Here is a 72,089-nt window from a genome sequence, read left to right on the forward strand (position 1 = left end):
ATAAAAGGACTCGAAACATCGAACAATCCCGTTGTTCAGAAATAGAAGAAAAAATAAATAAAAGCAGGAACCGTCCTTTACGATTATCTCTCACGCGAAACGGTACGCTCAGCCATAGCCGATGACACTGCTTAGTGAGCATGTAAGAACATGTGGTACGAGTCTGTAACGTATCTTGTGAAGTCCAACACCGACCTAAAAACAAATGCTCACCGGAATCGAAAGCGAAGAGCACGATCAGTGCGCAGAGTGATACGAAGAAGATGACGGCGGCGCACACCGCTGTTGCCGACGCGGCGAAATTCCGGCTGTGTAAACAAACGAAGCGTGCGCGCGTTGAAATTAAATCGAGTTAATTACTTCGTAAATACATCCGCCGTAAATTACGTGCGTTTGCTAAAATGTACATGCAGTGTGCGCACCTCCCGAGCGTCCGCTTGCTGACTATTGGTGATTAAACTTGTTAGTGAAGCACAAGGTGCACTTTAAAGACTCTGTGTTCACCAACAGTCGCGGTTCTTGGTCAAATATCAATTTTGCGGACCTGCAATGGCGACCGCTTCGGCTTTATTTGACAAGGACCGCGGCATATTACAATATAAGACGACTCAGGAAATTTGATACAACCAAAAGCCTATAACAGCTACGACACACGGAAGACAGCAGTTTGAAATTAACATTGTTTTACTCAGTGCGTTCCGTGCTTCTCCTGTAGCATTATCAGCGTGAAGCACAAGGTTAATTAAGATTGGCTGGGACATCTAATTCGTATTGGAGTAGTTACTGCAGCTACAATTTTGATGACCTGCGCAGCAGTGTTTCTTTCGGATAACTGACTCAGTGCATTATTATTATCGGCAATTTATTCTAAGCAAGCAGGCGAAGCATGTGAGCTAATTTCACTTTACAAACATCTGGTGTTCCCTTTGAAATTTGAGATATCGTTTAATGGAAGGGGGGAGAATACATTGCACGTAGAAGGATACCAATATACATCGGTTGCGCTGAACTGCTTGCCAGCGACAGGGTGTACTTACTGCTCATTCTTCTCGTCTGAAACAACAACAAAAAAAAAAAAACATAAAGAAAAGAAAATTTTAGTGTGTTGCGCATGCGCTTCTAGGATGCACTGCCAGGTAAGATCGCTGCTTTGAACTCAGCGTTGATGTTCTAGTGATTTAAAAGGATCCTTTACCTCATATTGCTATATATGAACACGAAGAAATAGTAACGCTCGGTTACAGTGCATCGAATTTGATAATGTCGTTCGTGTTTAAAACCAATAGAAAGTTAAAACTACAGACCAGAAGGAACTCATTTCTTTATTTAAACCATGAAATATTTTGTAACTGTTGGAAATCGCTAACGAAGCAATAGCACAACTAAAATATAATACAACTTCGCAAATCAGAAATAGAAAAACGAATGCCCAAACCATCCTTGATGATAATCTATGTCGTGCGAAGCATTTCTGAAAGATATATATGACCAAAATCTATGGGCAAAGCATACATTTCTGAAGCGCTATTCTTAAGTGCTCATCCTGATGCTTTTTCAAACGTATGGATGCTACGCATCACGGATAGCAGTGGACGGAAGTACCAGAGGTACTCGAAAGTTCCTAGATCAACCTCTCTGGCGAACACGTGGTCCGTGACACCGCCACGTCGTGTGCACTTGGTTCGTGTGTAGTGCCTCGATAGAGGCCGCGCGCGTCGATCTAAGTGTTTATAATGACGCCACAAAACTTCCCAGATGTAACGGCAGGTAACTACTTGTTGGCCGAGCTTGATCTCTCGCCGCTTCGGTTCTAAGAGCCCGGACGAGTGCGATTTCGTCGCATGCGACCGCATAGAACGCACAAGAACGACGGCGTGTTCTCGTAACGAAGAAGCGCGACGAGCGTGGGATGGCGACGCTGCTCGGATTGGCGACGATGCTGTGACGATGATGGTGTGACGTCGACCAAGTGACGACCACAAGATGACGACATTGGATTGATGACGATAGTGTAAGGAAGGGAATGATGGAGCTGGAACTGCGACTACGCCATGACGACAACGAAATGACGATGCTAAAATTTACTATATGTCGACCACGGCGCGACGACAAAATGACAGTGAAGGCATGAACGCCACGGCGTGACGGCGACATTCTGCTGACGATGAGATGTCGACGATGGCACGACGACAATGTAATAATGACGATGGTAAAACGAAGGCCCGATCGCGGCGTGATGTAGGCTATATGACAACGCAGTGACAGCGAGGGAATATAAAAACGGCGGTGAGATTACGGTGACAGGGTAAGAAAGATTGATCGAAATGACATATGAAGGCGATGCAATGAAGATGACGGAATGACGACGACGGCATGATAAAGACGGCATGTTGACGTTGCATTTAACGTCTGCGCTCATAACCTGTCGCTGCGGGCCGCCTTAATTTGCACTATATCCACATTATCTTAAACAGAACCTTATTTGAGATTGGCCCGCATTTTTCGAAGACAAAGCGTCATCAAAACGTCGCTGCGTCCTTGAGTGTGACCTTGCTCTGAACCTTACTCTGACTAGGGAAAGAAATGCTTCGCACTTAAAAACAATGTCGCCACTCTGTATGCTGCTCCTATTAAAATGCTAAGCGGACAATACTGATGTATTACTTTCTCGTTTAATCCGGTTATTCGTAGCTCTAGCTGATTTCGTCGAAACAAATGTACATAAGTTACACCAGTTCATAAGCTCGTATTTTTCTGCACAGTGGCGCCAAACTATGTATTTCTTTCCCGTTGTTTTTTCACACTTTCGCGTTTAGTACACCGTTTCTTTTGTACCTCTCAGTTAATGCTTTTATATATATTTTTTAATTCTTGTGTCATTTAGTTGGCCGAAGTTAGAGCGACTACTACTTTTCGCCATATTGCTTCCTTCGCGGACCGTATGATTTTTCTTTGTCCCATGATGTCTACTAGCGTTTGATCTTTCTGTAATGTCGGAGTGTTTATATATTACGTTAAGTGCATAATCTTATACGGTATAATATTACGTCTGTACAGTGTGTCTTGATCTGTCCCCACTTATCGCTTACTATGAAGCCCCTTTATCCAATGCTTACGAGGTGTGTAGGAAAATTTTAAACTGATGAATAAATGCATTGCTATGAAAAATGCCACAATTGCGTGAGCAGGTATTTTGCAGAAGTTTCAGTAGAACTGTACCGATTTCACATAGCCTGTAAACTCCTTAAATGACTGCTTCTGGTGCTCGAACTAACAGGTGCAGTTCCAAAAAAAAAAATAAAAAAAAATAAGCTATGTCTGTTTTGGTACAAAGTTCTGAATATGTAATATTTGGATGTATGTGTTAAAACTGAGTCTAAATCAAACTCCTGCTTATTGAAGTCGGTAGAGTTAACCGTGCTCTCCTTAATAAAACAAATTTTCCTCAAATTCGTTCAGTAGTTGTGCGATAAAAGCATTTCTGTGTTTCACATGCATTCGAATGCATAAAACCGTGTTGACAAAAAAAAAAAAATGCCCACGATATTGGGGCGCCATAACGTAAAGCTATACCAATTTGTTGCTATTCCATTTCTACCACCATCCTTCCACGATTGGAGTACCACTTTTCAGGGCCCTACCACCACGCTTGTCCGTCACCCGACAAACACGAAAGTTGCGAAAGCTCCCCGTCTGATATGACGTGTACACGCTGATGATGCATGATTGGCGTAAACGAAAGGAAAGAAACACACACACATTACTGACGACTCTACACGTCTTTCGCCATGAGCGCTACACTACTGCTCGAAATTTTCTGGCCTGCGCTCGCTTCACTTGTCTGCCCCGCGACGTCACAAATCCATGAAAACTCGCCACATCGAAGTGACGTGCTGGCAGTAAAGATGCATTATTCATGCTGAACGAGACTTACAGTCATTTGTAATAGCCGGAGACTGTCCCGTTCCGAAAGGAATAAAAAATTAGGGCTCACCGATTGCCTTGGCGTTAGTTTTTCTTGAGAAGAAAAGCTTCTCAAGGTAGGCAATGATGTTTGCTTTCACAGAAAAAGAATTGACCTCCTATAAACGAGGAAAACCTTTGATTTGGCTGTTCAATTCACCGCCCGATCCTTGCGTCGGAGGTTGCGTCATGTTACATCAGAAGATTCGAATAAAATCAGCATAGAATAATTTTACGTTATACGGCAGTTGGCTACATTTTTCTGAAACATCAATATGCGTCATCTTTTGTATGGAATTCTTTCTCGTATGTCTGTGTGCACCACACCATGTGTTCCATAAACAACGTTGACAAGCCTACGATGTGCGAGTGGTAGTAGCCTAGCCAGAAATGTTCGCGGAGAGGTAGGGGGTGAGGAGGAATGGGGCTCCCACTTGACCAGGCGAGAGGGGATTTGGGTGTTCTCGAAAGTCGCTTTATGCCGGGCATCCCTAGCACATAGAAATTTGCTACACAAGAAGTGTGTCCCCCATTCCCCTGGCTATGCCCCCGGCAACCTGGCACTCATACTTTGGAAAATGGTGTTCAGTGTGTTGACGTTTGCACAAGCCTTGCGCGTTTCCTCCCGTTCACAAAATCTTTAGAGACATTCTTGTACAATTTATTATATGTCCTGCATACCCCCCAGACTGCATATTATAAAAACATAATCTGTAGACCTACTTTTAGTTTATAGATTTAAGCCTTTAGTTAGACTTAGAAAATTAATTGGCCATGACCAAAGCGCTCCGAATCCCAAAAGGAAGCCCTGCAGTATCGCTGTATTCGGGAGTTTTTTTTCTTTCGCGAACTATATACATCCCTAAGCCCCTATCCTTTCCATTTAGCGCGATGGCGTAGAGAACCCCGTGTCGCAGGAAATACGGCGTCGGCATCCGGCCATAGATCCGGCCTGCCCCGTCCACGGTCCAGCGTCGGACATCACTTCGGCAAAACGAATTTCGGACCATATACCGAACCCCGCATACCCAACCACTCTTCTGCCACCAAAGTTGCTCACCCCTTGTCTTTCATTCTTTAAAAAGTTATTCCTCGGAATTTTGAGAACGGCAGCCCACAAACAAATGTAATGAAAAACATTGACGGTGTATCTTTTATGTTATCTCTTCTCAGACTGAAATATTAAACGTGCGAAACAACAGCAGGAGATCGACCCACGTAAGAGGCCGCGTTGCTACCAGAAAGCTCGGCTTCGTGCATAGCTTCGCAGCCAGCGTTCGCAGCCAACGCTACGGTTACATAAGCTGCAGATTGCCGGGAAGCGTGAAAAGCAGTACGGGGTCGTTGAATGCTATCGCGTTCCAATCTTAAAGGCGAAGCTTAAGCTGCCTCCAATCTTGTTTTGCAAACACGCGGCTTGTATTATAATATGCATACGGCGATTGCCATTCCATATACCTTTGGCGGTAGCTGTCTGCAGATGCGGGCTGGACGCCGCCGGTTCGTACACCGCCTGGTCGTATGGCATTTGTTCGTACGGCGCTTCACCGTATGGCGTCTCGCCATATGCAGGCTGGCCATATGCTGAGCGGACGTAGGCCGTATGGCTATAAGGTGAATGGTAAGGCATTGACACGTAGTAATTCATGCCGACAGAATGAACCTGAAAAGTGATACACTGATTATCCACTAGAAACGTCAGCAACTTCAGGCACTTAAGAAAATTTATCGAAAAATGAAGACAAAGTAGAAACAAAGATTTGAACCTGCGTGAGCAAATAAAATGGAACTCGTCCAGGCTCATACACGAAATATGATTTTTTTTTTGCTTAGGGCTCGCTCGAATTCAGAGTTACCATATATGCTACTGAGCAGGACTCACTCGGACTAAGACTTAACGAAATTATACTCGCCCGAGCTCACTCATCCTCATACCCTTAAAACCCACTTGAGCTTACTCAAAGGCTCAGAAGCCCGTCTGAGTGTGGATGAGTGAGTGAGCCGACAAATAAGCGAGTTTATGGACCTGTGGACTTAAAAGCCCACACCTAATCGGAGTTAACACAGGAATTTCGCTTCTTTACCGTTTGAGTGGCAACTCAACATTTTTTATTGACCTATCAAAAACATCCGCAGAAGCTAGACAAGTCCAGATATTAGTGTGCGCCTTTCAATTTACGTTATGAACATAATTGAACGAGTTTTTGACCATGTATTAACTTTTAACCAGCTGGTCAACAATATTTCAGAGAAAATAAAAAAATTATTGATTGATTTTTGACCTACTCTATCTTGCTTAGTTTTTATTAAAGCGAAGCCTTTATGGCTCTTCTTTCGACTTTCTAACTTCTGCTGTTGCTGTCTGGCTCCAGCACAAGTTGGGGGTAGGGGGGTTTATTGCTATTTATTGCTACCGCGTTGGCGGTGGTTCAGAGCGTGTCTATACATGACGGGAGCACGGCGGAGAGAAAAGGCGACGTGAGAAACTCGTTTGGACCTTTGCACCACATGGAACGTCCACAATGCCCTCTCGAGCTCCCTGGACGTCGCCACATTAGCCTCTTGACAGCTGTAATTATCCGTGACCCCACACAAAACCATTGCAGAAGTTGCAGCGCTAACCTTTCTACTAACGTGTGCAAGTACAGAGGGAAGCTAGACAGAATGGTAGAGAGGCGTGAGGAGAGGAGGCAGAAACCGACGCAGTCGCGAAATGAGTGAATAGAGAGTTTTAGATTTGGGGGGACACAAGCCTTTCCGGCACCCTAGCGCTTGAGACCAGCGCTCGTGTCCCCCTAATTTAAAGCTATATAACAACAGCATTGCCACTCCTCGCTCGCAGTTCCAATACAATGGGTGGGAATAAGCAGAAGGTTACGTGAGTGGGCACGGAAACGCTACTTCTATATAGATGACAACAGTTGCGGGCTAACGGGATAAATTTAAGTTCAAGTTACGATACGGTACGTTTCTGTTATTTCTAAAAAAATGAGCACCATGCAAATTTGTCAAGCGGGCAACTTGCGCAGGGCGTGCAGAAGCAGAGCCGTATCAAAGCGCCCCGTAGCGTATAGGCGACACTACGGAAGCGGTCGCACGTCAAATGAACACTTCTGTGCCCGCCGTGGTAGCTTTGCGGCTATGGCATTGCTCGATGTTGCGGGTTTAATCCCGACCACGGCAGCCGCATTTCGACGCTCGTGCAGTTAGATTTAGGGACACGTTAAAAACACCACGGTGTGAAATTTAATCTGGAGTTCGCCACTATGGTATGGCCCATAAACCGGTTGTGGTTCTGGCACTTGCCATGTAAATTGCTCAACCATCTGAGAGATTATGAAGTATGGCGCACTACAACGACTCAAGCGAACACCTCCCCTGTGTGTTCCGTGTACTACGTAGACAAACAGCAGTGGTGCACGTAACGTAACGTTTAACGTGAACTCACCCTTCTTGTGTTGGACTAAAGGTAGAATAAATTAAACATTCGCAACCAACATCGCCGCTAAGTACATCGTAATCATAGTGGTATATTGTGGTTTCGATTTCGGAACCAAGCTGATTGACCCTTAGAGGGCGCTGTCGGAGCACATGTAGTTGAACATAACTACTGTAGTTCCTCATATTCCAATGAGTGCAGGTTTAGCATCATATGCTGCTTGTTCGAGTGCTGTAGGCTTGTGTTCTGAATGTTGTACTCTTAAGTGGTTGCACGATACAATTGGCCTGGTGTATTTTCTATTTCATTTTGAGAGGACTTTATATCTTCGCAACAGTGATGGCATGGGAAAGAACTACAGCCCTTCTTACAATAACGTCTATTTTGTTTTCAATGTGCAGGTGGTGAAGGGCAGGCGTCTGCTAATCAGGCAGGTTGTAAGCCCCGTCAAACGACCTCGCCAGTTGGTTGCCAAACGCGGCCAACCCAGTCGTGACCATGCCAAACAAGACCAAACTGAAAGTGCAGAGGACAATATTCTGCGTGCTTTAATAATATATGGCACCAACACAGTGCTGTAAATTCCTTCACAGGTTACGTGCTAAAAAGCTCACACGTGTTCTAGCATATAGCTCGCGGTTTGTACAAACGTAATAGCGTACTTACCCCATGTATCGCTTCTGCAGTCTGCGCAGCACTCAGTGTGGCCATTGCGGACTTGTGTGAGCTCTTGAAGTTTGATTGAATCGAGACAGCGAAAATGACAGATTAGAAAAAACGCGAAACACGCCTTCCGCCCAGCTAAAAAGCCCCAAGTTTCGCTTTCGCTCCGGGTCGCATCTCCCGGTGTGGCAGTCAGGCCTGCTACTTCGTGGCGCTTGGGATAGATGGCGCGACCGGCCCTCATCAATATGGCGGCGCGCTTTTAATTCACGGTGTTCTGGTGTATAGGCTGCTCGCCAATAAAGCCGGTTCTTCGCCTCGGTACCCGCCTACGTCTGAGTACTTGCTTCAGGCCGCCGTCTCGGCGTGCCCTACATTCTCCGTGCCCGGCATGGCGTTCATGGCGACTACGCCGGCATAACACAAAGCTTCGTTTACTCCCACAGTGCGTGGGATCTGCATAACTTGTTTAGAGAAACTAGTATTTCATTTGGTGGTGTATTTGAGCATAAAGAAGAAATAAAACAATGAAAACATTCTAGGTCAAGTTTTTCTTGACTTGGCTCTTAAAAGGTTAATAAATAGATACGTCAGTGTGTCGTGTAAGGATTACAGTGACCGGAGTATAGTCTCACTGCTCAATGGGTGATCGCAGCTTAAACTCGCAAAATACGTCAATTAATTGTCAAAAGCAACAATATACCAGGCAGCCTAGGACACACATAAGCTAAATAGCAATAAGGTAGCCTAACGGCGACAGTGATGTGTTGTCAGGGGCAGACATACTCCACCCTACTCAGTGAGAATAGAGATTTCCTGTACATTACCGAGCGTTAATTGCACGTGGAAGCAGCACAGCCAACTACAACAACATCAACAACAACAATATGTTCCAAAGGGTGCCCGCGATCACTCTTCAGATGTCACTTAATCCACCACCAAGTGAGCATTCGTTAACTATAATAGCGCCAGTGAAAAATCAGGGGTACGGGTTCGATGAAATCGGCAGCGTATGTAGCGTGCACCCGCACTCACCGAGATAAATCGAGACTGGAACAAACAACTGGAGCAGCTGCAGCTTGAACTTGTGCTGGGACGCTTGCTGACCGATGCCTGTGCTCGTTCGAACGAGAGGACGTGCCAGGAAGCTCGAGGAACGTGCTGAATTGAATGATGATGGCACTGGGAGGTAGCATAAAGCCACGGCTGGGAAGAAGTGAAGAATGCGGTCTTAGCAGGATGTAGGCATAATCCGTAAGTCGGTTACGAAAAAAACCAACATGACAATTGAACAAAGCAGAGACGTGTTGGTATAGTTTACTCTGAGGCATAAAAAGAATATAAATACACAAGGTAGAGTGCGAGCAAGTGGAATGTATGAAAAAAGCGATATCGCGAGTTTTCTGACAGGTTGCAGAGGTATATCAAAACAGAAATGAAAGAAAGAAGTCATGAAATTATATAAAAGAGATATTTTTTAAAGTAGCAACGCTTGTATTTTTTGCGTCTGAAAGATAATGCGCGTTCATGATGAGGGATGGGCCAAGAACGAGATAGTAGACGTCAGTGAAATAAGCTAAAACTCTCGTAATACCATCTCAACAGACAACCAGAGTGATTGTGTATGCCGTCGCCATCATAACAGTCTTTCTATATGTCAGGAGTGGCTTGAGGTACTAGGCACGTTGCGACACGTGCTGGCAAGAAAACTTTACAATAGAGACAGCAAAATATCCCCTGTGCAGCAATCTCTCCAAACATCTTGATTTGTTAGCCCACTTTTCTTGCTTTGTCTCAGACCCGCTAAGGTAGGTTAGCCAAGGAATCGGGCGGATAAGTTTAACGTGAAATGAGACGCTGAGAAGACTTGGAATAGTCGATGCTGCCCCTCTTGCTAGACTGACTACTTTTCTAAGGCACCTCTGTTCTTCTCCTTTCGTGTTTTCCTTGCATTTGCAACCATCATTTCTTTTTCATACCACCGTTCAATTCGTAAACTTCTCCCCACTATTCTGGAAGTGTCCTAGAACTTCACACAGCAAAACAGCTTGTTTGACGGCACATATACGTTAGTGATCCAGACGGCCTCTGATCATGTTGTATACGGCCTTCGCCACAACTGACTACTCGCTCTTCTTGCATACTTCTGTATGAGCGCGGAAGCAATGGAATACACAGCGTTACAAGGACCCACGACGAGCGCGGGTCCCTACAACGCTCGTCCTATTCCCTTCTAGCTCGGTGTCTTCTGTTGTGTTCGCGCTGATTAAGAACGCATCCTTTCCAACTCGCCCATTTTTCTACCTCGCACTTCTCGTACATATAAGAGATTCTGGCCTGCGTTCCTTGCGGTATAGGACTAGGAGACGGAAACAAAGTAGACCCCCAGACCGATGTTTGAATAAGGGGGTTTACGTAACACCAACCAACGCCATCCTCTATTGGTTTATGCGATTTCTAACATCACCATCCTCATCATAGCCATCACTCACCATCGCCATTGAGGTCTTTATTTGTTTTTATATGCACCGCCCACTTCCTGATTAATGTCCCGTTCTGCTCTACTGAAAAATCTGTATGCCCCATAACTCTCGTATCCAATGATCCGATATGAAACATAGGATTCCATATAAAAACAGTATTTTCTCATATGCCATATGATATGTTATTTAATATAGGAGGTATGGGGAATGCGGAGTACTTTCGGTAGGGTGGGTACTTGCATTAGACTGCGAATCATCGCCATCAACATGTACTGATTCATCATCATCATTATTATTGTCACCATCATCGCCCCACTTCTCGTGCGCTCGCGCGCGTCCTCGGCTGTCTCCAAAACCACCGGTCGTTTTCGAACCAGCTTCCGGAACGGTTTTTCAGTTTCAATCGGTGAGTGGAGTGCTGCAGTGCGTTGTATGCGCGACAAATCTCCTGTCAGAGTTGGGAGCACGAAAAACTACAGGGACACGTTTACAGCTTTGCAACTACGCATATCTTTATTTACCCTACATACATACACACCCTGCCACACGTACTCAGTGACCCAGGTTGTCTACTAGGCCAGACAGCAGCCAGCACATACTTAGTGGCCCAAACTAGTGGACATCTTTTGTCACGCGCTATTTGAAAGCGGTCACATACGGACAGACACCCAAACATACTGCAAAGTGGTAAAGTTTTGAATGAATTTCATTCGCATTGACTTTTCTTTCCGGCTTCAGGGGATCAGTTTCATTGCCAGCATGCAGTACGAAGAATTCGTGTACAACGAGCCAGTGGGTTACGGCCAGGGCTACGACCCGGTAGAGGGCGGGCCGTCGCCGTACGAAGAGGGTGAGTCGGGAAGGCGTCGCCATGCCGAGTCTTAGCCGGCCGCACCTTGGTGTGTGGCACAATACGCTGCGGCACACGGCAAGATCTGTTCGTCTAATTTTAAAGTCTGAAAAAGAGAAACATCAAATAGTGAAGCATGCCAAGTGTGTTTCTAAAGCTATACTTCGGTTAATTTCGAGGTAATAGGTTGACTAATTAAAAAAGAAAGCAAACGCTAAAGTTATCATTTTTCTTAAATGTTGCTCTAATACCCGAGCGGTATTAACGTCAGCAGAACGTCGCGGGCTTCAATGCATTAACCAGCATTAGGGCCTTTGGCGCAGTGGTAAGAATGAGTAAGCAGTTTTTCTGTTTGTCCGATCTACCTGTGTGCACGTCTTGTTTTAACGCTGATTCTCCTCAACAATGGTGCAGTACTGTAGTTCCCGAAAGTTTATAAGTTCTGTCGTTGCCTTTCGAGTAGACTGTAGTTAATCTGCGCAAATGAAATCTACGTATAGGGTATCTATACAAGAATTAGCTAAGTCAGAGCAGAACCCGCGAAAATTGATTACGTCACTGTGAGCTTGTGCGGGAACTTCAAGGTGGAGTCCCCGCCCTCGTTGAGTTTCTGGCTGTATTTTCTGGCTCATCAAGGTTCTTCTGAGTGTAAGAGCGGCTCATTTTTCGGCATTGTAAAGACCTAATTTATTAAGGTAAAACACCTCAACCTGATTTTCTCTTTAGTTGCCCCTTTACAATAACGGCCTCTTGTGCCGGTAGTACTATTCACCGCGCCATTCAAAGTCTGTCCATACGTCTAACAAACGAGAGGGCGTACTCAACTTGTCGGTTTTGCCCCTTTTTTCCCCTTCAGAATCTAAGGAGTCACGGTCCTCGTAAGTATACCCTTGCTTCCCAAAACCACAGGCAGCACAGACTATATCGTAGTGGCGTTCGTGAATGAATGGAAAAACTGCAAACGGCACTTCTGAGCACATGTGGTCTGGCCTAAGATGGCGGACCTCTGGTTGGAATTGTTAATAATAGCACCAGCATTTGGACTGGTGATATCGTTCCTGCAAACCTCCCTTTCCCGCCTTTTCCAAGCTTTAGCTTTATAAACGCGTGTCTAAGCGTTATCAGTGCTACTAGCCAGAATGCGACGACACTGGTTAGGACAAAATATAATAATCGCCTAGCTTGCTAGATATAGGACTGGTAAAGAAAGCCTACGTAATGAACATGCGCATATCGTCCACTCCGTCACCTAGTGTTGGAGTCGCGTGTTCTGCCCCTTATGACATTGTACTTAGCGTTACGATAGGCACGTACTACTGCTAGAGTTTAGGATATGATGTATCTATACAGGTAATAACGTTATCTTTTCACTCCTATCGACATTCGCGTGAAACATGTCGGACAGATGTAACTTGATATTGCGCCTATTTTACTTTGCTGAAGTACAACTGAAGATCTGCACCGATCCTGTTCGCCGTGTCTATTCTTTGTCCGCGTTTTCTTGCACGCTGCATCTTGCCTATACTTACAGAATGAACATCTTAGCCCGAAAGAAAGTACTGCCTCCAGGCCGACTCTCATTTCCCTGATTAAATAGATGCTAAGTGTAGAAATAACTCCATTGTACAACATAACTACTTTGAATGGAATTTGTTGCACTTAAGAGAGAACGCCATATGTTACCGACAGTGGAAAAAAAAAAGCTTTTGTTTAGCTCTTCAGTTTTTTTTTTCAATTAGAATTGTAGAAGTAACAAGTAACAGAAAAGGTCCACCTCCATTTCACCCTGTGAAAGTGTATGCTGTGCAGCGGAGCTGGTGCGGACGTTAGACAAGTATCACCACCCCAATGCACGTTAGACGAATTTACACAAGCACCACGACCACAAATGACGTACGTCTCGCCCGCACGCACGTGTGCGAAAGGGCAGCGCACATTCTCATTCTTTCTAGGCGCTCCGCCAAGCGCAAGCGCCATATTGAACTAAATTAATGTTTAAAATAAACTGTAAAAAATTCGTAAAGTATGACTTACACACAACCTACAGGCATTTATAGACACCTTTATTTGCTATGTTTTCTTATGTTAAGAGAATCTTATATGAAATTTTTCAGCAATTGAAATGAATTATGCATATCTGTTAAATATTGTATATTCATGTACGCCATTTGTACTGACTAAACACACTGCTTTGTATCACTGATTGTACATTTCGCCTTACACATTCTCACTTATACATCTGTACATTGCGCAAACTAATGTGTACAAACTTTATTATGCCCCCGTTGTCATGAATATGGGCAAGAACCTTGTCAAGCTGCAAAAAAGCACCTTTTAGTTCTTGTCCGTGCGTTCAATTTTTCCAAGTGCATCAATGCGAAATAAAGATTGATTGATTGATGATAGCATCGGACTGAAATTCGAATATACGAGAAAACGTAATTCTGTTACGCACAACTCAAACACAAAGCCTAGGTTTTGGGTGAGCACGCAATGAAAAACCACACCAACTTTGCTGAAAAAGAAAAAAAAACCCGAAAGCACGAAGTTTACAACTCTGCAAAATTGCACCAAAAAGAGATAACGCAGTTTTTCAAAGTGCATTAGCAAATCTAAAGCGGACAAATGTAAGTTCGAAGCTTGTGTCAAATTGTTAACATGTTTGCGAGGACTTAAGAAACGTCCTACTCATAAATTAGCGGTGTAAATAACACGTCAATATTCTCCACTATAGATGTATCTGCACGTGTAGTTTACAAAATTACTTATTGCCGAGTTATAGCTGTAGACAATGTTCGTATATGTCGTTGTTATTTGGCAATTTACAAGAGGTGTTGTGAAATAAATTGATAGCCTAAATAAAATTTGAAAAAACTGATTCCCGCATTCAAAAAGTTTCCTTTAATTCGACAAAGCTCAACAATATCGGCACATTGGAAGCCGAGTAAAAATGATTTTATTTAATGTGTTTATGCATAAGCTCCCGAGGTAAAGCTTCCTCAATTCCTGCGTAACTGCATTTTTTCTGTACAGCAAGGCAGGACTCATTGGGGAGCTGTGTTGATTTATTCTGTCGCAGAGGCAGCAGCCTTTGGCTCATCACAGTGGTGTTCTGCACGGTAATCTTTCTCCTCATCGCAACTGCCGTCGCTGCTGTGGTCATCATCATCAAGTATGGTTAGTGCTATTTCTCACAGCCGAGATTTTCACGTGTTGCTGCTGACGTCACCTATCCTGCTAAAGCTATTCAGGCTACACTGCATCTACTGCAGTCTAGCGTTCTCCTTAGCCGCCGTGATTGATTAGTGGCTATGGTGTTGGGCTGCCACGAACGAGGTCACGGGATCGAATCCCGGGCACGACGGCGACATTCCGATGGGAGCGAAATGCGAAAACACCCATGTACTTAGATTTAGGCCCACGTTAAAGTTAGTTACCCACTACGGCGTGTCACATAATAAGATCGTCGTTTTGGCACGTAAAACCCCATAATTAATTTTAAAGCGTTCTCCTTATCTCTCTCACACGCACACAGACAGACCGACAGACAGACTGGCTGACTTGTCAGGATGAAATTTTCTGAACCCCCACTGGGAACTTTGTTTTTGTACGCCGGACGAGTACCAATCGCCTCTTATAATCTCTGCTGCGGACATGTTTACTTTTCGCCTGCTATCCCTGAACACAAGGGCTTCAAGGAGGCCAGAAGAGTTTAAACCGACAGCTGGGCCGATGTCTTCACATTCTAATAGAACATGTTCCATCGTTTCCATAGCTTTACCACAGCATACAAACGTTTATCCTTCTTTGGTGTACCTCGCTTTATAGCTACGCTTTCTAAGACATCCTAACCTCACTTTAAAAGATAAGCAGCTTCTCTTTGAGTTATCATGTATTGCTTCCTTCCTGATTTCGTTTTTTACTCTTAGGTAGTTACTCGTAGCAGGCTTCTTTTGTATTACCGCCACCCGTTAGGTTTTCTGAGTCTCACTGACGTTGCATTTGACGTTCTTTGTTGCCATGTTGCTTACTATACCGGACGCTAAAAAAACAAGCAGTGTTAGTGCGCGCCATTTCTTTGTAAAGTAAGCCTGCCGAATGCACTCGCTAACACGTGTGTTTCGCAGAGGGTGTCACCGAGTTTTCACGTACGCCGTCCAACTTGCGAACGACACATGAGAGCGAGTGAGACAAATTTGGCCGCATGGCAATGGTGTCCAGCACATTATCGCTATGGTTCTTTTTCGTTATGCATTTACCAACGTGTTAGTCTACATGTTCAGTTCGATGCAGTTTCGTGTCCTGAAAAGTACCATGAAGGGGCATTGCATAAGGGATTGGCTTTAAATATATTCCACGTCATTGACACATCATTGACGACATCCAAAGTGATCAGTCACACGCTGTTGGGACGAGGGCGTGTAATTGACGGCAACAAGGCCAGCAGGAACGTCGTTCTAGTCTTGCTCAGTCAAAGGAACGAACGAGGCGGAAAAATGAGCACTTCGGGCAAGCGGGCACGTGACTTGCAACTGGTGACTGGGGCGTTGAGATGTGCGTGCGGCGGATACGATGTAGGGGGTGCGTGATGGAACGCACTGCAATATAATTTGTGACGATGGAGTTCGGGACTAGCAATACATCGACGATTAGATAGATGCATTGGCCGAGATTCCACTTTCAGAGCAATAATACTCGCGTCATGTGCATATTGTGATGGAATGAACCTATAGTGGCGAGTTTCTTAACAGATTCCACTTAGTCGATAGGATAGGCTTGATGTGATCTGAATATGAACTGGCGGACTAGTTGGTGACCCATCATTTTGTTGAAGCGGCGCACTTGGGGAAAAAGGACGCTCACAGCAACATGAAATATAAAGACACACGCACATGCGCTGAAATAAACAGACGTGGTATAACTATTGACGGCATGTCCGCAGGCTCTAGCTCCTCGCGCACTGACGCGGGAGAGATTCGAGAGCCAGGCGGTGGGTCTGACGTTCGTGTGCCGATGGAGGTGGTCATCCGTCGGAAGCCAGGCACCAGTGGCAACGAGCCAGTTGGTCACGTGCCAGCACAGCATTTTCCCCCTCCCCCACCGGGGCACTGGAAGTACGTGCCGCTGGCCGTATCCAGAGAAGGCAAGTCGTCAGAGTCTTGCAGCGCTTCCATAACCATAACCATAACCGCCTAAATAATATAATCTATTTCGCACAGTGACCAGATTTAAACCCGTTCTTATAAATGCAACAAGCTTCCTCAAGTTTGGCGTACTGCATTCTCATGTATTTAGACATGAGCCCCTGAGCTAAAGCTTCCTCTTGAGGGCTGATAGAGATCGAGTTGCTGATCATGAGGAGACAAAGAAATTAGTTCTTGTTTGCCTACTTTTTGTGACAGGTAGACATAGCGACAGGAAAATAATGAAAAGACGACGTAGAAGCTGTATGAGGCAAACTTTATTAGCTGTCGCAACCATGATCTCCCGTGAGATACTTCTGTGCGCACCAGGTGGTCAGTTATCACGCAGCTTTCCACTACGCCTTCTGTCATCGCAAGCTTAGTTTGAGCACACCGTCCTGTGCAACATAATCATTTCACAATCTGAAGGGTAAGGGTCAAAGTCATGGGACAAGGAGGCACATTGAACGGTGCAAAGATTGTTACACTGTGTGAACAGGAAATTAGCGTTCGCAGTGTCAAATTTGGCGATATATTTCATGGCGCCGAAGTGGTCTGAAAGTAAAACAAAATGAAGTTCTATTTAAATGCAGCTGTCGTCAAGCTGTTAATATAAACGCATACCATATTAGCGAAATACAAGAAAGGTAATTTATAATTCTCTTTTAATTATGCATTGGTTAATTATACCCGATCGCGCAAAATTGTGTCCGCCAAGGTGCGCAAACCATCTGTTCATGAGCGTTTGCGTAACCAGCAAAAGCTTTTTAAACAATATTACTCATATTTTGTCTTAGAAGACCCTGAGAAGTATATTTAGATTTTCGAAAATCCCTAATAAGTACGCTAGTTACCGCCTGCTGGCAAGCCAGGAAGATCGATTTTTTGCTTTATGCTTTACAACATCCATCTGCTTTCTGATTACACCAAATATTATCCAATAAGTATTCCAGCGGTGTCCGTTTCCGTTGTGCCATGCTCCTTATTAAAATAATGCACCAAACTTACCTGACGTTCCCTCAAGCTATTTATTTATCTACTTACGTGCTTATTGCACGCTTTATATCCTGCAGGTGGCAGTGGTTACAGGAAAAAGTAAAACAAGAACAAAAAACAATGAGAAACGAAAAAAATAAAGTGATTTCTTTGCCATTCGGGCAAGTAACAAACATTATAGTGAATAATTCGGATCGTAAAACGTATTCTTAATGTAGAATTTTAATTCTTTTAATTATGCATTGGTTAATTATACCCGATCGCGCAAAATTGTGTCCGCCAAGGTGCGCAAACCATCTGTTCATGAGCGTTTGCGTAACCAGCAAAAGCTTTTTAAACAATATTACTCATATTTTGTCTTAGAAGACCCTGAGAAGTATATTTAGATTTTCGAAAATCCCTAATAAGTACGCTAGTTACCGCCTGCTGGCAAGCCAGGAAGATCGATTTTTTGCTTTATGCTTTACAACATCCATCTGCTTTCTGATTACACCAAATATTATCCAATAAGTATTCCAGCGGTGTCCGTTTCCGTTGTGCCATGCTCCTTATTAAAATAATGCACCAAACTTACCTGACGTTCCCTCAAGCTATTTATTTATCTACTTACGTGCTTATTGCACGCTTTATATCCTGCAGGTGGCAGTGGTTACAGGAAAAAGTAAAACAAGAACAAAAAACAATGAGAAACGAAAAAAATAAAGTGATTTCTTTGCCATTCGGGCAAGTAACAAACATTATAGTGAATAATTCGGATCGTAAAACGTATTCTTAATGTAGAATTTTTAACAAGAGCCGTTGCAAGTTTCATATCCTTTTTGTACCACTATAAGAGGAAAATGCACCTCTCTGTGTATAAGCAATCTAAAAAGCGGTTAAATAAATGCGTATAAGGTGTTCGTCGCGGGCTGTGGCCGCCAACATTTCGTGGCGCAGTGGCCGATCAGATTCCCCTGGTGTGCGTCATGGGAGAGAAGACCAGCTCCGCCAACGCGTTCCCGGATGACGGGTTGTGCGACTACATCTTCTTCGACTCGCTCTACAAAAACGGCCACAACATGGTGTCCCGGCCGGCCACCTACAGCAACAGCCTGAGCACGTTCCTGAACGAGCACCCTGGCTACCAAAACACGACCCTTGGAGTTGGATTCTCGTACCAGTGAGCACTGGCGTCATTCATCAACCCTTTAATACGGCTATTGCACCACGTCTTCTCGCTTAAATTATGCACTGGATGGTAAAACGGTAATGAAGGCATAAAACTCCAACAAAAGCTGATTTGAAAAGCCCGCAGTTTCCGAGCCGGACAGGCTGCTTCTTCAAGCGTGAGTGCGACGAGCTTCGTCGTACCACATAGCGTATAAAAAGAAAAGCGACCATGAAATTTGAATGTAAAAAATTTCAGAATAGTTGACACAGCCAGTCATCGAACGTGTCACGTTCCCGAAGCATTTCGAGCTGTGCATTGGCCGGTAGGCAAGGGAACTTCGGCGCGACAGTTTGTTAAAGGAGCACTTGAGAGAAACACTACATCAGTTTACACTGATAGAGTATTCATTCGAAGCCTTTCTTTCGCTAACTTTTAATTTAGCGCTAAATGCATGTTTACTACAAGACGACGCGAAGGCCAAACTGTGGAGTATCTTGGAATTCGCGGCAGAAATTCGGCAGCGGTACGTCAGCACGACGTCGCAATTCGTTTTTTTTTTTTTTTTCATATTTGGGCCGTTGTAGTTCAGTGATAGTTCTCGAAAACTGCAACTCACACTTTAAGAATTATTCAGTAATATGGAGTAGATATGGGAGTAGACTTGGCAGCAGAGTTGTAGTTGATTGTCTAGCAGTTGTTCTAGAATTTATTCTCAGGAGACAAACCGCTATAGTGGATAATGTTTACTAACAATAAAAAGCACTGACTGTAGGAGAAGTTGCCCATGTATTCTGGCTATGTTGCTTACGTTACTTAGCGCAAGTTGGGGGAGAGGCAGAAATAACAACGTACGTACGTGTGCTACTATCAACTGTTTATTCAGATACCGCCCACCAATATTTGTACATTGGTGCGCGAGCGCCCCGTCATCATCGCGCCGCTGCGCAACAACCGCCACATAAAAATCGCGCAAGTCAAAGAGCGTCATTCATGAAGTCATATATCACTTTATTAATTTGTCCGCGTCGGTTTTGATGCAAAAGCATCAAATGATCCTTTGAGAGAAAAAGCCGTCGTCTGTAGCAGAGGAACGGCGCCTAAATTCCCATTGGCTGTGACGTCACGTCAGGAGCGAGTCTCGGCGGAGCAGAGCGGGCGAGACGGCGTTGCGTGAGGGGAGAGGGCATCACTGCGACGCCACGCCACCAGCGCGCCTCAACGGAGCGCATGCGGCGACGCGACACCGCGGGGCCAGGCGGGTTGCCGTCAGCGAGGCAGTTGCGTGACGCGCACGTGCGGGTGCCGCCGTCTCACTCTCGGAAACCAGCCCTTGGTCCTTATCTCTCTCTCTCTCCCACCCCCATTGGCCTCAGTTGCTGTGCGCGCCTGCCGGCACTGAGCCGCTGCTGCTTACTCGATCTCTAGTCGCGCAGGACGCCGGCGCCAAGCGGCATTGGCGCCTCTGGTTGCGGCTTAGTGCTGCAAGTGTCACTGTGCTGTGCGATGACAGTATGCGGTGACGGTGACCGATTGTGATTGTGTGTCTATGCTCCTTTCTGTCCTTATCTCTACTTTGTTACCCCTTGACCTCCCCCTCCCCTCTCTCCCCAGCGTAGGGTAGCAAATCGGATCTTTTTCTCTGGTTAACTTCCTGCCTTTCCCCTTTCCTCTCTCTCTCTCTCTCTCTGGTTGCGGCTGCTTGCTGGCTCGGGACAGTACGTACCGCTACGGTAAATTACTCGCAGCGCAAAACTCGAAGGGCCGCTAAGTGTTGTCCTATTGGTCATTAGTGCTTTCGCATTCAAAAGTCACAAAACGTGCTTAGGTGCCCTGGGATATTTTCGTCAGTGTGGGTCCACCCTTTTTCACTAGGTACCGTAGTCAAAAGGATAGACGAGCGGTCGTTCGGTTCTCCACGTCCATATCTGCCTCTTTGATCATTACACTATCATTACACGACCCATGCCAGCAAGGTCGGCTCGTTATACTTACTGACTTAGTGTCTGATGAGCCGGCATTCGCCTGACAATCGATTCCATCGTGCTGTGTGTCACTTCTGCAGCTACTTACCGACGGCGGAGGAAGACCTGAAAGGGAAATACCCGAGCCCACTGGAACCCTTCTGGAAGAAGGGCATCTACCATGTCGGGATCCTCGACACCCCTACTCTGATGCCCGAAAATCAAACCAAAGCGGCCATTTCAACATTGAAGGTAGGATTCTTGGTCTGACAGCATAGCCACGGAGTCCTAAAAGAATGCGCAGAGCTTTTCTATCGGAGCACTAATGCGGAGCTAATCGGATATCTTACGCTGCCCACTTTAGTGCAATGAATTTATCAACTTACGTGTACAATGCATGCAAGTTTGACAACAAAGTAACGTTCTGTTTGCAAACTTAGATAGCACGATTTGAAATACAGAATAACAAAAATATCTTCAAGGAAATTCTCTCGCCGCTCCTAAAAACTTATTTGTTACTACCCGCCACGGGGTGTGTCTCATGCAGTCGCTATGTATGGTGCGCTGCTGCGTTCCGGGCTTGAGGTCGCTGGTTCGATACCTGGCTGAGGCTGCTGCATTCAGTGAGGAGTGCGATTCAATATATACTTGTGTACACAGCTCTGTAAACAAGAGAACGTGAGAGAAATCAACTGGTCGTAAATAATGCGGAGCTTAGGCATACATAACGCTACGTCGCGATGATAAGCTTATGCTACAAAGTCCCTTTATGACAGTGTGAAAAATTGCCATCCGCCTGGAAAAAGTGCAATTGTACAAACGAAACTGATACAGGTTGCTGAGAAAGAAAGCTTCGAAGTGCAAGAAAAATTCGTCCTGGCCCGGGGATCGAACCCGGAACTAGCGTCCTTCCGGCGCGATCGCTCTGCCACCTGAGCTGTCCAGAAAGATAGCAGAATGGCAATCAAGGGCAAATGAGACTTCCTCCATCTTCTGCATTTCGGCATAAAAAATTTGCCAAAAGACCCTCCTGTTTTGCCCACGTATTCGAAAGGAGGTGGCCACGTGTGTCAAGAAACCTCAAATCTGGAGACACGGGAGGCATAACTTGACACGATACGCGTGAGAGATTATTTGTCGACAATCTGGCTTGGTGGAATTTGATAGGAACTTGCTGGGTGCGGGAAAACGTTCGAGGCCTCAATCACGATGCCTAGTCTGAAAGAGGTCATTTAATTGGCGTGGGAGAACACCAGGGTGATATCTGTCCATAGACACCACAAGTTACCGCATGAAATTGCCAACCGCGCGCCGTCCCATGTCACTCACCTTGTGTTCCGGCAATGTGATAGAATGAACGGTCGTCTCTAAAACGCTTATTGTAGCTTCAGGACAGCCTACTGCCGATCTATCCCCGAGTACTTTGGTTCCGCAAGCACAAGTCCCCGCAGCATGCCAGGCTCACCATCCATAAAAATTTACGACTGCAGCAAGGCACAACTCCGCGTCATCGTTGGTTTAGAGATCAAATGCCAACTGCAAAGAAACTTACTTTTACTAACTTTGTTATAAATTTGTTGTATGTACCCCTAAAGTAACCTAAACAAAGCCGAAGGACTAATAAATGTATAATTTTCTAATTAGGAACTTCCTTATTAGTATTTGAAACCATTAAACAACATTCTGTTACACAAACTTAAGTAATTTGGCATATCTGGCCAACCTTTACAGTTCTTACCAATTACATTAGTAATCAGTCAGAAATTGTTGAAAGAACGCCCGTTAATGGCCGTGTTCTTTCTTTCAATTTCGGTATCAAAAACGACTATAATTAAAGCTCTCTGCGACGCTCCTACTCGTATTTGAAACATCAAATTCTGCACAGTAGCTCCCCTGTATCCACGCTATCTTATGATAGGCTTCTTACGCTGTCCAAAATTTAATTGCAGTTCGCTTTTAATCTCATTCTCTTAGGTCCCAGTTCGAGGTAGAACAATTTTTTAACTATGTTCCACCTGCATAAATAGGATGACGTTCCAGGTAAAATGTGAAAATACTGAGAACGGCACACTATACATTCGTTCCACGTAGGCACTGTTCCAGTACATGTGCGTGGAAGAATCTTGCAGATATGTGCAGTGATATCAAACGCTGTTCCAGTTAATATTAGCTATATCACTGGAACATAGTACCCAATTCTTCAACTTAAACGGTAAGCGTGTTCTAATATAAGCAACAGCGCGTTACGTATAATTTGTCAGTTTATGTGGAATGCCGATTTATGCAAGGGGAGAAAGTTTTGCGAAAGTGTTCACCTCTGCCTGGAAACTATAAGTGCACCAAAATTAAGAGTGTATGCTGCCTTAGCTGCAGTCATGACGGCGTGCGCAGGCATAACCCACGGTGCTCGCATTTCGATAGTGTTTGTCACTAACGAAAAAGCGACGAATGGCGAGAAGAAAGGCATTATGGAAGCCATGTCCCCGAGAAGTGCAATGAAATAATAAAGGTTATTGTTTTCCCGTCAGTACCACTTTAAAGCGCATGTGCTTATCTTCGGGGAATTTCGAGACTTTACTGTTCGCCTTCAGCTAACGGTTTCTTTATGCGTATGAATCTACTAAATCTTTTGTTTCTTTGCAGGAAATAGATAGTCTGCTCGTAATGCAGAGACAGCTGGGAAAGCAAGCGATTTCTGTGCTCGCCATACCGGATCCGGAGTTGGACTGGAGCTTGTCGTATGCCATCTACTTCAGGTGCGTGTCAACGGCTGTGTTCTATGTAGTAAGATCTTGATGAGGGCCAGTTGGTTCATATTTAGAACTGAGGTTAAACAGCGCGAATAAAACAAGGACACGAGTGGACAAATACCACAGACAAGCGCTGACTGCCAACTGGAAGTTTATTTGAGATTCTCCACCCATTCTATACCTTTTTCAGCATAGGCATGCGCACACCAGTCGCAAAAACATCTGAAAATCAGCAATATCCTAATCTTTCACCCAAAAAAGCTATTTCTTTTCCAGACAAGGCAAAAGAGGGAGCGCTTACACATCTATCTCCTTCCTTTCTAATGTAGTAAGCCTGTATTATTTCCCTTTCCCACTTACCTTTTCCTTTCCCTATGAATGTTGTTTTTTCGAATATGAGAGGGCAGTGACACTTGTTACAATGTCCTGCTAAATGACTCCCGTAGCCATTCTTTAGGTTACTGCTGTGCTGACGAGCTCTTTCATTGAAACACTGTCCCGCTTGAACTAAAGCCCCTCCATACACGTTTCCGCCGACCAGGTTAAGTACCGCCAACCTACCCTCTTCCTCCACGCTCCTCTCCCACTCACCCCCTTAGCTTCCGGCGTCAAGCGGAACTTCCGTAGCTGCAGCTTCCTGTTCCGAGTGGAAGTGACGCTATGTTTTTTTAGCGTTGTTTACTTTCGCGTCGATGGAGAGGCTTTAATTGCACCAGCTGCGGCTTAAAATGTGAATGCAATTCCATCCAAGAACCACCGCCTATTGTAATCAGCGATCTGATCGTGTTCGCTACTTCGCGTCAACCTGCGACGGGTTGTGCCACGAGAGACAACGTACAGTGGAAAGTGTTGCCTGGGCGCTTGGAGACCACTGCCGTTTTTCGTGCATTAGGAAAACAGCGACCGCAAACTACTACTTCATCGGAATACAACAGCTTGTCGCCTTTGCATTCTTCTCATGGTGACTGCCACAGCTCTGCTAAGCACGCGCGGGCGTCTCACCATCGGCAGTCAAAGCGGAAATTCCCGCAGCGCAACTCCAGGAAGCGGAAACGCCGGAACCGGAAATGTTTAAACCGGAAATTTTGAAACCGGAAATGCCGGAACCGAATTTGGTGTGAGGGGAAAAGGCGGCGCACAACAAAGGTTGTCGCTACTTAAGAAAGCGGCGGTGGCGCGGGGATGGAGGGGCTTTAGTTTGACCTATGTAAGTTTTTCCACAGCTCAGCGATATCTGATAGATAACGTTGCGCCTGCAGTCAGTGAAACGGGATTTATGATTTGTGGGGCACAGGGGCCTTTCGCGCGTTTTCGTGCCATTACATATCGAGGACAACGTAATTATAAATATAAGGACAATGTGATTTCTACTAAGTTGGTGGACATGCCTGTAACGCGAGTGTTTAGATACGTTGACGACTACCTAATTGTTATGAAGAAAGATACCTGTATGCATTTTCATGACGTGGTCGTAGAAATTTTGGACTTGTTCATTAACTCATCGGGAAGACTTAAGTTCCCATATGAATTGCCAATTAACAACCGCATTCAGTTTCTCGATATTAATCTCCGTTTTTCTTTGAACAAGCATGTATGCTGGCGATGTCATCCCAGATCTAAGAAAACCTTGTTAAGCTACGACAGCGCACACTCTAAATTTATTAAGAGAGTCATAGCGACCACGTGCATTAAGGCAGCACTGAGTAAGTCGTGTGAGCATGAGTGCGATCAAAGTTATTTAAATCAGATAGCGCGATTACAGAACGCAGGCTTTTCCAGTTCTGTGATCACTTCAGTATGAGAAGCCATCTTGTAGAAAGAGAAAAGAGTAAGTTCAGAAACATATCACAAAAAGAAAAGAATAAAGACAAGAGACAATGCACGTGGTGTCATACTTGCACAAGTTGTCACACAATCTAAAGAAAGTTTCTAATAGGCATAATATTAATTTGCTTTTCAGTGCCCCGTGTAAGCTGTCCTCGATACGTAATCGTATGAAAACGCGCGAAAGGCTCCTGTGCACCACAAATCATAAATCCCGTTTCATTGACTGCAGGCGCACCGTTATCTATTAGATACCGGTGAGCTGTGGAAAAACTTGTATAGGTCAAAAGGGACAGTGTTTCAATGAACGAGCTCGTCAGCACAACAGTAACCTAAAGAATGACTATGGGAGTCATTTAGCAGGACATTGTCACAAGTGTCACTGCACTCCCATATTTGAAAAACCCAAATTCATAGGGAAAGTAAAAGGTAAGAGGCAAAGGGAAATAATAGAGGCTTATTACATTAGAAAGGAAGGAGATAAATGTGTAAGCGCTCCCTTTCTTGTCTTTCGGGAATAGAAATATTTTTTTTGGGGTGAAAGATTATGATGTTGCTGATTTGCAGATGTTTTGCGACTGGTGTACGCATGCCTATGCTGTAGAAGGTGTAAAACGGCTGAAGAATTTCAAATAAACTTCCAGTTGGCAGTCAGCGCTTGTCTGTGGTATTTGTTTCCTCGTGTCCTTGTTTTATTGGCGTGTTTTAATTTTTGTTCTATGTAAGACGGCATATCCTGCCCTCCCCCTCCCCCCGCCCCGTGTACGTATAGATGTTGTAAAAGGGAATTCTAGCCTGTCCGCACGCATCTTACCGCTTGCCAGCTGTTTCTCTGGCTACCGGAGAGTTTTAAGGACGCAACAATACTAGCAACGACATATTGTGTCCCTTCATCTAACCACAATGCTTTCGACACGTTTTCGCATTACATAACTGTTCTTGGGGAGGGGGGTCAAAAATTAAAACGGCGCCGTGTTCACGATTAAGCCGCTGCCGAAAATTTACACCACCAGCAGAGTAGAATACAACTGGTTACTGTAATGATGTGTAGCTCTGTGTTTGTCTGAGCGTTGCGTGATCAGGTGGCGCCACCAACCCGGCCGCTCATGTTACGTCTCCTGCAATCCGGTAATCCGCAAACGGTAAGAAATTTGCGGACAAACAAGCGTTCTAATGTCAGTTTGTACGAATGTAAGTTTGTACAAGTGAACGAACGTACAAATGTTCTAAAGAAATGTAGCGTCAGCCCTGTCGCCTTGCTTGCGTTGAAAGATGAAAAGAAAGCGTTCTTTTGTATTACTTAATTTTATTTCAATTTCATATCCCGAAACAGCGATGTCGACTTCACCCCTAACCTGGTAATATCTCTCGGCCACTACCACTTTGGCGACAACACGGTCAAGAATTGCGTCATCATGCCTCCAACACGACATCCATTCGACATTCCACCGGACGACATCGCCAGGGACTACAACTATGATCTGGTAGGCACGTTTTACCAGCTATGTAATGTTGACGGTTCCGTAACCAAGAATGTCACCATGATCATCGGTCTCTCTAGTTTCGATGCCGGACGGTGGCCTATCGCAGTGATCTCCAAGTTCTTTATTTTTTACTCAGACCTAAGTCGACCTCTATTCTAAGCCAACACCAGGGAATGGGAAAGCTAGAAAGAAATTAAAAATCATCCAATGCAGGTCAACTAAACAAAAACAAATCACATAAACCCTTTGAAGTCTCAAATTATATGTTTGACACCAACATGTGACACCATCGGGGAATCTGTCGCAGCTCACTGCCATGCAACCATTGTCCCTTATCGACGTCATTCACGTCGAGATCGCTGGGTTCTTTTTCTCTCCTTTCTTACCGAGATGCGTTGTCTTCTGTCGTCCATGCGCTGGAAATAAATACCTCGTAATTGACGCCCGCATGATGACCGCAGATCTCGAGAACACTTGACGGCGCTAGAGAAGGGGATGAAGCGCGTACAACGTGGACCCGTCTTCTTCGTCCCCGTCTCTAGCGCCATCAGGTGTCTTCTATATGTGCGATCAACTGGCACAACTCAAGATATTGCCCGTTGACCGCAGCTGATAGCCACAATTCAGCTTGCCGCCCACCTAAGAAACTCGGGCTTGGTTCGACTAAACTCCCTAGACTTCCTGCTTTGTTCTTTTTTTTTTTTTTTAAGTAACGGCATCTACCTCCTCTCCCGACCCCCTCTCACATTAAGCCGGCGTCAGCCGCCATATTCTCCTTAACTTCCCGAAGTGGCGGATACGCCGCTTCTACTGACGGCGCTGCCACCGCGGCCCGAATAGAGCACGTGCGTTACAGGAACTTAGGAAGCTATGTGCTGAAGTTAGAAACGGCGCTTTGCGTCAATTCAACGTGCTTAAAATCTTAAATGTGTCAGAACTGAGCCACTTACTCGTAAGTGCGAACGACCGGGGCCGAAAGTGTAAAACGCTGTGATGTGACTCAACACGTTCGAAAGAAAAACGCTATATATATATATATATATATATATATATCATTCGCACAAGGACAAGCATAAAGGATCAACGCGCACGGAGGCACTTCTCACCATAATGCGTCTTCAGCCTGCCCTGAATTTTACTCGCATCAGCGTGCGAGTGACTACGGCGGGAAACGCGTTAGAAAGAGCATGGCTGCCGGAAGCAGCTTTCTACGGAAATGAGCGCCACCCAATGAGATCCGTCGGCGGGACTTTGTATATATCTAGGGACTTTAGCTTCGACCAGTCAGTGTTTATGGGTCGCTTCTCTTAGTCGGTGTGGTACTAGTAGGCAGTGTAATGACACCGCTTGCTACGTGTCATTACGATGGATGGGGCGACGAAAACAAAATGACAAGTTCGCTGCAACAGGTGCGTTTTTGTGGATCGCTGACGAAGAAAATGGCGCCTTCTTGCACAGCTTCCATCAGCTACAGAAGTGGATGGCTATGACTATTGCTGGCTACAGTGCAATTTCTAGTGTGACTGCGAGACGGCATTAGTATCCATAGTGACGCTATAGTTACAACATCGACCAACCTGTCTATCTTAAGCCAAATCATGATTAAATGCTAAATCATGTTAAAAAAATATAGGTCGGCTTACATTTCAATGCGTACTATTTGCCTTTTGCGATAGCTATCGCACTCAAATGGCTCCAAACTTCCCAATGCTCCAGTCACCTGCTGGAGGAAACAGTCAACCATAGCATACAAATGTTCTTTTTTTTAAGCAACTGCGCAACACAGTGTTGTGCAGCCGTTATGTTGTTTATTCCTAGATGGTGCTTGCGCATTGGTTAATTTTATTGATTTGAAATATTTCTTTCCTGTACTTTGAGGAACCGAAACGTGACTGCGTTACTGGAGTGTTGTTTCATTTCTGTTTCTCCCGTTTCATGTTTGGAGAAGTATTTGCCACCGTATGCCATTTTGTGAGCACGTCCTCTAGGACAGTCCCCTTCTTGTCCACTCGAAAATTTTGCCATTCAGACACCTCGAGTAATTAATCACTGCAATTGACACGCCAGCGAATATCGACTAACATTGATCGCAACGCGCGGTATTCGGTTTCACTACTTTACAGTCGACTGCCGTGTTTAGCATCCGAGAACTGTACTTGAAGAGAGTCAGCAGCAGAGGTCTGGTGTCCGTGACCATGAAGGGCCGTTGGACGGTGCCTGTGTCGAGCAGCCACGTGGACTTCTTCTCGCGCTGCCTGTCAGATCCGAGCAGCAAGTCCGACTTTGGCAGTTACACAGAGGTAAGCGAGCAGACCGCAAGAGAAACACTTCGTGATTCCGCTGAAAGCTCGAGACCAGCGTTGGCAGTCTAAAGGGGCACTGAAGGCAAATACTAAGTCAAGTTGAAGTGATATATTAGTGCTCGAGAATTTCTAAGGCGACAATATTATCGCGAACAGAGCCTTAATAATCGAGAAATCGAGTTAAATGCAGGACATGATTAGCGACTGCTCCGGGACATTCCAGCACTTGCCCGATAACGAAAGCACCCCTCAGTTAAATTCTGTCGCTAGTACTCAACTACTCGTTGCAAAAAAAAAAAAAAAACATCCTAGTGTTGTATTATAAGATGAAATAAAATGCCAGTTCAATTTCATGTTTAGAAAGAAGAGCTTACTGAAGTTGCCGTTGACAACGACGTGGTTGGTAGAAAGGTTTCGTTTTTGTTCTACTCTGTGCCGCCCACGCTTTCGCGTTTCAGTACTTTCCTGATCACGTAGTGCTGCGCTGGTTTTGCTGGCTCGCGAAAGTCGCACAAACTGCAAGTGGCAGCGAATTCAACTCTCATGTAATGTCCCGGGGTGCCCGAACGATCTACGCAACTTGACCAAAAAAACAGCCGCTACGGCCAATCCGCCGCTCTGGATGGATGGATGGATGGATGGAAGGTAGGAGCGTCCCCTTTGAAACGGGGTGATGGCAGTTGCCACCATGCTCAGCTTTTTATTTTGCCTTTTATTTTGATTTACCTGTGCTGTGGGATATTATAATTCTCGATTTTCTTTAAATACGTCTTCCTACCCTTTTAACCTTATGTCACCTCTCTGCTTTTGAGCCACCAATCCTCCAATCGCCTTTTGATAATTTCCGCCGCATATTTATTTACATGACTATTATTATCTCTGAGCCCTAGGACCTCAGCAAGCGTGACTGTGGCCGCATCGACATCGCGATTGATACCATCACATTTTAGTATGAGGTGTTCTATTGTTTCTACAGATTTACCACACACTGTACATGCGTCTTCTTCTTCGTTAAATTTCTTTTTATAGCTCCGCATTCTAAGACATCCTGACCTAGCTTCAAAGAGAAGGGCACTGCCTCTTGAGTTATCATAAAACGCTTCCTTCCTGATCTGCTGTTTCCAGTCTCGATATAGTTCAACACTGTGCTTCTTTTCCATTGAATTTATCCAATTTTTACCTTCCGCGTTTTTAACCTGTCGTTTAGTGCTCTATCTTTCTTCGTCCTCGTGTCTGGCATACTTACTGGTTAGTTTCCTGGTTCTTTTCCTCCATTGTGAGTCAACGCTCTTTCTGTATAGGTATTTAAATACCTTAGCCGCCCCCCTGTTATCGTCCAATTTCCTCAGGCGTTTTTCGTATAGGATTTTACTCTGAGCTTCCCGTGCTGAGCTCTGAGCTTCCCGGCAGCAAAGGTGATGGCGTATGCGACGTCACCACCCTCCCGCTTGGGTGGCGGGAGATTTGAATTTTGAAAAAGGTATTTGGACCCTTCAGATACAATTTTCTCGAAACTACGCTTTTTCTTGCCACGAAAATAAGCGTTGCGAGGTTTCTGGAAAATTATTTAAACAGTCCACGTCGACTTAGTATTTGCCTTTAGTGTTTCTTTAAGGGCAAAGTCGTTATATGTAGCGAATCTTTAGTCTGCCCTAGAGATAAAAGGCTTCCAATAGTTCACGCGCGGGGCTATTAGGGGAGGTTCATGGGACAAATTTGGCTGATCATTGCGCCAACTGCACAGCGTGTGTACCGCGAGTGAGTGACATAAGAATCCTAGGCAAAGGTCGCGATAAGACTGCGCGTGAACTATCGGAAGCCTTTTATATCAGGAAATGGGGAGATGAATGTGCGAGCGATACGTATGTGAAGCTCTTCAGGGTAGAAATCGAGTTTCTTGAACGTGTGTTGTAGTTTTAATGATTATGGTTGCCTTGTCACCATGTTTGTCTATCGTTGTTATGCACTGCCATGTCTTCCTTTCCGCATATATTTGCTGGCGTGGCTGTCCTGTCCTGTGTCTTTCTCGGCTGTTCGTGTGTCTTCCTGTGCGCTTATTTTCCGTTGATCTGCAATGCACCGTCTATCCCGTCTGCAGGTGTTGTTAAATTGTTTTTTAACAGCCATTTATTTAGCGTTTCTGAAAAGCTATAGCCGTACAGCAGCCAGTCATTATTGAAAAGATTGATCGAAACCAGTCCCTAAAAATGTCGAGCGACTACTCGTGCAGTTACTCTAATGACCACTTTAACGATTTTATGTTTAAAGCTGGTTCTAATAGCCGAGATAGTTGGCTGTCTATTTTTCGCTAGCCAGTAAAAATTTGACTGTTTGATATTTGATTCCACATTCGATATTTACTATTCGTGTTTGATTCAAATTCTAAAAGTCGATAGTCACCCAGCTTTAAAATTAAGACATATGCCCTTCCATCTGTCGCTATTTCCAAGTGCATGCCTAAAACCTTATCATTGAGACATGTAGGCACACGTAAAAGCTGTTCTTGCAGGCAAAAGCTCAATCTCAAAATCAGATACCATTTGAAACAAATGGGAGGTTCTTTTCACTGTTCACAGTCTGACCGAGGACTCACCACCGCTGATGAGAATATGAACCTGCAGTATTAAAAAAAAAACAAGGAAAGTTTATGAATCACTAAATCCTGAAAGAAAAACCGACACTTCCGTTGTAGTCATCACTACGACCATCACTAAGCATATATCGCTAATACCATAGTGTATCAGTCGATTACCTGGTGATATTGTCTACAAAGAAAGTTACTAAACACTGATGGAAATAGCGGCCTCAGTATTGATTGCTGCATAATAAGCCGTAATTTGACGTACTTTCGTCATTGCCCGAGTTTTCTCGACCACAAAGTGCTAATCGCCAGAGAAAAACTAAGTGTCCGTTCACGAACAATCAACGTACATCTTGTGCAGCATCCGCGTTGCATCCGATGACTTCTTGTTGGCCTAGTTTGTGGTATATAGCAATTTGAAGATGGGCGCAAATTAGCACTATACCACACGAGGCGTCTTGTTGGATTAAAACTTCCTTCTGGGTGAGTCGGTGCATACTTGACTTGAAAATTGTAACAGCGCTAACGCATGCATCCACAAAGTAACAAGAACGAGACACAACGTTTGTGTCTCGTCCTTGTTACTTTGTGGATGCATGTGTTAGCGCTGTTACAATTTTCACGTCTTGTACTAGGATATCGTTATCTGTTTCATTCTGTTCTGAATCGTGGTCACGCGTTTCCGCGCAAGTCTTCGAGTATGTTGAGGAGTGTATAGGCGTACATACTTGAAGGTTTGTTGTGGCACTAGTCCTCTCTCCTTCATCTGCGTATGTGTTAATTTGTGCCCCTCTTCTAATTGCCGCGTTAAATCGCCGCGATGGCTGAGGCAGCAACGCGTGAGCAGTGGCACGAGCAGCGTTCGCGCGGTTACGCCGAGGGAAGCCGACGCTCAGCCTGCAGGAACACGCGCCTATAAGAGCTGCGCTCTAAAATATTAGAAGGTCTACAGTATCATAACATGAACAGCCATATATATCGCTCGGGTTGTCACTTCACTGAAGTGTTTGTAAACACGGTCCCGCGCAGTGGCAGAGTTTAGTTCATAAAGAGCAGCCGGAACGGTGTGGTTTGCCCAGTTTAAGAATCTGTGTGTTTTATGTGCTGCCTATACCGCGCGTGAGAAGGACCGCAACCCATGCGCTCGATAGCAGCCAAAGCTCTATATTAGTATCGACTTTATTTTTTCTCAGGTGTGTCTGGACGCAAGATCCGCTTCCAGTGGGAAGAACCGGGTTCAGCTTACTTACTCGGGCCAGCACTGCGCCATGCTGACCTACAACCCGGGCACCAGGCGCGCGTTCGTGTATGACAACGAGGATGCACTGGCTGTCAAGGTGAATGAATGAATGAATGAATGAATGAATGAATGAATGAATGAATGAAACCACGTTTATTACACGAGGTGAACGATTCTTTTCATGATTTTAAAACATTTTTTCGGCCATTCTCTCACTTTGCGGTTGGACAGTTTCTGACCGGTTACAGACAACTTGGGCCACTAGGTGCCACTAGGCCTACTAGGCGGTGTGTGAAAGTACCAGCGAACGGACTTGCATAAAAATTTCGTATGCTGACCAAGTATGCGCACCTGTGTTCTGCGTAAGAAAAAAAACTTCTTGCACAAGATTTGAACATATAATGTCGTCTTACAGGTAAAATATCTAAAGCACACAAACCTATTAATGCAACGGGGAAATATATTAATCGAATTATTTGATTTACTTTAGTTTCTTAGTTTTAGAGACGCAGTATCTCCCATTCGGTGTGTCTCCGTCTTCCGCCAATCCTATCGAATGAGCATATGTGCCACTGCCATTCCTGCATAAACTCTAACCAAACCAAATCTGTATTTGTATAGCATCAAATATGCATTACCGATAAACAAAGATTCGGTTCACATTGATCTCACACGTGCTTTGAATCTGCATAACTGTTTTCTTCCGCTTTGTTTCGCCCGATTGCGAAGCGTATTTTGCAAGCATTTGCCAACACATTTAGATTACAACACAAGTCCACGAGCTGTCTCGCCATTCGTGCAAGCTTCCATTTAGTTACCTACCACATACGGGACAAATTTCGTAGCGCACACCGCAACGCGGAAAAATAAGCAAGGATCAGGTGTGACAGTGACTCCAAGACTATATAAGCGCCATGGAGGAAAGCCTGCGCGCAAACGTTTTGTCTCGGAGGCCAGTGGGGACATATCGCCATTGCAAAAGACTTATACCTATCAACTACCAAGTAACGTGACGTCAAGCAGTCAATTTTCTCAAGTCATCTTTCCGTTAAGTAAACTCCCTTGCCATTTCTCTTTCCCATGCCTCCAAAAGTCGGCCCAACACGACACTTCCGAGCCACAGCTGTGCTCTTGCTCGGTCGATTCAGCTTAAATTTGCTTGGCTTCCGGTATGTTTTAATAGATGTGTGCTTGTTTGAACAGAGTGTTCGAGAAGTCGGGTTTCCCTGCCAGTCTGCTCGGTGCACATTTTCTCCCTATGCGCTTTAGAGCGCAGCTATTGTTTCCGCGGCGAGCGGCGGCGGCGTGAGCGAGCTAACGAGCACGGCGAAAGATGAAAGCGAACGTGGAGCGCAGCGGTGGATGAAATATGCGAGGAGGAAAGCGGTGAGGGTGCAGCAGAACCAAGAGGCGGAACGCGCGGGCGGGAATGGCGAAAGCGTGAGAAGAAAAGCGTAGTGCGGCTACGATGGCTACGAGATGGCGCCAGAGTACAACGCCCATCGTCTGGTAGCGAACGCGGAGCGCAGCAGAAAAACGTATAGTGCCGCGCACGACTTTCGACGACCGCTACGAGATGACGCCAGAGGAGCGCGCCGTCGTCAATTCACCGATGGTACGGTGTACTACTGACGGCACGCGGCGTGTGCGTCCAACGATATTATATATGAAAACAAAGCGCTGCATGAGCCGTGGTCTGTCGCCGGCTGTTGCTGTGAAACGCGCCTACGCGTCACCAACGCGCTGGCTCTCGCGATCTCCAGGCAGTCGCGCCACACTTCACTCCGTTTGCAACGTGCCGGACGAGTCGCATTGTCCGCGCAAGCCATTTCATCGCTAAATGAAAACACGTACAGAGCTGCGCTCAAATTTCGCATTAGTAAGCACCAATTGTCGGCGAATATTTTTTGCAACTGGTTTCTTGCAATGCGTACGTTTATCTTCATGGCAACATTGTTGTCGCAGCCATTGCCTCTGGATGGATGGATGTTACGAGCGTCGCTTTTGGAACGGGGCAGCGGATTGCGCCACCAAGCTCTTGCTATTACACCTAATGCCTAATGCCGTACCTAGGGTAAAAAAGCAAAAAAAAAAAAAAAAACCGCGATGAATACCCACAACCAAATTTTCTGACCCCCTATTGCGAACTATGTTTTTGTACGTCTCCGCTTCTTGTCGTTTGCTTACTTTTCTTCCATCAATCTTCCAGTAGCCTCTCCCAATCGCCTCTTAGAAAAGGCGCCAGCTCCACGCGGAGGTGGGAAGTGGAAATGTCTATCACGACGCATGGCCGCCTGGATCGGCGCGCCTGCCGCGCCCGCCGGTCCAGGCGGTCCTGCCTTCATGATAAGCCGTTTTTTTTTTGGTTTCCTGATCTTCATTGGCTTCAATCACGTGATGAGGAAGTCTTCCCTGTTTGCTGTCTGGCAGTCGCACGACGAAAGAAAAATCATGCATTACCTCCAAGATTCAGTTCTCACGCTCCGACCAAACTCGGAGGCTATTGGTAGTGTTTGCACAGCATTTCAAGGCGGAATTTGAAAAGTGACAAAGTTAAATCAGATAACTGGCTCTTTACTGGCGCTTGAATGTCTCCGCACTGTCCTTCTTCTTTTACGTTCTAAACCACGTGCCAAAAGAATAATGCGCAGCAAGCCTATGAGCATCAACTTGTCCAAGAAGAACTTGTTTTAAACCAGGTGAACATAAAGTGGGATCTCGGGCTATTGGGTCGTGCATCTTAATCAGGAATCGTGGTCGGAAAGATACGTATGGAAAACGTAGGCGATGGACAGGCCATTCTTTTTGTTTAGCGTAAAACTTACCTATGTTTAGATCATGTTTAATTTAGTAACATTGCATGACCAGTACTCAAACCTTCCTTTACCCTGGCTGTGCGAGTGCGACCATAGACTTAAATGAACGCGTTTAGTGACTTCAACATATTAAATCATGTGACTGCCAAGAATCAGTTCAATATAGCTGACTTCATGATCAACAGACGCACCGGATAAGGCTCTGCAAATATTAAATTTTTTTGAATACCTATCATATTCTCTGTTACTACATTCATAATTGATGAGAATATTTCAATTTATTAGATCTTCGTTCGATCTTTTGTAATTCGAATTCAAATTCGGACTAGTCGAAGGTGACGAATGTTCCTTTTTTCGAATATAATTATCAACAAGAGTGATTGGTCTTAGAGAGGAAACTCCGATGCGAATGACAACCCTTTCGAATGATTTGGCTGCATGGAAGTTGCGGTTTTGGGTAAAGACACTGGCTCATAGCAGAAACTTATATATATGGTGATTTTCCAGCCATTCATTAACAATGCCTAGATTTATGAAGCTCATAAATTTGTTTTCTTGGTAACGTCAAATATTGGGCTACTTGTACAGTGCTAGTTGGACAATGCTAGTTCTGGACAGTGTCCTGGACAATGCTAGTTGGAAGTGGCTAATTGGACAAGGGCGGGGCTTGTCCTCCTCTGTTTTTATGTTCTGTCTTCGTCTAAGTAGTAGCTCTGTTACACTTAGAATTGTTTTGATCTCGTATGCTCTAGCTATAGTCTACTATTAGGGCAATTTAACCTTGCTACACCTCTCTAATACAATGTGCGGTGGGATAGTATTACACTTCTTCAAGGAACACAGCAGCCTCTGCACATTTGGTGTAATGTGGTTATTTTGTTTCATTACTGCAACATGGATGAGTAAACTCGGCCACCCTCGAAGACAGTGATTCAATGTTGGTGACTTGGCAGGCTGATACTTAAACAATATGTGTTCTCGCAAAAGGTTTTAGAGCGGTCTATAACGAGCATCGGTTTCTGAGGCGGCGCGCAACGTCCCATCGTAGCGTTTAACCAGTATAATCAATGAGTTTTCCTGAGAACTTTTTGTTGGGCTTGTTGGTGCATGTTACTGAAGTACTATAGCGCCAAACAAACGACACAAGAAGAGACACGGAAGCGCTCATCCGTGTCTCTTCTTGTGTCGTCTGTTTGGCGCTATAGTACTTCAGTTTTCCTGAGCCACATATCTAAGCAAGTCTACCAGCCAGCTTTCACAATCATCTTGTGATGGCAGCTGATTTTTTTTATTTTTATTTTTTCTTGCGCAGCTGTGTAGCGCAAGAGCTCAAGACCCGGAGGTGAAGTTCGGCATCGCCGCTTAGGACATAGACTACGAGGATTATGACAACCAGTGCGGCTCGCTGAACAAGTACGGCCGGCACAGCCGCTTGAAGCAGCTGAAGATGGTTGTGGACTACTTCAGGAGCCAAAGTAGTCCCTCGTTCAACGAAGAAGCCTGCAGAGTGTTCGGGGGGTGAGGGCGTCGAGGTTGACCATGTGCTTGTCCGATGCCATTCCACATGCGAAAGCAATGCCGTGAAATATACTACTCATGGGTTTGTGGTTCTAGATGTATCTTATAGTGAACATAGTTGAAGACGACGATATAGTTTGATAAACGCAACTTCGCTTCGGTGCAATACACATCTTTGGTCTAATCAGTTCCGCAGCAATCTACATGGTCGATAAATTTTCGCAATAGGAAATGATGTCATTCAACTGAGGGTACCATGATGCTACAAAAGAAACCAAAACGGAGTTCTTGGCAAGAAAGCTTCATAGATGAAGAAAAATTCGCGCTGCTCGAGGGATCGAATCCGGGAAAAGACCTTTCTTGAGTGGTCGATGAACCATTTGGACTTCCAGGGGCTTTCAGACAGACAGCCCCTGGACCCCTTTCTAGGGGCTGACAGCCTATCCATCTATTTGTGTCTGTTTTCACGCCAAATTGGGTCACTGGGAGCGGATGTAGTCCGTGGTTTCGGCTGTAAAAATTTTTGCTCCCTTAAAGGTGTTTTCTCAAAAAGTGACTGAATAAGCCCCATTTCCTTTTATTTAGCAATGAGCGGTGTCAAAGAAAGAAAAGAAACCATATATATATATATATATATATATATATATATATATATATATACCGGTAGAGAGAGACCAAGACGAGAAGATTACCCCTCTCAGCGTCACTGCGAACCGGTACGCACTCCCATTTCGAATTCCCGCCGCATCACTGACGTCAGATAGGGATGTAAGAACCATATCAAGAGAACATTTGCTGTAAACCCTGTCATTTTTGTCCTTCTGTAGTATGAACAAAAATAAGGCACTGTCTGCCTTATTTGCACATTTCGGCAATCGGCCGCGGCAGCCCGGAGAATCCTGCAAACTTTTTTTTTATATTCATTCTGCCGAAAACTGCAGGATGTATCCGGCAAAATTATATTTCTGTCAAGAGAAAACTGTCGATTAATTTAGATGATGAGTGATGGAATATGAACAGCTGTTAATCAGCGAATTTCGCTTGACTGACGCTAAGCGACAGCCTAGAAAGAATAGAGTTTCGATCTGATTTCGGCAGCCGCGGCAGCGCCGGCCCAATTGCACTTCACGCTTTTGCCGGTAGCTGCTTGAATAAGAACGAATTGCCTCGACTGTCAGAGAATAATGTGTTCATTTTGCGAAGTCCAGTTGACTGATGGAACGAGCCTAGATCCTGATCGGGCGTCGGTACGCGGTCACGTTCCAGTCTCAATCCGGGGCCAGTTGATCGCGATCCGCACGTTGTACTCGGAAGCACGATCAAGTGCGCATGTAACTGGGAATTAGGGGGGGGGGGGGGGCGAAGTTGCTTGCGTTCCACTGGCACGTACCCCTTAGTAGAGACCTTTAGCGTGTCCGCTTTTCCGGCAAACAGGGTTGGTTTGGCCGGATTACTGGATGGTCGGGGGCGTAAACGTGAGCGGCGGGAGCGGTGCAGCCATCTGGTGGCGTAGAGCTCAACCAGACAAACACAGAACTAAAATTGCAGCAACCTACTATACTCTGCTTCGCTGCTGGTGCACATTTTCGGCAGCGACGTAATTGTGAATACGATTACACCGCTGTAGAAAATTTACACCAGCAGCTAAGAAGAATCTAGTAATTGGATCTGTGTTTACGTGGTTGAGCTCTGCGCCACAAGCTGGTGCCACCAATCTGGCCGCTCACGCTTACGCCCCCGCTCACCCAGCAAACCGCCCGCGCTTGCCGGAACACCGGACGCACTAAAATCCTCCACAATTATTACTACGACTACTACTACTACTACTACTACTACTACTACTACTACTACTACTACTGCTTCTACTACTACTACTGCTGCTACTACTACTACTACTACTACTACTAATGCTACTACTACTACTACTACAACTATTAATGTATTATTATTATTATTATTCTTATTATTAGGTATGCAAACACACAAAAGAAAGTAGGAACACGGAAAAAAATGCCTATATACGGGAGGCCAAATCAGTTTCTGCATGAAAATTAGCAAGGCTCTAGGGCCTCCTAGCGTGGGGAGAAAAAGTTGAAGAGAGAGGGCTGCAGAAGACAGCGTCATCCTTTTCTTTTCCCCCTCAAGAACCACTTCTCTGTCGTTACTGCCCATTCTCTGCCGCTTCTCTCCCCTCCTCTCTTCCATTTTATCTAGCTTCGCTCTGGTATTGCACGTTGGTAGAAAGGTAAGCGCTTTCCGGGGTAATTACAGCTGATAATTACAACGTGGCGACGACCCGGGAGCTCCAGACGGCATTGTGCACATTCGACGTGGTGCGGTCCAAAGTAGTTCCTCGCGTCTCTTCTCTGCCACGCTCCTTCGACACATATACGTGCTCTGAACCACCCCCCGATGCGATGTGCCGGACAGCAGCAGTAGTAGCGGGAAAGTGGAAGGAAAAGGCAAAGAAAGCTTCGCTTTAATGAGCTGAATAATAAGAAACAGCGCACCACCTTAATAATGGTAGGGAAGGAGCAACAATTGCAGGTTTAGCGACTTCGCAGCTATTCCTTCTCATTTCTACGCCACACTTCTATCCGTCTCACAAGGCCGGCTGATCACATTGATGACAAAAGTCCCTTGATAACGCGGTCGAAGCGCCGCTGTGACCACGCCGCTGTTCCAGGCGGTGCTCGCGGATCTTTGTGGAGACCTTGTCGAGGTTTTCGATGCAGGGCAAAGAGTCGACGACCACCGACTTCAGAACCTTATTCTCAGCGACTGCATCGAAGAAGTCTTGACACTCAGCTTCTGCGAAGACCCGCAAATCGATGCAGAGCTGGTGCAGCTCCAAGTCCGGCGTCCGCAGGGCCGTCAGCCAGGGCTTCATGAATTGAGCGCCTTGGGGATCCGTATGCTCTCCAATGGGATGCCGTACTTGCGCCTGGCATCCACAGTTCGTCCAGGGCAGCTTCAAGGAGCGTAGCGTGGCACTCTTAGTGACAACTTCGGCGAAGAGGGCGAATATACCTGCGCTGGAAACACATTTAAAAACATTTATTAGATTAGAAATAATTTACATTACAGTACTATAGTATTATAGTATTATATTATAATGACGATAATGCTACAAACTGATATTTCACAGTGGAATTCACGATCATTAAGGTGTAGTTGAAGTGCATTCAAAGTTATCTACTGCGGATGGTTGAGGAGCCCGTGCCGTTCGCCATCTTTGAGGTCCGTGATCTGGAATGTCAAGTGTTTTTTTTTTACTCGCGCACTGACTGGCTCTTATATATAAAGCCACAGGAACATGCCACCAACGACACCCCTGAATGCTCCCTAACCTGTCGCTAACCCTACACCAATGCGTTTCTTTTTCTTTTCTTGTTCTCTTTTTCCCGCTTGGTCTCTTCTTTCTTCTTTTTTTTTCCTCCGCGCGTTCCCACTCTCCCGCTCTTGTCCCCTCGTCTTAGGAACCACGCTTACAGACGTCAGGCGATAGCGCTGATTGTCTTTGAAGTCTCTCCTTTTACAACCAGCCGCCACCGACAAGAACCTCACGTCACGTCACTCTACTAAGCCGTTAAAATTAACATGCCGATTATGACGAGGCCACCCTTGGCGAAGATAGGTCCTCCTATCCAAACGTTGGCCAGCCTTTCTAAGGCAGTTTATCCCTGTTTATAAGCTTTATATCACAAGGTGCGTGCAAGGTAATAATGACGACTAAGAATCAGCCATTCTCTTTGTCGGTCTTCGTTACGGTGTTGCGGTGTTGTTAAAGGGGATGAGACACCAATTTTTTACGCCATAAAAAGCTTGTTGTAGGCTGCTTCTGTATGCGAGGACACCCATAACGAGGTATTGGACGCTGCAAACATTTCAAAATAATTTTAATTCAGCCCCAATATGTCATTAAAAGCTCCTTCTCGTAGTTGAGACCCATCGCTAGTGCGGCGGGTATGACGTGACAGCGGAGGAACGAAAATATTGACGTCATAGCACACTAGCACAAAAATGTGACGTATGATGAGTAGCGATGAAATGTCGAATACGGAGCCTGCTGAACCGAGCGCCCGAGCATAGCCTCCGCCATGACCGAGCTACAGGCATAAGGCGCGCAGACACGGACACAAGGGGAGAGAAGTGAACAACACGAACGCCGCATCGCGGCCCGCGAACGGCAAACGGCGAGTTGCCGCGCCGGTAACGTGGACATGCCTTTACACGTTGAGTGTGGCCGGCTTCGAAAGGGACCAGGATATTTGGCGTTCGTGTTGTCCACTTCTCTCCTCTTGTGTCCGTGTCTGGACGCCTTACCCTTTCTTTACATTATGAATCCTTACGAACTAACCAGCTCAGCTTTCTGTCATTCTAAAAATACTTTCTCTGTGCTACAGGCTTCTAGAACACTGTAACCGAGCTAACCCTGGCCCCTGGCTAACCGAAACATGCACAGCGCCGTAGCGGAGAGCCGTTGACGTAGCATCTGCGAGTCGCATAGTTCGGCAGCTCGGAGCGGTCTCTCGTTCGCTTGGCGTTTCTCACCGTGTAAGTTCCAGGTGCGGTACAGTAGGCTGGTGCTATTTCTGAAAAATAAACACCATGCAAATACGTCAAGCGGACAAACTACGCGGTAGGTACAGAAGCTGAGCCACATTAATTAAAGCGCACCGCAGGGTCCAGGAGACACTGCGGAAGTGATCTACCGTCAAATCAACACTTCTGTGCCCGCCGCGTTGGCTTTGCAGCTATGGCATTGTTAGAGGTCCAGGATTTGATCCCAATCGCGGCAGCCCCATTTAGACGGGGAGAAATAGAAAACGCACGGGCACTTAGACGTTGGCACACGTTAAAGGCCATCCCGGTGTAAAAATTATTCCGGAGTCCGCCACTACGGCGTGCCTCATAATCTGAGTGTGGTTTTAGCACGTACAGCCCCATATTGCAATTCCAGTTTAATACTTCTGCCACAATGTGATGTGCCATGTGAGGCAATGACAACGCTCAGCCCTCTCAGAGGTTATAAAATATGGCGCGCAACAACGCCTCAAGCAAACACACCTCTCCCTATGTGTTCTGTGTACTACGCAGACAAACAGCAGTGGTGCATGCAAGGTAACGTTTAACATCAACTCACCACTACACTACTACAGTGCTACACCGCCTGTCTGCCGTAGATGCACAGCCCTGCCCAACTAACCAGAACTTCAACAGCAGACGAAATGAACTAGTCCACCAGCTGGACTCCTACGGAATGCTCCCCTGTTCTTGTTTGCTGGTGCATGTGGGACCCCATGCATGTTAATTGAGTTAGTAAGCGATTGGGCACTGCAAATTTCGCGGCTGATAAAGCTACTGGCTTTACTTCGTATAGTTGTTTAATAATCTGCTCTTGCAATCAATCACTTTCGTCTGACACTGCGACTGCTTATATTTCCGAAGGCGGCTAGCAAACTTAAACTTAACACTGAAATGCATTCAGAATGCGCCCCCTAGATGAGGTCAATTGAGCTGGATTCACAAAAACATTTTTCTTCTACAGGGGGAATGCGGGGCTGAAATCACGCCTTCCGACAGAAATACGCATTTCTAAGTTTATTTGTTTTGGATTTCTTAACATATAAAGAAGCTTCTCGCCAAGATTAGCTCTTATCTGCGTGTAGAGGAGAAGGAAATCAGCTTCGTTACCTTGAAGTTGCAGGCATTTTGGCATCTTTTGAGATCTTTGAATCAATTATTCAAAACTATGGTTTCGAACCTACAATGGCAAAAGCTCTTTAGAGGGTAGTTTCTAGGCTGAAAATTTATGAGAAACAAGAGTATGGACATCTCGAGTTCTGAAATTGCATCTATCGAGAGATGACTGTACGTTTCTAAATAACTGTAACAGCAAAATAGAAGAAGAAACTCAGTTTTCATGTGATGCGGTTTCTGTAGAAGAAGGCATAACATCGCAAGCTTCCCCTATCCTGAAATACAGGGCGTCCAGATGATATTTATTAAAATAGTTATTTGACCTTATAATTTTCAAAATTCTAGTTTTCCTAAGCTGACGCTCTAATTTGCTCAATGGGACACGCATACCTCTTTTTTTCTATTTGTGGTAGGGTAATCCAATAACGCTTTAATGGCAACAAGAGAAAGTCTCCTACCAATTTCGTTAAAATTTTCATGTCGGTTGGAAAGCTGAGCTCCCCTGAGCTTAAGTTCCTCGTAAGAGCTGTTTCCCAATAGCAGGTCGAACTGGCTAATGATATGCCCTGTGCCAGAATCGGTTCATATCTTCTCTTACAAAAACTTGCAGCGCAAGAACATCTTTGTGAATACGGGTCCTGATGTGACTCTCAAAGTTTGTGTGCTCTCGAAAAGCGTTTCACTTACTCGGGGCGGGTTACATAACATCACTGCAGTGCTCACAGTTATTCAATGCGAAGAACTTTCATTACTTCGCGTGCTTCCCGACAGGAATCACGTGCACACAACTAATACTAAACTCCATCTGTACCATGAGCATTGTACTCCGACCTTTTCAATTCGAATAAAAACCATTGAGAACTGAATTCACCAATACTTTCAACTACCTGATGATTAGAAACGATTTGACCGCTAATGCTTTGGATTAGATTGTCGACGCCGCTTCACGCAACTCCCTAAATGCAACACCAGGAAATTCAAGGAAGGGGATGCGCCTATAGTTTTCGGAATGAAACAGAATGATTTGCCAATTCAATGACACATAGTTGAAACTTGGCTGCTTCACACTGTTCAATTAGTCACTGCTGCTTGGAAGGATGTCGTGAGAACAGATATATGAAGATTAGGTCTGTAACTAACGCGACGTATCTGTGAACGGCACCGTGACGGTGCAGTTCTCACGTTTCATTTGTGTGCCTTGCCTCCAACTCTTTGCAGGTTTAGCCCTGAACACAAAGGTCAGATAGATCCTACCGTGTACCAGCCTTTTTGTCAAGGCCCTCGGAACTGTGTCGGGATGCGTTTCGCTCAGCTCGAGATGAAACTAACCATGGCCAAGCTAATGGCGAAATACAAGCTCGTTGTGGACGACCGTCACATTAAGGTGCGCGCTTCCCGAGCAACTATTCGGCGCAATTTACCACAGAAAGTACAGCTTGCTTTGCTTCCAAAGAAAAGAATTGAGATTTATTCACTCAGAACTGAGAATTGTTAGGTATGAATACCACCTCCATTAAAATGATATATAATTCATCTGTATAGTTTATGTATCTATATTAACTTCAACGCGGGAATATGAAACCCAACATAGGAAACATAAGTCGGACGAACTCCGCCATATATGCTTAGCTCTGAAAAAGTTGTTTTTGTTACTGAAAATTTTACAAATTCCCATCATGAGGAAGCTCGTTCCTAAATTGAATGCAATTTCCCATAGATGCAATCCGATGCAATTTCTCTATAAGATGCAATTTGCCATGAAAACCGCAACCTCTTTGTTTCCTACAACGAGGATTGATATATATCCACTCATAAGTGACACTTGATAGGTATAAATATTGCACACATGTCTGACCCGCCGTGTTTGCGTAGTGGCTATGGTGTTGGGCCGCTAAGCACGAGGTCATGGAATGAAATCTCGGCCGCGGTGGCCGCATATCGATTTAGGAGGAAATGCGAAAACACCTGTGCACTTACATTTAGGTGCAGGTTAAAGACCCCCATGTGGTCCAAATTTCAGGAGTCCGGCGCTATGGCGTGCCTCGTAATAAGATCGGGGTTTTGGTGCGTAAAACTCCATAATTTAATTTTTGCATCCATGTCTAAAGTATGTGTTTTGTCTAGTTAACGCATCTGTATACGTGAACTCCTGCGTATAAAACCCAACACACAAAGGATGGGCAGTACTTACCCCGTCATATGTGTTTAATTCTGGTGGTGTGCTTCTTGTTAGTGACAACTTCACGAATCTACGTTGTAAGAAGGCCAGTTCATGAATCAAAGTTTATATGCAGTACATGTGACAACATTGTCGTAAAGTTTACGGCCTGCATTGTGTTATTATCATACTTAAGTATATCAGGTGATAGAGGAAGGTATGTGTCAGGAGCCAACGTTTCGGCAAAAGAACTTGTCTTCGTCAGGACGCTGCCAAAGAAGCGTTGTATTCCTTTCTGTCGCACAAATGTTTTCTCTGACTCATTTCTGCCGAAAACCAGTGCCGATTGGAACCGCCTTCCCCCCTCCATCGCCTGCATCGAAGAGGCATCATCTTTCAAGACTGCAATAACTGATTATGTTTTGAGTTTATCACATTAATACTAATAATTGTTTGAACGTGTATTTTTTTATTACTGTACCGACCCCCTCTGTAACGCCCTTCTGGGCCCTGAGGGTACTGTAAATAAATAAACAAATAAATAAATAAATTAGTTACTTTGTGCATACTGCACTTACAACAAAAATTTGTGCAGTAATGCAACCGTTGTTTTCCATTGCAGGAGAAAGAGTTTAATCTACTTTCATCTTTGCGTACACCCCGGATGGCATTTCGCTCACCGTCGAAAGAGTTTGAAGCTTAGAACTTGCATTTTTGAAGGGCTCAACAGTGTTCGACAGAAGTTATCTTAGAAGAGTCGGGCACTCTATAAAACATTACTCAATTTATAAAAAAATAAACTAGCCGTTTAATTTTTTCTTGCATTCATGGCGATAATAGGTATTTATTCATAAATTTCTCGCAAATTACTTTGGGGTTCGGGAGGTGGTCACCGGTCGCGTACAAAACATCAGAGAAACTAGGGGAGTTGGTCCATAACAGCTATAACTGTTAAATTGCAATGGACACAATTCTATGGCTGCAGCCACATAATTTTATCCTTGGCGATTATCATCGTACTGCATCCATGAATCCAGTGCGGTAGTGACTAAGAACAATTGAATTTTACTGCAAAAGCAGTTTCAGGGTAGTTAACGGCACTTTTAGGGGTTTATCCATCTATGTGTCTATGTTTGTATCTGTGTCTATATATGTTTGTATGTAACCGCTTTCCCGAGCATTTGAGTCACTGGATCCTTCTTGATCACATGGTTGGTGCATCGGGCTGCTGTATCGAGGTAACAGGGTTCGAAAGCAACCGTCGGACCAACTTGGGTCACTGAATATGTGGCAGTGTCTACATACGTTCCGCTCTTCAGCGAATCTCGTTCAGGCCGATATGGTTAACTGTAGATGCGGGACTGTGTAGGTACCACTGTTCAAACAAACTCTTTGACGCCGACTTGCAGCACTGGTTATGTGCCACTAGGTCTGTGCTGGTCCTAAATGAACCTCTTAAGTGCAAACTTCGGTCATGCCAGGAAGTGCGTGCGGCTCTTCAACGAACGTCTTTCATGGCAATTGGGTAACTAGATAATTGCCACTGGGAATGGGTCGCTTTATAGTGACACAAAACATTCCTTAAAATTCTTCGATGCGCGGCGGAGTCAAGCCCACGTCACAAGGGTTTCTCAAGGACAGCAAGAGAGCATAAGCTTTATTTTCAAATCAATAAGATTCGAGTCTGGCGCCTTTTTAGTGGGTCTGGGCACCCGCCGCGAACGCGGTTCCGAGATCTTGTTTCGAAGCGGCTCCCTCGGCCCGCTGGATGGCCCAGATTTGTGCTGTCAGGTTCGAGCTGAGTAGTGCGGTCTTCCAGCGCGAGCAGAGGCTGGCGCTTTAGCAGGCTTCTCCGCAAAAGCACTGGGTATTTTCCACTTTCCAACGAACGTATTTCACGCCAACTTTTTAACGAGCTGCGCTATGAATAAACTGGATTTATGCAGCTCTTCAAAGAACACGGATCACTGGATCATGGATCAGTGAATTTGGATCACCGAGTATGTGCCACAAGGTGTGCGGCAAGTGAGGGAACAATTCTCAGCCTTTGCAGGCACCGCTACGCCGTGCTTTTCGTCTCGGAGGCCACGAACTGACTTCTTGGCAGCGCCACCAGATGGCTCAGCATGCTCAGAAAGAGGCGCAAGAGATGTGCGTGGATGCCGCCATATGCATTTCTCAGTGGTCGCAGGAATCCCGCTTCAGTAAACGCCTCCCACGTAACGCGCCGCTGCATACCCGCCATGGTTGCTTAGTGGTTATGATGTTGGGCTCCTAAGCACGAGGTCGCCGGATCAAACCCCGGCCACGGTGGCCACATTTCGGTGGCGGCGAAATGCGAAAACACACCCTTGTACTTAGATTTGAGTGTACATTAAAGAACCGCAGGTGGCCGACGTTATTCCGGGTCCTCTCACTACGGCGTGGCTGATAATCAGATGGTAGTTTTGCCACGTAAAACCCCATAATTTCTTTTAGTGTTTCTGCATTGGTACAATGCTAAACTCATTACAGCCGAAAGCCATCGTGAGATTGGTTCAACCGATTTTGTTGATATCTCGCGGTATCAACAAACGTAGAAGAATCAACGTTTGGGCGAGATGGTATACTGGTTGAACATTTTGAAGGGGCAGCGCAATATGACAAAGGCAGGAACACACAGGACAGTGTCCTGTGTGTTCCGGCCTTCTGTCTTTGTAATATGCGCTGCCCACTCAAGATGATCAACAAACGTACATTGCTTTCTAGGCTCGACTTCATACTAACGTGATCAACCTGCCAACCTGGGAAATGGCATGGCATGGCAAGAACTTTATTTTAGTCCAGAGAAACTAGGCTCCGAGGGCACAAGCCCCCAGGCTAAGTCGGTGGCTCCGCCCACGTAGGCACCGGTAGGCCAAAGGCTTTCCCGATGTCGTGAGCGTGTCGTGAGGCTTTCCCGATCTTGGAGGACTTCACTGGATATGCGCCGACTCCAGTCCTCACTGTTGAGATCCGAAGCCCTTTGGTTGGGGCACAGCCAGAACATATGATCAAATAGACATGGAGTGTGTCCACAACTTTTGCATTCCGCGGGATAATCCTGGTCAATTTTGTTAAGCACAAAAGGTGTGGGATAAGATTTAGTTTAAATCATTCTTAATGTGACTGCCTGAGCTCGCTTGAGCTTCTGAAGGGGGGGAGGAAAAGACCTCCTGCCGTCCCTGTAGTGTGAGGTGATATTGTGAAAAGTAGTAAGTGGGTATTTGTAGGAGCCGCAGTCATCCTGGAGCAGTTCCTGATCTGATGTGCTGCATGTGAGATCTTGCACAGCAGAGTGAGCTTGCTCATTATGATTGCAGCCATTGGGGCTGACCGAGTGGCCCTGATGAGCCGGAAACCAGACTAGGTGTGAGCTACCCAGTTGGTAGTAATTATGAGTATTAATACTGTGTATAAGTAACTTGTGTGCTTCTACTGAGACGAAGCCGGCTGAGTAATTCCTAATAGCTGTACGGGAATCGGAGAAAATCGTGGAGCCTCTCCTCATTGTAATTGCAAGTGCTATGCTTGCTTCTTCGGCGGCATGAATGGAGCTCGTTCTTAGTGACGCCGTTTATCTACCGACAAATTATTTTTTTTCCTGTGTGCCATTATATAAAGAAATATTAAAGCTGCTGCTTATTCTGCAACATCTGGCGTGGCGGTCATTCACATATCTCATGGCCTGGTGCGCATAGCATTGCTTACGTATAAATCATTCGTGACTCCAAAAGCGGAATGCGCTTGCGCTATGCAGGATCTGCCCCAAACAGATCTCATTAACACATTTGAGTAACGTTGGAACCATGCTAACAGGTCGATTTTGTCCTTATACGCTCATCACGTCAGCATTTTAATCGCAACAGCACACTCTTTGTTGGGCGCTCCTTTTTCACAAATCATGTGACCAGAGTCTCATCTTTCGATGTCTTTCTTGTTCAAGCTAACAGCATTGATTGTCTCTCCATGACACATGTCATGCACGGTCGATCACATGTCTGACAACCACATGTTGAACAGTGCACAATTCTGAATACTGAACTGTGCACTGTTCAGGCAATTCAGAACAGGATGCTCGGCATCCTTCGCGCATGGTGTACTTTCTGTGCTCCGTATTCTGCTTGTTGCGAACAGAAAATGTCTCGACCTACATTCGGCGCCGCGCAATGTCAGTCACAATTCGTCCAGATTTCGGGAAGCGGTTACCATACACCCTTTGCCTTGAACATTTGTATTCCCAATGCATTTCTTTTCTCATTTATCGCACTCATTCGGAAATAATGCTAATGACGCCTTATAAGGTAATAAAATGCAGCGAAGTAAAAAATAATGACGCAACATTGGAGTCATAAAGCATGGTATCAGTCAACTACAGTAGGCTCTAAGTAATAGCCTAGCCCTCACTTGCTTATAAAAAATCGTTCACGAACTATAGACGATGATTGTCAATGAAAGGGTATAACTGAAATCTACTAGAAAGCTTTCGTTGGAGGTGTGTACTTGTTGCACAGTATATGTTTCGGTAGCTTTTGGTGTTTCTTTTGCGTAATTCCGTAATTCTTTGCGTAATGCCATAGATGAGCTATAGTTCGTTATATGTGTGTCGCAGTGCCGCAAGTGTCGGCTGAAAGGTATGCCTGCCATCCTTCTCTGCCACCTCGGCAGCCCTCCCCCACATCCACCGCATGTGGAGGGTGTGGTGGGAGATGAGGAGGGCTGTGTTTCCCGAGCACTGCATGACACTCCGTATAATAGAACCATCATCCAATGCCCCTCTTGCGCGAACACATGGCCATCTCAAAGAGCTACAACAGTTTGCACCATTTGTAGACTTCGTCTTCGTCGAGGGGCTGGACAGAGAAAGGAGTAAACATTTATTTTTCTTCATGTCCGGAATCTGGGCTATAGAAATGCAGATAAAACCCAGCCTACCCTTCACACCACTGCTCACTGTCCCATCTCCACTGCATCCAGATGCTAGAGTCGAGAGTAAGATACGGTACTGGGATTCCTTGATTATATCTTTTTCTGAGACATGTTCTCGCCCTCTCTAGATTATTTGATATTCAGCGACAAACATGCTCAGCACTCAGTTGTCCTCTTTGTCGGCGCAGCAAGTCTGGCCACCACAATAACGGGTAAAAAAAAAAGGGCAAGGAAAGCTATTCGCTGTAAAGTTGTTTTCTCCCACTACTTCATTTATGTTTCGAAAAGAAAGAAGCGTGGATACAGTTGACACGCTGGATATGAATCCCTTAACCAACCCGCATATGTGCTCTCACAACTGCGCAGAAAAATGACTTTCCAGAGAGTGGCACCAGCTGTACTGCCATTACACGTATCCGGTGTCACTGTCTCTCGACGTGAAGCATTGTTTCACATTATTTGGGTGCATGAGCTACATTTGCGCTGTAGCACCCTAACTGTGCAAGGTATTTGCTGTGCCTTGCGAAGACGGCCGTACACACGTGTGAGTATGATAAATTTGGTTTCACTCTTATGTAACCCGTTGTCCCTTGCATACTAAAATTCTGCCACTTTCGTTCTGATTTTTTTAGCTGTTTCGGTAATATCGCCGATTATTGCCTTGGGAATATTAGCGATGGCGTGTAGGGCGTTTTCTGGTCATCTGACACTATATAATGTCATAACGAACGAAACCGTAGGCCAAGATGAGGATGCGGCTATTCCTTAGCACTGTAGTAGACACGGACTCATTGATTGATTCATCGATTTATTGTACGATTAACTAATTGGCCAGTACGTTGTCTGCTGAAAGGTCATTAAACTATACAGCCGTCACAAATTCGATCTTTCAAAACAGCATCATGCTTTTTTTAAAAAGCTACGGCATTGAAACAAAAGTGCTATCAACGTGCCAAAAATGACGTTATTTGCTCTCACGGTTGAAAAATAAAAGCCACAGTTTCGCCTGAAGGCGATAGCAAATTATTAGATTTCTTAATGTAATGGTACAATTTTTATCGACCGCATAAATTATAGGAAAAATTCGCTTCCTAGCTTAAAAAAACAGAAGACACCTTGTCGAGGCTAAAGTGTGAAACGGCGGAAGCCTGACACCATTGTCAATGACGTTTTGTTGCGTCGGAAACACCACGGAGGCACACAACTCGTACACAGTTATGTGAATGTTTGTTTGTTTATTAAATGCCTGCAACCTCGTTCTGGACGAAGTGTCTGTTAAAGTAGTTTGTGGCCGCCTGGAACTGTTGCAGCACCGTTTGTGGGTCAGGAGGAGACGTGTCTTCCATGGCGGTGTCGGGGTGTAGTTGGCCATCCTCATCATCCACTTCGCTCGATCGACTTGTACTTGCTCGGCTTGCCGCGGCAAGATGGCGGTCACGGCGCTTCCGAGCTTCATTTGCCTTGGTACCCGGAGATGCAGCGAGTCGCTTCAAACGCATTCCCTCTCTTGCGTCGGCCCGTTTCGTGCCTGGACTCTGTGTTGTGAGACGCGCCTCGCCGCCCTGATGCACGCGACGTATACGCTCAGCCTCTCTTGAGCGCCGCTTGCGTTCAGCGGCTGCCGCACGTCGCGTGTTGGGAGACACTGGTTTGGCGAAACGAGGCGTCCTTCCCACACGACACCGCAAACTGCCGTCACCGCCGCCGCCCCACCACACCCAAGCAGACGGTCGCCATGCGCGCCTCGCGACAGTGACGTCAGGCCACACAGCCCCCAATCGGGAGGCCACCTCAAGCGCCTAACGACAGTGACGTCAGGGCGCACCGTCCAACACACGGTCGCCACGCTTGCCGATGTGATGAGTCATACCGCGCGGCGCTGAACCACCCCGACACCCGCACTTGACGACAGTGACGTCACGCACGCGAGCCAATCAGGAGGCGCACACCTGTGCCTAGCGACAGTGACATCACGACGCAGAGGAGACCAATCAGGAGGCCGGAAAGCTCTGACAGTTTCTGCTAATGGCAAATGACCTTGACAATGAGCCATTAAAGGCTTCCGCCTTAATAACGAGCATGGTCTTACAATCGCACAAGCGAACTTGAGCTCATCGCACTCGAAGACTGCGGATACTTGCCGTCAAAACGCTGGCGTGATGAAGAACGCGAGCCACGGCGAGCCAACGCTTCGTGCAGCCTCTAGCATCAATGCATCTCCGAAACTTGAGGTTAGCGACCTCCAACGCTACAGGCGCGCTAGAACACGGAGCATAGGAAGCCACCAGCCATCTCCATCTCGGCTATCTCGAACGCAAAGCGCGCACGGGTGAAAGCGCATCTTAAGAGAGTCCCGCGTTTTAGCCCACGCTAGTTTAGGCGGGGCAAGACAAAGCATAAACCCCTTGTCAGCAACAGTTAAATAAGACAGAACACACCACTGAGTGTAAAGGCCTACTTATCTTGCTGCTTTCCCATTCCGCGTCTTGGACAAACGCGAAACCGCCGCACATGGAAGCTGCGTGGGTTCAGCGCCCGTTCCGAGCAACCAAAAGCACTGTCAAATGTTGCCGGACTACTTGGCGCGGTAACACATGTGCAGCAGCCACGCGCCCGTGGTTTTCCCTTCACTGCTACAGAAAGTTGCCTGTGAGTGTAGCCACTGCAGGGGGGGACCTCCAAGATAGGGCGTGGGCACGCCCGCTCAGCCCACGGGATCATATATGGAGCTCATATACCGTATGCCTTACAACACGCACCTATAAAGCGAGATATAAGAAGGAAGAAGCTTATGCTTGCTGCGGTAAAGCTAGGGAAACGATGGAGCATGTTTATTAGAACGTGAAGATGCCTGCCCAGCAGTCGATTTAGGCACCACTGGCCTCTTTGAAGTCCTTGGGCTCAGAGAGAGCCGTGGAAAAGTAAACATGTACGCGATAGAGATTAGTAAGAGGCGATTGGAAGATTGGTGGAAGAAAAGTAGGGAAACGACAAAAGAACGGAGACGTACAAAAGCAAAGTTCGCAATAGGGCATCAGAAAATTGGGTTGAGGGAGTTCATAGTGTTTTTTTTTCTTTTCTTCTTTTTTAACCTACGTAGGACATTAGGCAGTATAATAGCGAGAGCTTGGTGGTGGAACCCACCGCTCCGTTCCAAAGGGGACGCTCATGACGCCCGTCCGTCCGTCCGTCCGTCCGTCCGTCCGTCCGTCCGTCCATCCGTCCATGCATCCGTCCATCCATCCATCCGTCCATGCATCCGTCCATCCATCCATCCATCCATCCATCCATCCATCCATCCATCCATCCATCCATCCATCCATCCATCCATCCATCCATCCATCCATCCATCCATCCATCCATCCATCCATCCATCTAGCCGCACACTACGAACTGAAGTCCTGGCTAGAGAGGAAGAGTGATTGTGAAGTGGAACGAGCGCTATTTTCGGCATCCCTTTACGAAGCATGGCTCTGCGACTAAAGGTCGAGCTGGAAGACGACACCCTCGCTCATCTGCTTTGTTTGTGCGCACGTGCTCAACTCATTTTCGTAATACCTCTGTGCGAAAAGATAGATTGGGATGATGAGTGGAGGCTCCTATTCGCATGGCACAAATGCTTGATGGGAAGTATTTCAAAAATTCAGGAAGAAAAGTAAGCATGTAATTGGTTACTGAGTTTTGTTTGGAAGAAGAAGTAATTGCACTAATACAATAGGAATTTGAAAAAAGAGGTATAGGGACAATTTGGTGCACCTTCTCGCATTCCGCAGCCAAAATGGAGGGACAGCCAGCGAAATTTTATTTGAGTTTTACATATATATTTTTTTATCGGCACAGTCTGTGCGGTGGTGGGCGATGTATTCTGTGCTCGTAAAATATTCTTCATATACAAGGTATCTCCAGGATCGTCTGGTCAGTTTGATCGTCTATCTTTAGAGTTCACGACTCATTGTGGAACTTCCTCTGCCACCATGTTTGCAAAAGCTTTATTCCGAGAAATAAAAACGTGCATGTTTCATAACACGTCTCGGTACCCCTGTATGGCTTCTGTGGTTGACTTGGCAACTTTCTGCTGAAGCTATTTTGAACTGCTTATAGCACACGTTTTTTCCCGAAATGGCTGTAACAACCTGCTCAAGCAGTACAGACACGGTACAAGGTTCAATGGCTGAAATGCGATATTCGAAGCACATGACTACCGGCCATTCGAGTGCCACCAGTGGTCGCTGGGGACGCATAGCTGGTGCACTGTGGTATACCACGAAAGTGAGAGCCTCTGTGGCGCATTGTGGCTGCATTTGCCACCCCCAGCGGTCACCAAGTGACGAAAAATGCGCAAGTCGCCATGTAGACTGACCATCGCGTTTGCATCGTTGTGCAGTGCACATGTCTGGCAAGGATAATAGTGCAGTCAATATAAGCGTGACAAGTAGGATTGTTCCGACTAAATAAGTATTATATTCAAGCTAGACCTGAAACTCCACCAGTTACAATATAGACAACACATCTCATCAGCAGACATATCATGGGCAAATATTTTTCTATTTTACACTAAGGTGCATAACGAGGGTAGGAGATTGGCGAGAGCCAAGTCCATCCTTAAAAAGATAAATCAGAAGAAACTAGATGCCCTCTTTGTCGATGCTGCCAGATATGACAGTGGGGATAAGTTCGCTGTCTCGGTGGTAGACGCGGCAGGCAACCTGGTCAATGCAGCCTCTGTTTATACGAAGTTTGCCCATGTGGCGGAGGAAGCGGCGATCGCTCTGGCTTTTCACAGCTCAAAAGTTCCCGCTATCATCTTCTCGGACTCGCGCACGGCGGTTAGATCCTTCTCGTCCGCTATCGTATCGGAACAGGCGAACAGTATTTTGCTTAAAGCACTTCAAAAGACTAGGGCGAGCAGCGAAACATACCACATCTCGTGGTTCCCAGCCCATCTAGATAGCTCAGTTAACCCGCTTGGATGTAATCCTAACGAGCAGGCCCACCGGAGAGCGCGTGATTTCACGTACCGCGCTGTCGCGGGTAGCCAGGCTCGTAACGAGGTCAACATCCACAAAGATCCATTATGTACTTTCCATGAAATTGTTTCCCATTATCGACTGGGCAGGAGGACATTTCCACCCCCTCACCCTAAATTGAACAAACCTCAGGCTAGCACACTCAGACTTCTGCAAACCCGTTCGTATCCCTCTCCTCGGTCTCTTAACAGGATAGATCCTGCCCACTCACAGTCGTGCCCCAAATGTGGTCATGACTCATGCTCTTTTGAACACATGCTCTGGCTGTGCCCAGCCCTTAACGCCTCTCCACCCATCACGAAAGAACAATGGCAGGAATCGCTCAAGAGCAGCAATCTCCACATGCAACTCCAGGCTGTCCAGAGGGCCCACGACATTGCGGCGGAGCTTCATCTCCCGGTCCCATCGTGGGTGGCGCCACCGACTTGATCTTCGGGAGCCTTCAGTTTTAGCTCCCCAAGATCTCAGTCCCTCAGGACTCAAATAAAGTTCTTGTCATGTCATGTTACACTAAGGTTACTACCCATGGCCACAAAGTATCTTTTATGTATTTCTGTCATTGAAGTATGATAAAGTTCACCAGATATTTTATTGGCGTAGGAAGTAGTGAAAAAGACGATAGTTGTTTTCCAGAATTTGTTGCAGACTCGAGCTTATAAAAGATATGAGCCACTATTGTCACAAAGCAAGGGCAGCTGAACGGGAAAAAAGAAAGTTGACAGGTACTATAAAGTTTGTAGAATGCCATGCCGGTGTATTTATGAACTTTACTTCAGCTGTAGTCGCTATTATGTGGGACATACAGGTGGTCGCCTCAATTGGAGACAAAATGAGCACAAGTGGTCGCTGGCCGCTGCGTCCAAAATAAATGAGCGCCAACTTCTAAAGTGGCCGAAGCTTGCCTGATGTGTATAGCTGCCGTAGCACGTGCTTTAGCCAGTCTTCGATTATATTTCGTGAAGTAGAACCGTCATGCCTGAACCAATATCTGTCGAAAGTGCTCAAGCTCCATGCTTGACGAGTTGGCGCCATCGTATCCAAAGCATGCGCAGACAATGTTTTTAGCTTTCTTTATTTTCCGCGTTCTTGCAAGTTTTCAGGTTATAAACGGCGAATGTGTACTTAGGTATTTTATTGCCATTCCTTCCTCGTTTTTAAAACCCAACTTTTCAAACAATGAGAATGGAATGTGTTGCAGATGTTCTTGTGAAGCGTACTAGAGCTAAGGACGGCAGACAGTCTTGTATATGGTTGACGGCGCTATAATTTTTTTTTTTCATAGCCGCCGCAAGCTGCAGTGCACAGAATGCGAGGACTAGATCGCCTCGGTCGCTGTAATGTTGAGAGAGGAGCTCAGGTTGGTCCCTTGTCTGAAATGCTGTGTATATTTTATCTTACCGCGAAGTGTGCCATCCATGTTTCAGCACTTTCGCCTTTGCGCATTTTTACACTGAGGAGGTTTCAGAATTTGCTTTCCAAGCTGCGTGTCGTGTGCACGTTGAGCGGCGAATGAGGACATATCGTCCCCGTGGTACTGCTGTGCTCCCCTAGCACTGCTCCCCTATAGCACTGCTCTCCTATAGCACTGCTCCCATATAGCGCAGCACAGGCAAAATCTGCGTTGAAAGACTCGCGTTAGTGATTGTTCAGCTTTTTCTTTTCCCCTTTGTTGTAGGTGTGTGCACGTGTTATAAGGTGTCCTTTTTATAACGTCCTAAGGGAGAGGAAGCCCGTCGCACAAATGCGACATCGTTATGTTCACAAAGGAGACCAGTGACATGTACTACGAGCATTATTTAATACATAAAATACGTGAAAGACACTTTCTGCATTGGTTTCAAGCGCCCATAATTGCGCCCCTCAAACCTTCAACACACCTCACCAATACCGTGGCCCCAATGCCATCGAAATATAAAGCTGCGGCAAGCATTGTTTTTTACAGTGCAACGGGGAAATCCTGCAAGTGTATCATATCACACCATTTAAAGGCGTCGTCACTTTCCATGTTGCTCCTACTACGACACAAACTTCAACATATTCCGCCGCATCACTGATAATATTCCACCCACTTCCTTTCAATAGAAACGCAACGCAGTAAATAGTCCGCTTCGTGCAGCACACTATTAAATCCTTTTCAAGTGCGTCTTGTCGCGCTACCAGTTTTGCTGTGAAACTCTTCACATTGCAGAAGCAAATGTCAGGAATTTTTCCTAATTTATCTTCTGATACTCGTAGCACACACATTTATGAACAGATTAGTGCACTGCCTGTAACAGAACTACCTTATCGAAGATTTTAGTGTTTCTATAAAATGAAAGTTGCTACAAAGGGTTCCTGCTTGTCGAATATTGAACGCTTTTGCGCAGAAGGAATCTTGACAAGACCATAATTCGGAAAGCTTTTCTGCTGCCTCAGCGTAGACCTGTGGTTCTGGATGGATAAAATATGGAATACACGACTTCCTTCATGTGCCGCCGCTTCTGATATGCCTACGCATGGAACTTACCGAATATATTGTCGTAGCGCTACCCTAATTTTACCTCCGCCAATTTATATATGTAATTCGGCGTTTTTATTGTCGCTGTATTTAATTATGCTCTATCATCTATATTTCTTATAGCGGTATTATTTCATGCTGTCTAACACTCAGTGGCTGGCTTTTCGAATAACAACCCAGTGAGGGGTCATCTTATAACGCTGGCATACAGAGCGGACTGCAACAAGGTATCAAGAAACAGCGCTTCAAACGCTTCGACATCGGGATCTTTGCGAAAGCAGTACAGCACACAGCTTTTCGGATACCACAGACCCTTGCGGCAACTTTCAGCTGAAGTATCTATAGGTGTGCGAAGTCAACCTGGACATCGGCATTGAAAGCCATGCTGGAAACCTTGATACTGACCTTCCTCGTCACGCTTACAACATGGTTCATTATGTAAGTGGAATTTTCCTAACCTCTTGAACAGGCATATTCGACGAAGCTATGACTCCGCCAAGCAGAGCGTGCGTCAGATTCGGTAATGTGAATAACATACATAAAACCACTAAATTACGCTGCAGCTGTTGTAATAGATCGAAATATCCAGTCGAAGAATTCGATAACTACACAGTCTATGGTGCAGGCACCTTTGTGAGGAATAAGACCGTCAATAGAGCTGTTCATTCACAATAATAAAGATCTCGTATACGTTGACTTTTGCCACTTTTTGGAACATTAAACAAAATCGAACAGTTTGCGTGACTGTACTTTAGCAGATATCTAGACTGAACTGAAAGTGATGTATTTCCTCCAAAGTTTTATCGTCATTACGTACTGGTCTAAACTAGTTAAAACTGTCCATGTAGCATTGTTTATAGGGTACGCAATTGCGTGCGTTACAGACAACGAAAGAGACGCCTGTCGTTCTTCAAAGATCTCGGCATCATGGGACCTCCTCCAAGCTTCCTTACCGGAAACCTGTGCGAACTTGTAGAAAAGGTAAAGTTTTACTGACAAAAGCATAACGTGAAAATTTATTTATTTATTTATTTATTTATTTATTTATTTATTCAGATTCATAACATGTTCCTATAGGAACATTATGTAAAGTGGGTTATACAAAAAATTGTTAGATCAATAACATGGAGCGAATGTTTCGAGTTTTCGAATACAAGTAATCCGTACATTATCAACACAGACAACAGAACTAGTGAATGCACTGGTCATGTTGGGTTAGTATTGACGAGGGCGGTAAATGCAGATAGAAAAATTTTGCTCAATGCAAGTGCTTAAGTAAGACCATCAAAAGCGAGACGTCTAGTAGCCATCAAACATCGTTATACAATGGCTATATAGTTCATAAAAAAAAAAAAGAAAAGAAGAAGACCACACAAGATAAGCTACGAAAACAGGACGCAGCAAGTGGTAAAGCCGATAAACCAAATACTTTTGTTCGGCCGAACAGGCGTTGCCAGCTTTGCTGACTATGGAGACGACGATAAGTACGATGTGCATGAGCAAGCGGCAGCGCAGAACCGTGATGACCGTAAATTATTTCATGTAATGGGCAGATGGGGGAGCGAAATATTTCGACGCGACTTGAGAGACGGAATGACAGTTTTGACTTCATTTCGGTCACGCTTGAGTGTCGTTTGTAATCACTAACGATAAAACATCGTTAACGTGGAAATAAATGAGTTCACGCATTCTTTGATAACCACTGGCTAACTAAATTTACGGTATTCTCGTGAGAAAAGTTTTTTCCAGTACCTTCAACGCCTTGGCGATGCAACCTTGGGGCATTTAGTAATTAGCGTGTGGAAACTGTTCAGCAGTGACAACTGTTCTGTAAATGCGCACTGTGTCTTTGCAAGTACGTCCTGCGTAACAGAGCACATCTGAGAATGAGACGTGTTGTTCTTTCATTTCTTGTCCTTCTTTGCGTTGTGCTGCTGATACTACAACAGCCACGGCTTTTGTGTGAAGGCAATCGAGGCAAGGCGGTGATAGGATTCTTAGCGAGTGCAGTGGACGTCTCTGCTGTCTAATATTGAAGCTAGCTTAGATGACTGCCAACACATTTTTTTTTCATGCTTAGACTATTACGTCCTGAAAATTTTCTTACTGAATTGTTAGAAACTGCGCGCAGATTACTTTTTTTTTAACCGTCACAATTGTAATACCAGCGACTGAACACAAATACCGGCAAATTAAGTACGGCACTTCACGTTAACAGGATCTATGATGGACCAAAAGAACTTTTTTTTTTCCACTGAACTCACTTACGTTATAATTTAACGCCAACCCAACAAAGCGTCTTGAGTCATAGTTGGATTAATATGCTTTCCATTGCCTGCAAACTGTGACTGCAGATGGATTAGAACTTCAATGTCTTTTTAGCAGCTGTAGTGTCAAAATACTTGTGTTGGTTACTATATATACTCTGCTTCATACAAACAATAAACAAAGGCAGTTTTTTTTCTCATTGTTGCTACGCCACGAACAAATATAACTTGCTATGTATAGCAGTTTCCTATCGTTGCTCTATTTCAGGGATCACTATTGTCATTCAAGCAGTGGCTAGACAAATATGGAGACATCGTCGGGTGCGTGTTCATTGCTTTTTTTTACCCAACCAATAAAAACAATAGGAACTATAGCAACGGCAATACTCCCGTCACCTATACCAACACGCCCGTAACTTAAAAAGCTTCTCTACACCACTTACATTCGTCCGTCACTTGAATACGCATCCTATACCTGCGATTCTGGTGGTACCACACTGACAAAAGAACTTGAGAGAGTGCAAAATGGTTCCATTCGCTTCATGTTATCCAATGTGACCACACGACCAGTGTTGCCGTGATGAAGTCAGTAGTCAAGCTTCCAAGACTTCCCCTTCAGCGTAAAATAGCCTGGCTCACTCTTTTTCATAAAATTTACTATTACAACAATCATCTTCGTGAACGGTCCATTAAATGTCCTCCTTTCGTGTGATCTAGAATCCACCACCCCCACAAAGTTGATGTTCGCCGTTGTAGAGCTGTGATCTATTCACATGCATTTTTACCTCGAACCACCTATACGAGAGGAATCAGCTGCCATATGCAGCTACCGCTATTACGGATACATGGCGCTTTCGGAATCTTTCGGATAACATGCTGAACTTGCCGCATTATTCGTACTCAATTTCTTCTAATTTAGACAGCTTGTTTGTTTGTTTTCACTTTAAGATGTTGAAATTACTCTCCTTTTTCTTAGAGGCAGCACTACAATCTGTATTAATTTGTCGATTGTTCATGCTCTTTATTCTAACTGTATCAACTCTTCTTTTTTCAATCTTAGTCTGTAATACGCACCTCCCCTCTCTAATGTACAAACTCTAGCTGAGGGTAAAACAAATAAATAAATAAATAAATAAATAAATAAATAAATAAATAAATAAATAAATGCCTTTTATAATGTTTAAAAACAGCACTAAACACGCACACCGGACAACAGAACATTACATATATATATATATATATATATATATATATATATATATATATATATATAGAGAGAGAGAGAGAGAGAGAGAGAGGATGGGACACACAAGGTGCAGAACTTACAACTGCGTTTATTGGAAAAAACACTATGGCTTAAAGCCTTACATCAAGCGGGCGCGCATGCTCGATATGAACAAAAGCATTAGCCGTTCCCAAAACATTGCCTCGTGCTCGCGGGTGAGATTAACGCCGTTGTTCACCCCATTCCCTTCAAAGATAAGGCCACGCAAGGCTGACTAACACACCCACTACCTTTTCTCGTTATGTGAAGAGCTTCCGCCACTTCCCTTGTAATGCTATCAGTGGGCACAAACAGCGTTCTTGTGTCATCAAAGAACGGTGCACACTTGCATTCGAAACAGTGCTTTGTCACGTTTGTAGATTTCTTGTCTAAAGAATTGGGTTGCTCCGATAGCTTCACATTAATGCATCAGCCTGTCTGCACTATGTACGTAAGGCTGCAAGACAAAGGGACTTGGTAAACAACAGCAATCTTACAGGGCACGGTCATTTTTTCCTTGGTTTATTTTACAGCCTGTGCTCTCCTATTCCTTCTCTCTTTTTTCGTCAGCTGCTCCCACCTTACCAGCTTTATTAAGAGCTGAAAACAAACTTTGACACCATATCTGGCAGCTATGAAGCTTTATGAGAGAGGAATGAAGCTCGGCCTTTTCAGTTTCGCCTCTATAATTCTCATTAATGTAGAAAAGCAAGCTGCAGCCACACAAAAGCTGATGGACTGAGCAGTTTCGTGCGGTGGCTGCCACACGATTTTGTAATAACATTCAGCAAAACAGGGCTCTATATATTCCTTTGAACAGACATTAAAACTATCCGCATAAATAAAACTGATAAATAAAAGGAAGCCACAAGAACACTGTTGGAACAAACAGAACGCTGAACATATCAAAGAATGTAAGTATTCGCGCTTTTTTTAACCCTGCCGGCAGCTTATAGAAAAGCTGTAAACACACAAATATGATAATATAAAATTCCAGATTAAAGACCGAATCTACAATGCATGTGCGCAATGCATAATATGTCCCCTTAAATACAATCAGGCTTCATCTATAGGCGGTGGTGCATTTCTAAAGTAGTGTTAAAGTAAACCTATGAATTACATTGTGCCTCTCAATTTATCGAGCTGAACAGTCAGTCTAAGGAATGATGCCCCCCTTTCACTTCGTTTTACACCATGCCTTCTCAAAATAAACTTCCTTAATATCGTTTTGCTTCACAGTTTCTACAATGGTGCTCACCCATTCCTTATCGTCAAAGACAAAGAGCTTGCCAAGAAGATCCAGATAAAGGACTTCCACAATTTCCACAGCCGAGGAGTGAGTATAACTATTTGCCCTCCCTTATGCTATTTAGAGACAGTTTTGCAATTGCTCCTGACACGGCCCCACAGGTAAGTTTGGATTTCTTTATTCAATAAAGCAAGTGGCCTTTGGACAGTTGTTCAGCGTAAGAATTAGAAAAATTGGATACAGAGTACATCTACTGAAAAGGTTTTGGCGCGTGGTTACGCATCGCAAAGATATATCTGCATTTTTCTAAGAGCTCCTTGCGCAGTGGGAGATGAACTCCGTTACGGGCCTAAATGTGTAGCCTCATGCGCGGATCTCCTTCATCATCATTATCACTATTAGTAATTACACCCTTAAAAGCCATTTGTGGGGTATAACGAAAGGAGCGGGGTCGATGTTCGAAAATGTTAGCGCTCATGAGTCATGTGAGATATCACATAAAAAAATGCATTAGATAAACAATCTTTGACTTAGTAAATAACCATAAAGAGTAGTAAAGAAAGCACAGCATAATGCAAAGATCTGTTTATCTAAACGACGTAAGGAAAGGAAAGAAGGATATTTGGTGTTACTACATTAAGTGTGGATTACCAAGTCACGCATGCCTGACCTGTCACCCCACTTGACAGAATTAATGCTCGGATGCAAGGGACTGTCAACGAGACAAACTTCATTGCTTCACAAACACAAGCTCACAGCATGCAAATACCGTTATAGAAGAGAAGGTAATTAAGCGCAGCAGATCATTTACAATTATTTTGCGTTATTGGCCGATAGCAGAAGATTCACTCTTTTGGCAGCTCCAAATACTGCATGCATGAGGATACAATTCTTTCACTGAGCCTGATCAAGTCTCGTATGTTGCTGGCAAGCAAACCAAATCTCAGCCATCTGTGGTGAGTACACAGTATTCTGCCTTGTACATTCGCTGACGTGACACGTGGACATCCTACACTTAGCGCTTGTCTGTCGTGGAAGCGGCCAGATGGGAAGCCGAGCGCTCGTCCTTGCTGTCGACCGTGGTGCCTCACCAAGCCATGATCTTGGACACACCTCGGTCTTGGATGGCAGGGGTAGAGACAGATAAATTCTGCAGTGACCCTGCCACCTGTTCACAGTTCATGTAGTAATCGCATATACCTGTATATAATATGTTATGCAATGCACGCTTGAGGGTAGCGATAATGAGGATAGCTATAATAGAGCTACAAGAATACTTGACAGAACACGATGGTATCGTGTCATTACTGTCGTGCTTGCCAGCCTAATTTGTACGTAGCATTGGTGCATTTTTTCTGACAGCAAAATTTTACTTCAGCAATGCTCTCAAACCATATCAGCAGCTCTCAGAATCGTGATCGTCATTCTACGTCATTTGGCCTTTGGCTGCTTCGTCTGTGGCTTTACATGTGGCTTTACAAAGGGCTGCCGTATGATTCACTTGTTTCTAGCTCTTTCAGAGTTCGGAAGCACCGTATGCATTCTTAGCTTCATGTTTGCTGACAGTTCAAATCAGCGTGGCCTATAATAGCGTGAACTCAGCTGCTCCGCGGGAAACGCGATTGTACGCGCTCACGGAACGCTCATTTCGATACCGTAAGGCAGAACCAGCCGGGCAAAACGCGTTCCTTGTTCAGCTGCCGAGCTGATTTAACTCTAAAAGCGAAGCTCAATGAGCGCCGCCAACGTATGAGATACGCACTGTGAAATGCGTAAACTAAACGGTAGTTTCGCACTGCCAAAGCAATGTAACTGTAGGCCGAGTGGAACATGAGCAATCGCTCACCTTGAGACTGTGTAATGTTGTGACAAAATAAAACTTATTCGATCCTTTTTCCCTGTTTGCTTTGCATACTGCAGATAGAATATTTTTGTGCATTTTGTTGGTTTCAGTAAAAAGTGTAGTGCCAATACGTTTTACTGAGTCTCTTAGTGCAAACATTAAGAGGGCACCCTTCCATATGTCAGCGGCAAAAGTGTTTTCGGTATAAGGTGTTCTTCCGCGTGTTAGAAAGAGTTCTTGTGTAAAGGTTCTTAGCCATTACAGGGGGTACAAGCAAGTGAAAGGCTATCGGCCGATGGTAGAATGAAGTTGGCTGCCCTTCCCCAAGCAATTCCTCTTCTCATTTGCCTCGACAAATGTTCTCCTCTGCCGTCGTTGCTGATGGCTGATGTCCCAGTTGCGCCGATAGCGCCCCTCCCCCTCCTTCTTTTCATGTGCGGGTCCTCGTTTTTATGCTGCTTGACGTACTGAAATTGGTGGTTTTGCTTCCTCCGCGTTTCACACAATTCGCTGTGTTCTTCGCGTCGGTGCTGACTGTGTACTGCAGACTGTACAGTGAAATGGTACGCAAGGGGTGGGAAGTCATCTCAGCTTGCGAGTAGGCTAGCAGCTCTGAGGAATGAGGGCACACGGATTTCTTTTCCAACGCTAAGGGGTGCTGCAGGCGTACATCGGTTAAATTGTTTTGCCGCAGTTAAGGCAGAAAGCTAGCCTAGTCGGTTATAGTAGCTTCATACATTTTAAGCGGTGAAACAAAAAATGAAAATGCCACATTAAGTAGACAAGGTTGATCATTGTTCCAGCGCCATCTCAGCACCAGTCCTCTGGCTTCATGTGGTGTGTTTCCGTTGGTAGAGCGCTGTAAAAATGCCAAGCCTCCTGTGCATACGGTTTATAACGTGTGACACACACTCCATGTTTTTTGCATTTTCAGTGCTCTATGATGTTTGGCTGGCATATTGCAACTAGTCATTGCACTCAAATCTATTCCTTTCCTAAGTTAACCACTCACTGCTGGCTGATTCAGGTGACAGCGCAGGCTAGATGCCCGACAGTATGCAAACGAAGTTCCGAAAGTCCTACAATCGTTACATTTTTCCCGGCTCTGTTGAAGGCCCCTCAAACGCCTCGTATGCAAATGCTCGTGCCGTCGTTTTCGCGACAGAGTTTATACCAAAAAATAAAGGCATTCGTAAAACAATTTCTCTGCATTTCTTTAAATAGCAATAAGGTAGGCCGAAGATCTCCGTGATAGTCGCTGAAGGCACTATCGATGAACTTCAATGGTTTCGGCACCTGTTCACTGGTTTGAACAAGTATTATTGCTGCGGCATTGGTGCTTGAAACTGAAAGAGCGCAATCATTTGCCATAAAGCTTGTCTGTCGTCAATTTATACAGAATCTGTACTATACTTATTTCTTCTTACTATGTGTCGAGAAAAGTTGCGGTAATACAAGCTCGTAGTGTTCTGCCACATCTTTCTCCACTTCATTTGCGATTTTTCATTTTATTACACTAGTTTACATCAGATACTTGCATTATTACATCATTACTTGCAGCGTCTATCGAAAAGATCGTACCGGGACTAGAGGAGGTGTTGTGCTTATTGCCGTCAGTCAACAGTTGCCGTGCTCTGCTATAAACATCACATCAGAATTAGAAGTGCTGTTTATTCTATGCCATGCCGCCCTGCAGTCTGTGATTTTAGGTGTATGTTCCAGGCTTCCTTGCAACAGCGCCGCCTTCGCTCGTAATCTAAACAATGCACTAAATGTGGTTTGCTCTCGCTATCCTAATGCCGACCTTCTTCTTTCTGGAGACTTTAACTTACCAGACATTGATTGGCGCAACACAGTACCCACTCTAGTAAACCAAGCCGAAGCGAGAGATTTTCTGGACGTTTACCTCAACTTTAATCTAACACAACTAATATTAGAGCCAACGCACGTCATCCAAGACACTGCAAACATATTAGATTTAGTACTGGTCAACCATCCAGACAGTTTGTCGTCCGTCACCCTTTTTAGAGAAATTAGTGATCACAAGGTCATCCATGCTTCTTTTCGCTTTGCTTCAGCTCTGCTGAAAAAGCGCGAGAAAACTATACACTTATACGACATAGGTAATTTTGATGTAATATGTGAACATTTACAGAATTTTCTACCTTCCTTCCAAGATACGTTTCATAACCGCAGCATTCATGAAACTTGGCTGATATTCAACCAAAAAATAAACAACTTAGCGAACCGGTTCATACCAAAAATCACCTTTCGAACACATGAACAAAAACCATGGTTTAACAATTCGTTAAAAAGACTAGAAAACAAAAAGAAACGCATGTATCGCGCCGCAAAATGCAGGACGAATATGTGTGCATGGGGAAAATACTACGCTGCTGAACGCGCATACCTATCAGCGATTCGCAAGGCGAAAGATGCATTCTTTGGTGATGACCTTTAGAAACTTTTAATCAATAACACAAAAAATTCTGGCAGGTGATAAACCCTCAAGAAAGGCACAGTGTAACACTTACCAATGAAGGAGGTGAAATGGTCGAGGATGTAGAGTGCGCGAACCTTTTTAATGCAGCTTTTGTGTGTATTTAAAGAAGAGCCTAACACGTCCCCATTTTCTTCGCGTACTAATGCAAAAAGTGTTATGCCAACCATTACATTTTCCCCAGATGGTATCTCATCGTTAACTAACAATCATAAACTCACATCGTCAGCCGGCGTGGATAACATTAATTCGAAACTGTTAAAGAATATTAAACATGTCACCGCGGTGTTCCTGTGTTTGCTATTCTCGCAGTCACGTTGAACTGGAGAAATACCACATGACTGGAAGGTGGAAAATGTTGTTCCCATCCACAAAGCAGGTGACAGGAATTGCTCGCTTAATTATCGCCCCATTTCATTAACGAGCGTGCCCTGTAAGCTCATGTAACACGTCATGTACACAGAAATCATGAAGTTTCTTGACTCGAACAAATACTTTCATTCTTCACAGTATGGGTTCCGCAAAGGCTTTTCCTGCGAAACACAACTGGCCATTTTCCTGCATGATATTCACACCGACTTAGATTCTAGCCTCGGAAACAGACGCGATGTTTCTAGATTTTGCAAAAGCGTTCGACAAGGTACCGCACCAACGTCTACTGCTAAAACTTTCGCTTGCGAACCTTGACCCCGACATTTTGCGATGGATTGAAGCGTTCTTGACAAACCGATCTCAGTTCGTTACAGTTAACAACCGCGCATCTAACCACCTACCAGTGACTTCCGATGTACCACAAGGATATGTTCTTGGACCCCTACTCTTCTTGATATATATATGAATGACCTACCCCTGCACGTGTCATGCAACGTTCGTTTGTTCGCAGACGACTGCGTTACTTATCGAACAATTACTAGCACATCTAGTCAGGACTTGCTTCAGGATGACATTAACTGTTTACAGCAATGGTGCGACCGTTGGTTAATGGAACTTAATCCTAAGAAATGCAACTTGATGGTATGTTCGCGTCGGCGCGGCCTATTTCCTTCATCATCAGCCTGGTTACGCCCACTGCAGTGCAAAGGCCTCTCCCATACTTCTCCAACTACCCCGGTCATGTACTAATTGTGGCCATGTTGTCCCTGCAAACGTCTTAATGTCATCCGCCCACCTAACTTTCTGCCGCCCCCTACTATGCTTCCCTTCCCTTGGAATCCAGTCCGTAATCCTTAATGACCATTGGTTATCTTCCCTCCTCATTACATGTCCGGCCCATGCCCATTTCTTTTTCTTGATTTCAACTAAGATGTCATTTACCCGCGTTTGTTGCCTCACCCAATCTGCTCTTTTCTTATCCCTTAACGTTACACCTATCATTCTTCTTTCCATAGCTCGTTGTGTCGTCCTCAATTTAAGTAAAACCCTTTTCGTAAGCCTCTAGGTTTCTGCCCCATACGTGAGTACTGGTAAGACACAGCTGTTATACACTTTTCTCTTGAGAAATAATGGCAACCTGCTCTTCATAATCTGAGAATGCCTGCCAAACGCACCCCAGCCTATTCTTATTCTTCTGATTATTTCAGTCTCATGATCCGGATCCGCGGTCACTACCTGCCCTAAGTAGATGTATTCCGTTACCACTTCCAGTGCCTCGCTGCCTATCGTAAATGTCTGTTCTCTTCCAAGACTTTAAACATTACTTTAGTTTTCTGCAGATTAATTTTTAGACCCACCCTTCTGCTTTGCCTCTCCAGATCGGTGAGCATGCATTGCAATCGGTCCCCTGAGTTACTAAGCAAGGCAATATCATCAGCGAATCGCAAGTTGCGTAGGTATTCTTCATTAACTCTAATGCCCAATTCTTCCCAATCCAGGTCTCTGAATACCTCCCGTAAACACGCTGTGAATAGCATTGGAGAGATCGTTCCTCCCTGCCTGACGCCTATCTTTATTGGAATTTTGTAGCTTTTATTTACTTAACCATTTCCTTTTCCATTTCCATTTCCTTAACAATACACAATAAATAACATTCCCGTGTGTGCTGCGCAGTCTTATAAGTACCTAGGTGTTACTATATCTAACGACTTATCCTGGCGCACACACGTCAGTAACATCATTTCATCTGCTTACAACTCACTGGGTTTTCTCACGCGTCATCTAAAACGTGCCCCCAAACCTGTTAAACTACTGGCCTACCAGTCAATAGTCTGACCGAATCTGGAATATGCATGCGCCATATGGAATCCACGCCAAACATATCTCATCAACGCACTCGAAGCCGTTCAAGACCGCGCCGCAAGGTTCATCCATTCTAATTATTCAAATGACGTGAGCATATGTTACTTACAGAAAGAATTGAATTTACTTTGGAGCCGCCACCTGAGGCCACCACAACGAAATTGCCGGCTATTCATTAATAAAGTTTCTTCTCTCTCTCTCTCCCCTTTGTACGCGCCGGCTCACTGCAACCCTTTCATTTCCCCATAAGTTTTATCACACCTCTCTTAATCAACCACCCTATATCCTCTCCGCAGTCCGAACATCTCATCGTACACGGCAAACTTTTCGAGTGGGCCACCCTTGCATGTGCACTGTAACCTTTTCCGCCTCATTTTTTTTGCCATGCCGCTATAGATTGGAACAACCTGCCCCACCAAATCGCCGCCATCATTTGCCCTTGTACGCTCGTGGAGAGTGTCACTGCGCACTTTTCACGGTGAAAGTGACTTCTGTTAACAGAATTATATGCTCGTGCAACTTTAGTTTGTAATATTTAGGTCTATGTATTTACGCTGACGTATGTAACACTTTAGCTCGTGTAGTTTTTTGTTGTTGTTAGCCTGTTCAGTGAGGTATTATGCAAATTATGTACTAATGTATCCCTACCCCTTATGTAATACCCCTATCAAGGGGTCTTTAAGGTAATACATTGAAAAGTGAAAAAGCGAAATTTGTTTCGTTATTAGTTCTATATGCAAAATAAATTCAGTGATTCGCAGTTCTGCAAGGAAAGCTGTGGTCACATATATTTACAGATGTCGTCAAGCTTTGCACGGAGCCACCCTGTCAACAAGCATAGCCTGACTAACTCGGAGGCCGACCGATGGAAGCAAATGCGCAGCCTGATTTCGCTAGCCTTTACGACGAGAAACATGAAGAAGGTAGGCAGCTATGAATCGGGAGGAGGCTCGAGCTTGAGCATTTCTTAGTTCAAGCTCTCTTGATCACTTCAAGTCCTTGTTTTTCCGTCAACCGATTGTACTCTTTGGACTCGATGAGAGCACAACACAAGAGCCCACTCGCAACTATTTGTTCTTACATTTTGTTGTTGTTTTTTGTTGTTATATTTAACCAGATGTAAACATTACTGAGATCAGTTTGAGGACGCGTGATGTCACCAGGGACAGTTATTTTGCGATTAAAGAAGCAGTCCGCAGCAAATAGGCACAGTTAATTACGATGATATGTTAGTTGTGTAATTACTGCATACATAAAAAATATTAGCAGGCCGAGTACAAAAGGCCTTGCTGCACTCCCGAGTGAATTGGCATAGTATGTGTGCGATAGCTATCGACTCATACAGACTGTTTACAATTGGCGAGGAAGAAGCCAATCCAGATGGAGAAACCTTCGAGAGATATCTGTTCTTTCACAGCGTCTCGTATGGTTTCACTCGAAATAGACAGGCAAAGGTTTTAGATAGCAGTAGTTGTGAGGGGTGAATAAAATATGCGGCATTCTTGCTGTAATTTTATGAGTGACTGTTTCGGGACGTTCAGAAAATGTGCTTTATTCCCTGAAAAATTGTTCATATGGCCTCCTGTTATCATGCCTCGATCACCGATCAATTAATTTTTTTGGAAAAGCCGGTGGCGCAATCGGTGCGATTATTTTCAACCACATGCACAACGTTCTACGCACAGATGGTGAACTTAATGGATGACAGCACCGATGATTTTCTCAGTGTCGTCGAGGACATGCGGTCGAAGCAAAAAGCCATCGAGTTTCGGCAGCTCTTCCAGAGGCTCGCGGCCGAAGTGATGATTCGATCAGCGTTTGGCCTCAAATCGAACCTGCAGAACAAAGGTCTAAGAAACAGCACCGCAGAGTCGCTCTTTCAGGAGAGTTTGGAGGCTTTTCAACAATTTCGTCACGCATGGATAAACTTTCTTACCGGTAAGTTAACAGATGGTAACTAAAGCTTTTAGACGGGCTTGTGGATTGTCGTGTTCGCGATGCACGTCAAAGACAATACGCGAGACAAAACATATATATAGGCACCATCAGCATTTGTGGTCTGTCTGTCTACTCTGTGTCCATTTTGTTTCGCGCTGGCAATGTGATGGCAGACGATGGCGAACACTTGTTCGAGGAACCACCACAAGCCATGGACGTACGTTTACTTAATTTAATTGATCGTCGCTTCATATTTTGACATGTCGCACCGTTGAGCGCTAACATACGACAGTTAGGTAGGGCTATAAACATATTAAGGCCGCCTTCGCATCAGAATTATTGTATGTGTTCCCACGGCGACCTTACTTGCATATTTGGGTTAATATGCGTATTTATTGATTCATCTAATAAAGGCAGACTGCGTGTTTCCGGACAATCCGAGAAAAACGAGAAACCACCGCTTTAGCGGGAAAGTTTCGCGTAGTTGTGCAGTGAATATAGAAAACTGTGTAGCTTTCAACCGATGATTGCGTTAAGGTACTGTTCCCGAATTCAGTTCCTTTCAAAACACTAAGATGGCATTAAGTGTTTATATTTTTTTTGTTGGAAAGCATTCTTACTTCATTCCAAGCACTTTGCTGTCGGTAGGTAGGCTTTTCCCTCGCCTCATTCGGACCTCTTCAAAAAACGTCAATGCTCGGCCAATTAACGGCGGGATCTAACGTATGATATCCAGCACATCGACCCAGAGCTATAACCATAGGCCACGACTGCACATTTATTCCTCTCGTGCTACAGACGACTAACTCTCTGACATTTGGTGACCTGAGTCACGTGTCAGTTTCTGACATTCTTCCCTCGTGTCAGTCCAAGTTTTACGACGCTATGTTCGACTGCATACCGTCTGGATTGGCCCTTATTGCCCAGTCCTTTCGTTGTAGCAATTAGAGGTACAGAGAAGCTATGCGAAAATGTATGACTATCACACTGTCGTCCCAAGTCAGACAGGTTTTATTGTGTCGTCACTGTAGAGGAATTACCATAGTCGCTTCAAGATAGGCTAAATAGTAGATATAGGTATGCAGGATTGTGTAACCCCTAGTCACAGATGTCATCAGAATCCATGGTTCTCTCGTATGTGTTCGCCCAATATTTATGCAGGAACCAGCAATCAACAATACGTGAGCAGGCGGAGTAGAAATCATGCCTTCGTTGTCACCGTCGCTTCGCTGCTGTCGCCAAACACACGCTTCCCGT

General features: G+C 45.0%; 2 protein-coding genes across 2 annotated transcripts in view; both read left to right on the plus strand.

The window, feature by feature from the left end:
* The first annotated feature begins 18,459 nt into the window (after positions 1–18,459).
* Positions 18,460–37,449, plus strand: LOC126525637 (uncharacterized). Its single transcript, XM_050173564.2, has 7 exons — positions 18,460–18,736; positions 20,790–20,940; positions 23,332–23,444; positions 26,596–26,746; positions 28,870–29,046; positions 32,824–32,967; positions 36,999–37,449. The coding sequence occupies exons 1-7, from the start codon at positions 18,543–18,545 to the stop codon at positions 37,050–37,052; spliced, it is 984 nt and encodes a 327-aa protein (XP_050029521.1). The 5' UTR covers positions 18,460–18,542; the 3' UTR covers positions 37,053–37,449.
* Positions 37,450–57,681: 20,232 nt separating this feature from the next.
* LOC126525638 (cytochrome P450 3A4-like) overlaps positions 57,682–72,089 on the plus strand; it is a 25,361-nt gene continuing 10,953 nt past the window's right edge. Inside the window, exons 1-6 of the mRNA XM_055067624.2 lie at positions 57,682–57,974; positions 58,421–58,517; positions 60,072–60,124; positions 62,307–62,403; positions 69,692–69,817; positions 70,580–70,832. Of these exons, the coding sequence (XP_054923599.1) occupies positions 57,919–57,974; positions 58,421–58,517; positions 60,072–60,124; positions 62,307–62,403; positions 69,692–69,817; positions 70,580–70,832 (682 nt within the window). The 5' untranslated portion in view covers positions 57,682–57,918. The remainder of the gene's footprint in view (positions 57,975–58,420; positions 58,518–60,071; positions 60,125–62,306; positions 62,404–69,691; positions 69,818–70,579; positions 70,833–72,089) is intronic.

The sequence above is a fragment of the Dermacentor andersoni genome, chromosome 8 (assembly GCF_023375885.2).
Source record: "Dermacentor andersoni chromosome 8, qqDerAnde1_hic_scaffold, whole genome shotgun sequence".
Taxonomy (NCBI): Eukaryota; Metazoa; Arthropoda; class Arachnida; order Ixodida; family Ixodidae; genus Dermacentor; species Dermacentor andersoni.

Excerpts from the sequence above, each read along its gene's own strand:
- LOC126525637 (XM_050173564.2), top strand. The coding sequence starts at position 18,543 with ATGGGAGAGAAGACCAGCTCCGCCAACGCGTTCCCGGATGACGGGTTG. Across the intron at positions 18,737-20,789 it reads GGAGTTGGATTCTCGTACCA|CTACTTACCGACGGCGGAGG; the intron begins GTGAGCACTGGC and ends TCACTTCTGCAG. Across the intron at positions 32,968-36,998 it reads AGGATGCACTGGCTGTCAAG|CTGTGTAGCGCAAGAGCTCA; the intron begins GTGAATGAATGA and ends TTTCTTGCGCAG.